The 72,089-nt window shown below is 44.1% G+C and overlaps 2 protein-coding genes across 2 annotated transcripts; both read left to right on the plus strand.

Moving 5' to 3' along the window:
• The first annotated feature begins 5,040 nt into the window (after positions 1 to 5,040).
• On the plus strand, positions 5,041 to 55,733 carry LOC147635091 (putative plant SNARE 12). Its single transcript, XM_086804386.1, has 10 exons — positions 5,041 to 5,266; positions 6,875 to 6,967; positions 49,853 to 49,946; positions 50,055 to 50,092; positions 50,235 to 50,326; positions 51,027 to 51,106; positions 51,237 to 51,293; positions 54,737 to 54,829; positions 54,925 to 54,999; positions 55,108 to 55,733. Exons 1-10 carry the CDS (start codon positions 5,091 to 5,093, stop codon positions 55,216 to 55,218), a joined length of 909 nt encoding a protein of 302 aa, XP_086660512.1. The 5' UTR covers positions 5,041 to 5,090; the 3' UTR covers positions 55,219 to 55,733.
• Positions 42,369 to 43,280, plus strand: LOC147635092 (uncharacterized). Its single transcript, XM_086804387.1, has 3 exons — positions 42,369 to 42,705; positions 42,818 to 42,979; positions 43,085 to 43,280. Exons 1-3 carry the CDS (start codon positions 42,379 to 42,381, stop codon positions 43,142 to 43,144), a joined length of 549 nt encoding a protein of 182 aa, XP_086660513.1. The 5' UTR covers positions 42,369 to 42,378; the 3' UTR covers positions 43,145 to 43,280.
• Positions 55,734 to 72,089: the final 16,356 nt, after the last annotated feature.

The raw sequence follows: 72,089 nt of genomic DNA on the forward strand, positions 1-72,089 counted from the left end.
TAATCTTGACTATATCATACCAGCACACACAACTAATTAAACACATTAATCCCGGTAGATGATATGAATAAAAAGCACATCCAAAATAAAATATCTTGAAATAAAATACTGGGCATCCCCATAGACGGGTTGTAATTGACTAACATTCCCTCTTGCTCAGGTTGCAATTGACCTCAATTGGATGGTATGAGTGGTAAGAATGAAAAAACCTTTCTAGCATCCATTTAGCATCGATAAGCTTTAATAAGATGATTCTTGAAAGTTAAAATATACTTAACATAAGTGTTGCCTATGCATGTAGTAATGGTCTCATGGACAATGATAGACTTAGGTACAACCATAGGTTACTTCCTTGTCCTTACCTTTCATTTTTAGAAGCATATGAGGCGAGACTTTATTTTCAATAGGTTTAGGCATACCTGGATCACTAGGAATAGTTTCATATTCAAAATTACCCCCTTGCTATAGAGAGAAGTCATCAGCCTTATGGTTGAATCGTGTTAAAAAAATAACCCTTGATGAAATCTACGAAAAGCAAAGCTTGATAAAACTTTTGAAATTATCCTTTTGCTTGTAGCACTTGTAGCACTTGATGCTGAATTTACCCTTGATTTAATCTTTGTAGAATCTTTGAGGAAGAAATATAAAAGAAGTGATAAATATAAGGGTCTTTGAGGCCAAACTTGTTATGATTCTATTTGATAGTTGAAGTTTTATATATGATTAGTGGATTTAGGTGGTTGTGTTTGTGCTTGTACTATACGTGTGAGAGTTAATTTGTTGAGCTAGTATAAACAATTCCGTATTCACATGAGTCCAATTAATTGCTGCCACATATTTTATTGAGTGATTCCAATTTAATTGTGACCTAACATTGTGGATTGTATAAGTATATAAGTACGAGGATGATGTAGATGGGCACTAGACATGAACTCCTGCCTAGGTGCCAACATTATTTTTTGCTTAGTGCACGTGTGTCAACATTATTTTTTGCTTAGTGCACGTGTGCACCATCTTGGAATTATTATGGTTAGGCCCATTGTATATAGTTATTGGGCAAGGGATTTATGATTTTCGATACCTTAAACTTTGGATAAAGATTAATTTTTTAAAAAAAAACCTAATCTTAGAAAAGCACTCTTTTGATGGCTCCAAGGGTTATTTTTGTTAATATGATTTAAATACCACATGTGGGAAAAGGAGCCACACATGTCGCCCCGGGGGGGGGGGGGATAGGGGAGGAGATTACACCCAATTTTGTGTCTTTTGATTATTATCTTATGTTATTGTCTATACTTGGTGCAAGGTTTGATTTTTTGTTTTGGATTCTACTATTTTATTTGTTTATTTGGACAAGACAAATCTCCATGCATAAGATCCTTTGACACTTTCACTTCCCAAAAGGTTTGCCACATCAGTTCCCAGAACACTGCCATGTCACACTTCCAAACCGTTTCCCAAAACATTGCCATATCACATAACCAAATGACTTCCCAAAACATTACCTTGTTAAACCTCCCAAACCACTTCCTAATTTTCATTTCCTACTTCCCAAAACATTGCCTTGTCAAACCTCCCAAACCACTTCCTAATTTTCATTTCCTACTTCCCACTTCATGTCTCATTACACAACCATCTTAACTTTGCTCCATTTGTTCACTTAAGCTACCAATAAATACACAAGTAAGCCTATGAAGCTTTGATCCTAGATTCACCCAAGGGTGGTGATCACTTGAGGTAAAAGACTTTGATTGATTAGGCTAGTTGAAGTAGTACGAGAAGAAGAGGAGATAAGAGAGTGCAAGAGTAAGAGAAGGTGTAGGTAGTCCTGTTGACCTTAACCGTGTAGCCACCCACATGGCTAGTGATCACAAACTTCAAGAAATATACTTTTGGGCTCATAATAGTTGTATTGACCCTCTTTGCACATGTTCCTAGAGGTCCACCTCGACCAAACATGGTTATCTTATACTTCTTGCATAATCACACTCCACTCTATCAATCCATGAGTTAATTGCCTTATTGTCTATTTTAACCTAGATTCTATTAACATACAATAGTCCTTTTAGTAATTCTAGCACACAAATGTAAAACTTAGCCATTTTTTATATCACATTAGCAATAACTTATTCTTCTCCATCTTTGTTATATATTCAATTTGAGTTTAAGTTTTGTGTTGTGAAAGATCCTACTTCTTGTAAGTGTTGCTAGTACAAAATAATGTACATTATATCCTCTTACAACGTCTATCTCTAAACATTGTGATTCCAAAAGTGTGATTGAAGCATCAAGTATTCTCAACCATTATACATGGGGTGGGGTGAACCCATGCCACTGAATTGGTGTGTGGACATGTTAGGACTTCACTCTGCAAAGAGATTGTGGTTAGTCCTATGAGTTATTCACAACCATGGTGTGGTGTGACCATTCTACATCCCAACCAATAAAGTGTCATAAAAGACCATTGGTTGGGGTGTACCTTCAAGGCTCATTCAAAATCATCCAAGCACTTATGTGTCCCATAATCCAAGGATAGGGTGTTCTAAAGTAAGTCCATCAACTATGTAACGGCCCTATACAAACTTATACAGAGATACCAATCCACACAAATATGTAGCATATTTGGCTATATACAAAACCATCCCAAGGCATATACAAACCATTTGGCCTCTATAGGCCACAGTCTTGTGTACATATGCGAGTGCTATGCGTCCAAGCTACCACACCTCATAATAGAAGCCTTTCCATGTTAGTGCCAATGCATCATTACAAATACGAGGGTGGAGCATTGATTTATAACATTGTATGGACTCAAATGTATTATTAATTGCTCATATAGTGTTGAGCTCATGTACATTGTAAGTTGTTACTACTACTTTTTGTATTGGGAATTTTCTCATTAAGTTGTTACTACTACTTTCTTGTATTGGGAGTTTTCTCATGTAAGTTGTTACTACTACTTTCTTGTATTGGGAATTTTCTCGTGGACTTAAATGTATTGTTGATTGCTCATATAGTGTTGAGCTCATGTACATAGCTGATGTGTTGAGAACATATCATAAGATAAGTAGAGAGTACAAGGGTGGATAAGTCTAGTGTGGGTTTCTTATTTTAAATATTATATATTTTATCAATGGTTTATGTTACCAAGCCTACGGTAAGTAGAACACATAAATTCCACAAAAAAAGTAGTTTGTGATGGCCACAAAGATTGGGTTGAAAGAAAAAAGAGAGAGAGATAGAAAGGCCACCATGTTATCCATCCTTTTTATAACAAGTAAAAAACATTTGTTGAAAGACCATGTTTGAAATTTGATCATTTGTATTGATATGCGTGGGGCCACTTTCATCAAGATTGTTAATAGTTGATAGTATCTTTCAATTTAATGTAAGCTATTACTCTTTTCCATGATCCAGATGCAATAAATTAATGTGGGCTACATGTGATAATACCTTTTTTGATAGTTTTTCTCTTGCTTATCTCTTATGATGAAAGGGGGAGTTTGTTATGATTACCAAAATAGGTGTACCCATGGTTATACCTAGTGATGCGAGAGGATATTTTTAAGGCTTTTCTTTTTAAAGGGTAGCACACTTCCTACATGATAGAACAAGTAATACGTGGCAATCTTACTTACACCTGTAATAATGCACTCACTAACATATAGCGAGGGGGTCGAACCCATAACCAAGAGTGACACGTTGAATGAGTAGAAAAAGCTTAAGTCCCCATGAATTAAAAAAACTCTCTAGAAATAAAAGCATTGAATAACAAGAAAACTTCCATATGATAGAGATGATATTAAAATTACATTTTTTTTTGGGGACCTAAAGAGTAACAATTTAACAAAAACACCTTTATACTTGGGCATTCGCTCACGTTCCTGAAATGCAAGTAGAACACCAAGGCACAATAAGGGTTTTTTATTTTCAATCGGTTACGGTATTCTACATTTCAAAACGAAGGTGATTAAGTTAGAAGATGATTAAGGAGAAAAATGGACGAATGCGGGAAGAAGTGGGTTTTTATACCCTAAAGCTATAAGGTTGTTCGCTACCTACCCCTCCCTTAAAACCTTTACACATGGTAGAGATTCCTCCCCTTGAATGTGCCCAAGTGCCCATGTGCCTCCACCTCTTTGTGCAAAGTTGCCTATGAAAGGCCATGCCCACCTTTGCCTCCACAGTGCCCACACCTCATCACACAACAAAGATGTAGGTATAATCTCTTTCTTAGTGGGCTTGATCATAGATAGAAAGAGATATATTCACACAAATCTATTCGTGCACATGCAAATAGAAGCTCTCTCTTTGTGGGCTTGATCATAGATAGAAAGAGATATATTCACACAAATCTATTCGTGCACATGCAAATAGAATCTCTCTCTTTGTGGGCTTGATCATAGATAGAAATAGATATATTCACACAAATCTATTGTGCACATGCCTTCCTTTGCTCTCTTCTTTTTTGTGTGTCTGTCCCTGTCTTACAAACCTTCCTTGCAATATGTATTGCCTGTCCCCTCCTCCTCCTCCTCTGCTCCATTCTTCTTTGTGTGTCTATCTTTGTCTATAGACCTTTCCTCCGCCTCCCCATAGATAAGTGTTGTCTTGCTTGTGAGAGATGATGATGATATATTATTGTCCATGAGAGGCCAAAAAATGGGCTATGGGACACCGATAACTGACAAAAACAAACACTAAGAAGTTGTGTGGAAGTCTCCTAATATGAAGAAGGGATCGCGATCATGAAGGATGAATCTTTTTATGAGGAAGGGATATGGCTATCTTGGCCAAGTAAGAGTTGTTGATGCTTGAAGAGCACTGTAATGGAGAGAGAGAGAGAGAGAGAGAGAGAGAGAGAGAGAGAGAGAGGCTGAGGCTTGGTACTTTTGCACAGGAGAAAGAATACACATAATAGGACATAGAGAGGTGTCCTCACTGAATGAGCCCACCGCAAAGGCTCACAAACATTTTGACATGAGAGGTCTCCCACAGTTGTTAATTAAATAATGCCCCGAAAAACAACTTCGCTGTTCACATCATCGTCGGTCACTTCGTATCGGGTGTGAGGGGTGCTTAGAATTTTGATGAACGAGAGCGCGGGGCGCTTCGTGCGCTTTTACCAGGTGCCCTCTCCATCGCACCAGATCTCATCAGAGCTCTTGGCTATGGTGCCCTCCTCGTCCTCTTCTCCGCCGCTCGATCTACCCCCTCGCCTCGCGGACATCGACGGCCAGCTACAGGACCATTTCCGAGCCCTCCAGTAAGCCTCTCTCTCTCTCTCTCTCTCTCTCTCTCTCTCTCTCTCTCTCTCTCTCAGTTCAGGGGCAGGGTTAGGTTTCCTGCTCTGCACATTGTGTCCTTTCTCTTCCATTCCATCATATTTGCGTGAATCAGAATTAGCACCTAGATGCGCCCCTTTGCTGGACATGGAAAGGGGTTTCGAAACCTCTTTAGGAAGCGGCTGTTTTTTCTTTGAAATTACACGGCAACACTATTTTAAGGTGAAACACAGAATACTGGACAAATTTGTCGTCAAATTGTGCCGTGCACGAGCTCACAGCAAGCCAGAGAGACAAATCCGAAGACATTGCTTGGCACACCATGCAGCAAAGAGGGTAACACAGACGTGTCAAAGGGACATATATTCCCTCCTGCATACATGCCCTCATGCGGAAGGCGTGGCAGGCCATATATGCTCTCATACCGAGAGGGTGGCAAACCATACATGCCCTCATACATGCTTTCAAGAGACTATTCCAATTGCCTTCTTAATGCATCTATGCTACACCAGGCTCATTGAAGTGAATAGAGTCCATTTAAAGACATCGCATGTTGCCTATGAACTCATGGTGGCAGCGAGAGAGACAACGCTTGACATATTATTTAGCACATGAGCTAATGGAATGCAAGCAGACCATTCAGGGTATCATGTTACACATGCACCTTCCTATATCTTACCATATATGGGCTTATGGAAAGCAGGTGAGAGAATGCCTAATAGGCGTTTTGGTGTATCATGCTGTTTATGGAAATGTGGAAAGCAAATGAGACAATGCTGCCCATAAGAACACACATATGAAGTTTATCAACGTTCTAAAGCATCGTAGGACTTATTATCAACTCTATCTTTTTTGCCGAGGTTGTTTTATTGAACCTTGTATTTGGAAGGCTATATTTATGGCGCTATTGCTTAGCAATATCATATGCATGTAGCTTACTGTTTCTTTTGAAGCAAAATAGTCTAACAGACAACCACTACATGATTGTGGAGAGAAAAAGTGAATACGTTTCTTGAATGCCATATCACAGAGGATTGATACAGATGGTCCTTATTATGCAAATTAGTTTTGTAAGAAGCCAGACTTGGCAGCTCAATAGAATTTATGATACAGGAGCCAAGGACGCGTCTTAGCATCTAAACAGACTGGCTCATCAATAGTTGTGTTGTTTTGTCGTGCCAATCAGAAAATAATTTGTCCTGCTGATTAAGAGGTCCACTTGATCAGTTTTAAAACTGCTACTAATTTTGGGGTGGCTTTCAAGTCTAGGGGTGTTTGCATGCCCATACACACAGCTGTGATCAATGAGCAGCATGGCTTTATGAGACATCGGTGCTGTGACTTTTTTTTTCTTCCACCAATGAGGATACATCGCCACTTATGTACTTTACTTTTGTTGTAAATCCCAGAAAATATTTAAAAAATAAAAATAAAAAATAAAAAATAAAAAATCCCTCTTTTATTGCAACTTTGAGTGTTGATGATTTCTAAAACAGTATGAGTGATTTTTAGCTACAATGAAGTCTTCTCACAGATACTACCTTACTTCGTTATTTTAAATGATAATAACAGAGCTCAAATTTGTGCAGAAATGGGTTTCAAAAACTTGACAAGGTCAAGGATCCTAATAGGCAGAGCAAGCAACTCGAAGAGCTTACTGGAAAGATGCGAGAATGCAAGAGGTTCAGATATTCTCGTTGTTGTTGCAAAAATACCTCAAAAATAATACTTAAATTTGCCATTAGAGAAGGAACTTATTTCCTTGTTTTCAACAGAAAATTAAGGTGGATATAAAACAATACAGTCAAACCTGCACCAGAAACCCTACCAGATTTCTGTTGAATTCCATGCTACAAGCTCCCTTGCTGGCTGTCTGCTCCTGAAGTCGAAGCTTAAGAGCCAAATAGTGGAGAAGAGTGCAAATCGCAGGCTGCAATGTACAAATGGGGAAAGATCAAAGTGTGAGGAAGAGGAAGGTATTGAATTTTCAGAGGGTAGCAGCCTCCCAGCTTAGACCAAAAAAGCTGCCAATAGCAGCCTCCCAGATTTCCATTGAATTCCATGCTACAAGCTGCCTGCAATCCCCGGCTGGCTGTCTGCTCCTGAAGTCGAAGCTTAAGAGCCAAACAGTGGAGAAGAGTGCAAATTGCAGGCTGCAATGTACGAATGGGGAAAGATCAAAGTGTGAGGAAGAGGAAGGTATTGAATTTGCAGAGGGTTACCCGGCTGCCAATAGCAGCCTCCCAGCTTAGACTGAAAAAGCTAATATCAGCGCGAGGGTTGTCATGTTTGGGGCCACACAGTGGGGCATACCTCATGGACTTGCCCCAAGAGATTCCTAGCCTCAACCGAGGTAGTGGTTGCGGAGCTAAACCCAAACCAGTAGAGTCTCCCCAACGCGACCCCATGGTTAGCACCATTATGGTGGGGAGGATTTGGTCAGACTTGCAAGAGGGAAACATGCACATGCATGGCATGTGGACATACTTATTCCCAGTTTTGGCTATGATGAGGAGCCTTTTCAGGCACTGACCATCATTTTATGGGATTTTTGGTATTTGTTTGTTGGAGAGACCTGGCCGACAGTAGTCAGGTGGTTGTAGGGGCAATTACATGAGCCTATAAATAGCAAGGCCTAGTACAGTCTTTAGTTATCTGATCCCAGGTTTGTGGGACAGGTCACAGGCTTAGGTGTTTCCTTTGGAGGCCATGTTGGCTAGGATTTGTGTACATATAGATACATATATATTGAAAACACTGTTACAGGAACATGTCTCTCTCTCTCTCTCTCTCTCTCTCTCTCTCTCTCTCTCAATACAGGCAGTTCTTCCACATGTGATATTGGTATCAGAGCTTGGCAGAAGTCCTAGAGGTGCTGAATTGGTGCAGATTTGGAAGAAGCACATCACAAAGGTGGTTTTTTGTGGTACAGGAAAATGTAGCCAAGTGGCTCTTCAACATCAAGTATCCCAGTGGAGCCATAAGGTGGGCAGCCATGGGGTATGGAGCCCCTAGGCTGGTATCATGGTGGTTGCAGGCTTTCAAGAAGGGATCAAGTTCTCAGCCCAAGAAATGTACAGGTCTTTAGCCCAAGGACGGGACAAGAAGAACAGGTGCACATTCCTCAATGGAGAACATAGCAATAGAGATTGGAGCAATCCAAGGTTGCAGTAGAAGGTTTTCAAGACAAAATCAAGTGTTCAAGGGTGATTCAAGTTTTGAAAGTAGGATTTCAAAGGATGGAGTCGAGATGCAGTTTAGGGACGATGACAATCATTTAGAAGAAAGGTAGATTTAGGTCATCAAGCTTAGCAGGAGGGGATGTTACATGCATGGCATGTGGACATGCTTAATCCCCAATTTTGGCTATGATTAGGAACCTTTTTAGGCATTGACTAGCATTTTATGGAATTTTTGGTATTTATTTGTCCAAGAGAGCTGGATGATAGCAGTTGGGTGGGTTAAGGGGCAATTCCATGAGCCTATAAATAGCAAGGCCTAGTATAGTTATTAGTCATCTGATCCCAGGTTTGTGGGATAGGTCATAGGCTTAGGTGTGTTTACTTTTGGAGGCCTTGTTGGCTAGGATCTATGTACATATTGATACATATATACACAAAACAGTGTTACATCAAAATCATAGCATTTGGCTACTCTTGGTACAGTGTTGGAGGAGATGGACTCTATTTCTTTTGAGGGTATTATCTTCTTGGAGCTAAAGGCTTCTAGGGATTTCTGTGGCACTGTGTTTACATTTGGGTTTGGCACCGATCTTTGGAGCAGCATGACACAGCCTACATGATTGTTTTCTTCTAGAGGAGCAGTGTACTTGGCAGCTTGTTCTGTTGCTTTTGTAGCTGAGTTGCTGTGGAGATTGCTTGTGGAGCTTTCTTGGTACTTGTTATTGTTGCATTCTTTTGTCTTTGACAGAGGACGACTTCTACTAAGATCAATCCCTTGCATGTCACATTGGTATCAGAGTGTTATAGGGTAACCAGCCATAGTTCATGTTCATTCCAAAGGTCATTTAGTAAGTCAACATGTTAGTTAGTTAAATCCAGTCCTCAAGATCTTGCAGGCCATCCTTAGGGTTTTTCCCTTAGGCATCCATCAGTAACCCATTCATTTGCATTCTTGCATAGCATATGGGGTTGCACATGGCTTGCATTAGCATAGTAGTCATCCTAGCAGTTAGTCTAGCATCTTGTATCTGCAAGGCATACATGATTTACCCATTAGTTTTCTGGGAAAGAATGACATCCATCATCAAAGGAGTAAATGGAGTTTTGGGGTTCAATTGGCATCAACAGGGGGTTCTCTTCCACATAAGAAGATGGAAGTTTGCTCCAACATCGCCTCAGGAGGTTCAGAGTTCCATGAACGACGAAGATGGTGTGTGAAAGGATGTTTCGAGTTTTCCAAGCAGATCTATGAGCATTTGCCATTCAGTTCCCGTAGTGGAGAAGTCTTTGGCTCAAAGGATTCAACTCTTATAGTCGACCTCAGTCCTGACAGAAGAAGACTGTAAGCCCAACGGAGCGTGCAGTAACAGATGCAACCACGTGTACGAGAGAGAGAGAGAGAGAGAGAGAGAGAGAGAGAGAGAGAGAGAGAGAGAAGGGGAGAGCAAGATGGGAATAGGGGATTTACACGATACACCACACTGAGCAGGGAACAGGCCTCGCCCCCTCTTTAGAAATTTATTTCAGGAACAATCAACGGGCTTTCCCAAGCCAGGACCAATACAACAAATGAATACAATATCAAACAAAGGTGTCGATGTCGAGATTGGGTCGAGGTCGTTTATCGAGACGCAAAATAGTTGATGCCGAGCTCACCATGAGGATGACCCACAAAAGGCTTACACCGGGCTAGTACTGATATCCAAAGAATCCAACTGATGTTCTGAAGTATCCACGAAAAGCTCTTTTTTCCCAATCCAATTCTTTCACTAATAGAGGTGGCGGTTCTTCAAACGGAAGCTACCAACAAGTGACAAAAAGTCCACCAAAAAGGCGGCAAAAACTCCGGTTTTGGAGCGGTGGAGATGCCGGCGGGAGGCGGCTATGGGGCGGCAACGTTGGCGAAAGCAGTGGCGGCGGTAGTTGGCGGCAGGCGGCTCTGGGCGGCGGCGCTTCTTCACAGGGGGTGGAGGGGTAGTGGTTGTGTTGGAAGGTTGGCGATTTCGAGCTTGTGATCTATGGCTAGAAGGTACCTTGGATTATCCCATAAGTGGAAGCATGGGAAGTTGAAGAGCCATATATAGGCTAGAGGGGCACCTTGTCATAGTCATCTCCTTCGGCCGGTGTTTTGGGAGGCAGCTCACCGGGAGATGGGAGCCCGATGGAGGGATGCTGCAGTGCCCGTTGGGGGTGTTTGTGGTGCTCGATGGTGATGCATATCCTACGTGCGTTAGTCTTCCGCTGCGCATTCTGACATTTCGAGCTTGTGATCTATGGCTAGAAGGTACCTTGGATTATCCCATAAGTGGAAGCATGGGAATTTGAAGAGCCATATATAGGCTAGAGTGGCACCTTGTCATAGTCATCTCCGCCGGTCGGTGTTTTGGGAGGCAGCTCACCGGGAGATGGGAGCCCGATGGAGGGATGCTGCAGTGCCCGTTGGGGGTGTTTGTGGTGCTCGATGGTGATGCGTCTCCTACGCGCGTTAGTCTTCCGCTGCGCATTCTGACAGGTTGGTGCTGCAAAAGGTTGTAGAAGTAGCACACAAGAGGGTTGATGATGTTCTTGCTTTTCCCAAGGAGTTCTCCACGTGTTTCTTCTATGAGTCTCCAAGATTTCTTCAATGCTCCACCAAGAGGGTACTTGGTTCTTTAAATACTTGAGGGGTGGCCTGCTTTTACCATGCTTTGCTTTTGTTTTTACCACTTGGCTTTTGCTTTTATTTTACTAGTAGTCAAAGTTCTTGATTTTAACTTCAGGGCCTTGCTTTTTGGCCCTTGAGCTGCTTTTTGAAAAAGCAGCTCATAGCTTTTTGACTCAGTTCAACGAGCTCTTTCCAACGGTGTCCTCAGCTTTTTGATCAATAAAGTTTGACTTTTGCTTTTTCTTGCTTTTTGACCCAGACAAGTGCTTTTTCCCATTCCAACTTTAGGAACCTTGTTTCCATGTGTTCATCATCCTGTCCATGTGTCCGGGCATGTGTTTTGTTATGAGAAAAGAGCATGGAGGACCAAATAGTTACATTCCCTCCCTCTTATATCACAGTTGTTCTCAACTGTGGCAAAGATATGGTACCAGCCCCATCTGGTGCTCTTGTGCATTTGATCTTTCCTGATATATATGGTGCCTTTTGCTCTTCTGGCAACATCTTTGTGCCTTTCTTTGACCGATGTCCTTGTTTTGGATGGTACCTATTCTTCATAACGTGTAGCCTCGATTAGAAAATAATTGTATACTGACCTTCTGCAAAAACTAGACACAAGCTAGTTAGCAAACAAGTATGCATCATTTGCGTCTACTAGGTATTCGAGGTACTGGCCAGGTAGTCTAGAGCCCAGTGGACTATCACATGCCATAAATCCAAGCATTGTCCACGCATCAAAAAACAGCAAACAAAGTCAAAGAAATTCAGACATACATCAGTATGCAATGCACAAATATTGATCCTCCTGTTCATGGATTGTCCTGTCTGGTTTCATCGAAACCGTGCTGAGTAATCTGGTCACTAGGACCGCTCAGACTTCCCTCAAGGCCAGCTGGTGTCGAGGACCGCCGAGAGTCATAACTAGTCATCTGGGCCATCTGGTCGCATTGACTGCCTGACTATGATATCCAATACAGTCATCTGGGCCATCTGGTCGCAATGACCGCACGATTGCGAAATCTGAGTCATCTAGGCCATCTGGTCGCAATGACCGTGCGATTGCGAAATCCGATAGTCATCTGGGCCATCTGGTCGCAATGACTGCCCGACTGCGAAATTCAATACATATGGCATTGTTGCTGTCCAATTGGGTCTTCTGGCATCGTTGCCACCCAAACTAGAGCATGTCCAACTAAAATCATTACATAAGCAAGATAATGATCAATTCCATTTTACTATAAACATATATACAATGAAGAGGGCTAGGGTTACAATCCCTCCCTCTTAAATCTGTCTTGATCTCAAGACGCATCAAACCTGTACTTCAAATACATTTGGACCAACTGCTTCCTCATATGCTCAAAGAATATTTGGATAGTCCTTGAAGTACTCTTGTGGCATCCATAGGCGAATAGTTCTTCAACTTCAAGAGGAATTTCCTGACGATTGTCCTTCCTCTTTTTCTCACGGAATGGAAAACAATCTGTTCCGGTTGTAAGATTTCTTCTTGTTCTTCCACCTCGGGTGGATTCTCCAATATAGGCTCCTCTGGGGGTAGCCCTGTATATGGCTTCAATAAACTGACATGGAAGGCATTATGTATCCTTCAATGATCTGGAAGGTCCAAACGATAACATACATCGTTGATCTTCTTGGTAACTTGAAAAGGTCCATAATATCTGGGGGCAAGGTTAGGTTCCTTGAGCTCCTTTGCTTTTGACTTTCTAAGTCTTGCTTTCTCAAATCGCAATAACACCCAATCCCCTTCTTTGAAAGTGACCTTCCTTCTATGCTTGTCTGTAGATTTCTTTTGCTTGGCTTGAGATGTCTCAATAGCCTTTCGAACCTGTGTAAAAGCCGTATCTAAATCTCGAACGAACTCGTCCGCATGGAAGATCTCTTCCTTGGTTTTCAAAATAGGCAACAGTAATGGTTTGCCATAAATAATCTCAAAAGGAGCTTTGCCTGTCGAACAGTGAACAGTGTTGTTATAGGCAAACTCAACCAATGGTAAGTACTTCGTCATTGATCCTTCGCTTCTGACACATAACACTTTAGCATATCCAATATAGTGAGGTTGGCAATCTCACTTTGCTCATCTGTTTGAGGATGATAAGCCGAAGAAAAATTTAGTTTTGTCCCCATGTTGTCAAAAAGTGCTCTCCAAAAGAAACTGCTAGTCCGAGGATCTCTATCCCCTACAATGGATTTGGGTAATCCATGATGCTTGAAGATTTGTTGAATAAACAATCTTACCATATGATCTGCACGAATGGTCTTCTTCACTGGAATGAAATGAGCTTGCTTACTGAACTTGTCAATAATAGTCCATATTCCATCATTCCCAAATCCTGACTTTGGTAATCCAAAGATGAAGTCCATAGCAATACTTTCCCATGGCATGTTGGGAATTAGCAAAGGTTGTAATAATCCTGCGGGTTTTTGTCGATCAAACTTGACCTTCTGACAAACCAAACATTCTCGAACATATTGTTCAATATCCCTTCTCATACTGGGCCAAAAGAAATAACTTTCCATAGCCCGAGTTGTTGTCATGATACCTCTATGTCCCATATAAGGTGGGGCATGGCATTCTTCCATCACTTTGGGTCTTAAATCCTTGGTCACACATAAACAGGTTTGCATCATAAGAAACCCTTCTTTGATAACATAAGAAGTGACCAAATCTCCATTCTTCAACCTATCCCAAATGTCTTTGAAATCTTCATCTGTAGCATAAAGATCTTTCATCATAGTAAAGTCCAAATGATATCCCATGGAAACTGCATGGGTCATGGGTCTTTGAGATAGAGCATCTGCTACTTTGTTGTCTTTCCCATGAGTATGCATAATCTAAAAGTGAAATTGGGCCAAATAACTAGCCCATCTTATATGCTTTTCTGAAATCTTAGGTTGAGACATAAAATACCTAAGACTTTGATGATCTGTCTTGATAACAAACTCAACACCCATAAGATAATGCTTCCAAATCTTCAAAGCATGTATGATAGAGATCAATTCTTTCTCATAAGTAGGTGCAGTCTTCTCGGCTCCTTGAAGTCTTCGACTCTCATAGGCCACGGCATTGCCTTCTTGGTTCAAGACTGCTCCAATGCAGTCTCCTGAAGCATCACATTCTAACACGAATGGTTTCAATAGATGTGGAATAATTAATACTGGTCCTCTGCTAGCATAGAATTTTAGTGCTTTAAAAGGATTCTTTTTCAGCTTTGGTCCACTAAAATCCCACGGTTTTCTTTGTCAAATCATGAAGTGGACTTGCTACCACAGCAAACCACTTGACAAATTTCCTGTAATAAGAGCATAAGCCAAGGAAACTTCGAATTGCATGCACACTCTTCAACTTTGGCCATTCCACAATAGCCTTGACCTTTTCTGGATCCATCCTGACTCCTTCCTTGGATACTATATGGCCCAAGTAGTGAATCTCTGACAAAAAGAACTCACTCTTCTTGCCATTCACATATAACCTGTTCTTCCGCAATTCTTGGAATACCATATCCAAGTGCTTTCGATGTTCTTCTTCTTGAATGTACAATAATGTCATCAAAGGAAGTGGCTGCAAACTTTCTATTTGCTCGAAATATTCTTTCCATCATTCGGTTGAAGGTAGCCGGAGCATTGGTTAGACCAAAAGACATCACCAAATACTCATAGAGTCCGAAGGTAGTCTTAAATGCCATCTTGTGAATGTCCTCTAGAACAATCTTGACTTAGTGATATCCACTCTTCAAATCAATCCTGCTGAAAATAGTGGCTCCATCCAATCTATCTAGAATATCATCAATCCTAGGGATAGTAAACCTGTTCTTTACACGCACATACGCCAAGAACCATCCTTTTTTCGGACTAATAAAACTAGGGAGCAAAAAGGTGATGAGCTAGGTCGAATCAAACCCTTTTCCAAAAGCTCTGTCACTTGCTTCATAATCTCTTCTTGTTGAGTCTGACTTACTCGATAAGGAGGTTTATTAGGAGTTGAACTTCCGGGCATGATGTCAATCGTATGATCTTCCGATCTCTTTGGAGGTAGCTCTCCTGGAAGAGTATGTGCGAAACAATCCTCATACTTCCTTAAGAAGTCTTTCTTTTCATGATCAAGAGTTGAAAGTGATTCATCACCCTTAGATTTCTTTGGATCTCTTACAAATATCAAGTACGAGGAAATAGATTGCTTTATTGCTTTAGGAACTTGTACATGACTAATGAGTGGAATGGAGTTTCCCTCAACTCCTACCTCAAAAGTTACATTTTTGCCTTTAAAAAGGAAACCTAATCTTATTTCCAACCCAATCAATGGCCGGATCTATCTTCTTATGCCAAGGCGTACCGAGAATTACATCACAATGTCCAATTTTACCAACTACAAAGTTCTCATGATCCACATAATCGCCAATTTGTAAGCGGAGCTTTCCCAGAATAGGAGTCACTTCGGCTGACATTCCTTCAAAAGCGGCACCTGTTGTAATAGGGGTTCTGTACCTATCCGGAAGAAGGTTCATGGCTTCAACCACTCGTGGATGGATATAGTGGTGGGTAGCACCGCTATTATCGAAGTGGATAAGTACAGGTTGGTTTGCCACTCTGCCCCAAGCTTTGAAGAGTTGCCTCTTCTCTGGTGGAGTATCATCTTGATGTTGAAGTTCTTTAGGTAAAGCATTGCTTTGGGGCGGTTTGGCTTCTTGACTTGGCTTATCAGGGCATTTTGCAGCCATATGTCCTTTCTTTCCACATTGGAAACATTTACCTTCTTTGACATATTCCTCAAGTTGCTTGCGGGATAGCTTCTTCTGGTACAATGGAGTTTTTTCGTCATTTTTATTCTTCTTTTCATGTGGCTCATTTCTTGCTTGAGATTCCCCTTTGAATTTCTTCTTTTGGAACGAGTCTCGAGTCTCACTCTTTGATTTGCCCACCATCCCAGGCATATATAAAGCTTTGGCTTGTAAGGCTTTGTCTTGGGCTTCTTCCAAAGTTTTTGGTCCCATCATATAGACTGCTTGATAAAGCTTTGGTTGCAATCCATTTACAAACTTTCGCATTTCCATCGATGGTGGAATAGGAGTATATGAGGTAAACTTCAATGAGACGGCTGAAAAATTATTAAGATATGTTGCCACACTTTCTCCCGCTTTTTGCTTTACCTCACCCATTCCTTCTATACATCAGCCTCAAAGGTAGCACGAAGAAACTTTTTGTTAAACATGGTTTTGAAATCAGCCCATGAGGTAGGCTTTGTCCCTTCGTGGACTATACCTTTAGCCACCAATTCAAGGCGGCACCTTTCAAATGCGTACGAACTGTGCGTAGTTTGGACTTTTCGGAGAACTCCTCTCCTCCAAAGGTGGCGTCAAACTGTTTGATGAAGGATAGAGCTTTTTGAGTGCCCCGCTTTCCATAGAAGGTATCAAACTTTACGCTTTTCTCTCCTGGTTTGAAGTCTGCTTTGCCGGTTGAAGGCTCCTTTGATAGAATGTGCACTGGAAGAAGGGAAAGTGGAAACACGAGAGAGAGAGAGAGAGAGAGAGAGAGAGAGAGAGAGAGAGAGAGAGAGAGAGAGAGAGAAGAAGAAGAAAGAAAGATATATTAACGTCTACGAGAGGCCAAAGTCGGCCTATGAGACAAAAAATAATACAACTGTGTTCTTCCGGTCATCGGAAGAAAAGAAAGAAAAGAAAAAGTGTGCATGTGTCTGGATACATCATGGATCGGTGGAGCCCATATACAAACAATATAAGGGGGGGTGGGGATGTGGATGGAGTGCTAAGGCAAGATGCATCTCTATATGCTGAAGGGGTAGTACAAGCATGCTTTGCAGATCTATGGCTAACTCCATCCAGTGCCATAAGAGGGATATAAGATATCATACATCGCCGATGCTGAGGCTGTGAATGGCGTGAACATGTACCGTGAGTCTGAATGAAAGCGAGCTAGCCTCTCTTGTGTCTCCATCTGGTGTCTCATTCGGATAGCTGCTATCTCTCGGTGACGGAGTCGGGGTGCTCTATGTCTAGTCTGTCTAGGTCTCCTCCTGGCTCTCAATTCCTCTGCTCTCTTTGCGGTCACCCCACGTGGTACATCAGCTGGCACTGACATAGCTCTCTGGAAGAAATCTGTGAGCTGGGACTGTCTCCCACTGTCACCAGCCTGGACATTTCCAAGTCTGAAAGGGGTCTGGTGGACTCCAGGATGTTTAAATATTTGGAAAGTACAAGCTTTGGGAATGGGGGATTATCCTAGAATACAAAGGACCACACTCCTAAAATTTAGGAGAGTTGCTATTTTTGGCCTGACTCCGATGGAAATTCTGTTCGCGTCATTACATCTGGAATTGAGCAGATACTAAGAGTTGGCAAAGTGCCTATGACAGAATGTCTACTAGTTGTTATATTTTTAGAGCTAAAGATTATGGGAGAATCCATCTCTTAGATTGGGACATGTGGCAAGAAAGTGGATCAAAGTGAGACAAGTGGCCTGACACTTGTTAGAAAATGGATCAAAATGAGACAAGTGGCCTCACACTTGTCACTTCAGCTATTGTGTGGCTCTCCACTTGTCATTGTAGCCTTCTCTTGCCATTTTAGCTCATGGGAGGCCCAAATCTATAAATTGGAGAGCTCTCTCTTCATTAATAGAGGCTCTCTTGCTGCACACTAGCCTCTACCACCATTGAAGGTTTCTCTAATGATGACTACTCTCTTTCTCTCTCTCTTGAAGGCTGCCCATGAAGAATACCGGCTGTTGGGGACTGTTTTGGAGGCTTCCATCGCGAAGAAATACTGAAGGCAAGGGTATTCAATCATTTATTATGATTTCTAGCCATTGTATGTGTTGTACTAGCATTTGTACTTGCTGTACCTGCTGTACCAGCCACCGTACCGGCTGTACCAGCCATTGTACCTGTTGTACCAGCCCTTGTACTGGCTGTACCAGCTTTTGTACTTGCTGTACCACCCATTGTACCAGCTGTACCAGCTTCTGTACTTGTTGTACCTGCTGTACCAGCCATCGTACTTGCTGTTCCAGCCACTGTACCGGCTGTACCAGCCATTGTACCTGCTGTACCGGCTGAATGGAGAGTTGTACTTGCTGTACCCTCTCTATTGCATGAAGACCCGTGGTTTTTGGGGAAGAATCAGTACCCACACGGAGGTATATGGATTATATTGTTGGCTCGGCATTTCTACAGCCTATGTTCCGGCTTGGTTGCCTCGTGTTGGGCTGTGTTATGGCATTTGTATATGGATAATCCGGCATCTCCCGTGGGGAGAGTAAGGCCCTCAAAGCTTGTACATGATATTGTTCTCCTTGGGTAATAAAATACTCCAAGGGGGGGGGGGTCGGCCCATTCCGGCCTCTATGCGGTGTCACACGTGCAAGCTCCATTTTCAGCATTTGTGGATGTTTTGTCCAGCTTTATGTTTTATGCAAAGTGATGATGGATATGTGTTAAGGCTGTGGCCATGCTTAAATGTTTTAATATGCATTGATGGTATCAACAAGTGTGTCAAAGGCCCTAGTCCCCCGGGCACCCGCCGCCGCGAGTTACATTGGTATCAGAGCATAGGCTTTCTTGGAAGCGGAGGCTTCCTTCTATCAATAAGGAAGAGAAAAGATCTGGAGTGGGGACCACACTTACCATCATTGCTATTAAGCATGGCCAGCCACTTTAGAGCCTACGAAGCAAGAGCATGAACAATAGACAGCTTGATCTAAGGATTTATGAATTCACAAAATTTATCTTGGAAGTATGTGTTGGGGTAAAGGCGTTATGCCCACCCTTATAGTGTGTACAAGCCCATAAGTTATAGTACATAGTACACTTAGTACTTTTAATGTACTAAGTGCACTATGTGTACTAGTGCAATATACATGTGTGATAGGGGAGTCACACACTCATGCCTCATGAGTTGACTTATCCCCACAACTCTCTCTCTCTCTTGTTCTTCTCTGTGTATGTCTCCCACATGATCTAACCCTAATTCTTCCTTCTCCCACATCAACTGGTATCAGAGCCAATCTGCAGCTCTCTGCATGTGCAGTATTCTTCCAACACGATGGTGGGCGTGGAGCTGGTGAAGCGGGAGACTAGGCAGTCGTAGGCCTTTGTCCATACTCAGGCGTAGCCAGGCGCCTACAGCAGCCAGGCAAACACGGCGTGAGCGAGTAAGATACGCAGGCGCCAGGCGTAAAGCCACAAAGCGTGTAGCACTACACGGCGTTAGACAAGTAAGCGAAGGCGGCGCTGGCTACTATAGTGCTACACGGTCGTCGGCTGGTCCACAAAGCGCTGCTGGCGGAGACGGCGAAGTGATCGTTGGCGAACAAATGCCAGCCGTAAAGTAGGCGAAGCGTGTTAATCATCAGCGCAGCAACGCATGTGGGCAGATTCGCTACAGCGCCAATTTGTTCGTCTGCTCTCTGTTCGTCCCTGACATCTGCGCCTTGCAGTAGCCGTCGATGCATCACCATCAGCACGTGGCCCATACTCTGCACAACTAGCCACGGGCGCCTCCTCCGTTTCAATACGACTGTAGAAGCCTGACGAGCATTAGCATCAGAAGCGCCCCCCCCTCTCTGCATCACGATTCCTGCAACAACTAAAAATCAACTTGCAGATCAGAGAAATTCAAAAATTACGAGGTATTTGCCTTCAATTTTGAGAATTTCTTATCAATTCAACAATTGAGCAGGTACAGGTGCCCAATTGCTCAATTTTTGAGCAAAATTGGCAAAATTGGGTGACATTGGTCACAATCAGGATCAATTTGCAGGAAATTGGTCACAATCAGGATCAATTTGCAGGAAATTGGATGTCGAAATTTGGGGTTTTTGATGTAATTGTGCAATTAAGCACTCATACATGCTGTATGATGTGAGAAATCGCACATTTGGGCAAAATTGCAGCAAATTGCAGTGCAAATCAAGGGGCTTTTGTGCCGATTTGGTTGATTTGCATGCAGGCAATCGCATTTGATGCTGTGGACATTGTGTTGATGCCTTACAAGCACTCAATGTGCCTGTAAATCAAGGGGCTTTCATGTATTTGATGTATATGTGGCCAGGGGGAAGCATCGTGAACACTCTGGATGCCTTCATGTGCTTCAATGTACCATGTATGATCAGAAATTGATCTTAAATCAAGGGGCTTTTCAAGTTTGTATGCTTGTTGAGCTTGGCAAAGCAGCAGGCAAGACATTTATGCCTTGAATCCTCAAAAATCAGCTTGCAGTCAAGGGGCTTTTGCCCAATTTCTGTTCGGGACTGTTGTATGCAGTGTTCAGGACTGTAAAAGTCTGATTTTCACTCATTTGGACAGCCAGGAGAGCATTTATTGCTATTGTACCTGCTGGTACAGATTTGGCACAGCTTTTGTGCAAGTTTTGGCATGGCTGTACACTGTTTTGAGTGACCAAAAGGTTCAATTTCAACTGCTGTACTTGCCGGTACAGGTTTGGTACATCATTGGTGAGCACTTGGTACTGCTGTACAGTACTTTGGAAGGGCAAGAGAGCACATTTAAGGTGCTGTCCAAAATCTGCAGCAACCAGATTTTGGTGATTTCATCACATAAAGTGGGAGAAAAGTTGCATTCTTGCTTCCGCAATGGGAGATAAACTTTGGGAGAAAAACTGAGAGCACTTTGTGTGCTTTTGGTGCAGTGTTTGCACATTTTTGCAGGGAGTCAGGCATTTACAGGTTGCATTTTGCTATGGCAACCACAGGTGAGAGCTCTTCATTGCTTCACATCAAGAAGCTTGAAGGCTCGCATAATTATGATATTTGGCAAACCCAGTGCTACAATGTGTTGCTCCAGAAAAAGCAGCACAAGCCTATCAAAGAAAGGGGTGTGATGCCCGCTTCTCTTACTGCTGAAGAGTGGGAAGATATGGATGAGCTGGCAAGATCTACTATCATGTTGTCTGTGTCAGACTCATTACTTTTCAGCATTCGTGAAGAGAAGACAGCTTGGGGAATGTGGCAGAGATTGCAGGACTTGTATGCCCAACAAAGTGCCTCAAGCAAAGTGTATTGGTTGAAGAAACTCATAGGTCTTCAGATGAAGGAAGGGGCGTCTATGACAGCCCATCTAAATGAGTTTAATGGTATTGTCAGCCAGGTCATTAATCAAAAATTGGCAATGGACGATGAGTTCAAAGCCACTTTTTTGTTATGCACTTTGCTAGAGAGTTGGGACACATTCAGGACAGCCACTAGCAATTCGCATGCTATGCTGTCATATGCAGATGTTGAGGGTGCTCTTCTTCAAGAAGAGATGAACAGGAAAAACAACTCTGTTGGAAAGTCCAATGCAATGAATGCACGTGGGAGATCCCAGCAAAGGGGGAAAAGCCAAGAAAGGGGAAGGAGCAAGTCTCGCTCCAAAAAGGATTTGGAATGCCATTATTGTGGCAAGAAGGGACACATTAAAAAGCAATGCTACAAATGGAAAAATGATCAAAAGGAAAAGGGAAAAGGCAAAGACAAAGAGAAAGATGAAGCCAAAGATGTAAAGCCAAAGGGCAAAAGTGGAGTCAAGATTGAAGAAATCAATGTGTCACATGCAGGTGGCAGTGAGGATGAGGTCCTATTTACTTCTTCACTTGATGCCCATTCACTTCTTACAGGTGGTCATGGTATGCACTCATGGATCATTGATTCAGGTGCCTCCTTTCATGTCACAGGTTGCAGAGACTTGTTTGTCAGGTATACTGCTGGCAATGAAGGAGTGGTTTATTTGGGTGATAACCATGCATGCAAAATTCTTGGCAGAGGTGATGTGAGGCTTGTATTTTCAGATGGCTCACAGCTTATGCTCCATGATGTCAGGCATGTGCCTGAGATCAAGAAGAATCTGCTTTCTACTGGACAGCTTGATGATGCTGATTATGTTACCACATTTGGTCGTGGAAAGTGGAAAATTAGTAAGGGCTCACTGGTTGTTGCCAGAGGCTCTAAGGTGGACACTCTTTATTTTATGCATGCAGGTGTTTGTCACCATGCTAATGTAAATGCAACCGAGCTGCCGGAAATCTCTATGTGGCATAGCCGGTTGGGACACATGAGTGTCAAAGGAATGGAGCAATTGTCTCGTTTGGGTTACTTGCCTTCTCTGAAGTTTTCAAGTTTTCAATTTTGTGAGCATTGTATATATGGTAGGCAACTACAGTGCCCCCACAAGAAAGCTCTTGGACAGAAAGATGCTCAGTTAGAGCTTGTGCATACAGATGTATGTGAGATGCCTCAGCTTTCTTTGGGAGGGGCAAAATACTTTGTGTCTTTTATAGATGATGCCACACGCAAGGTGTGGGTTTATCCTCTTCGTTTGAAGAGTGATAAATTCTCAGTGTTTCAGAAGTTTGTTGCTCTTGTTGAGAATCAAACTGGCAAAACACTGAAGGCTTTGCGTTCCGACAATTGGAGTTCACCAATGTGAAGTGAGGTGTGAACATCCTCTCATTCTGTCACGTAGACTGTAACGCCTGTGTGACTGACGGCAGACCGGATGGACATGTCCAAACAGTTTCAGGACTTTTGTGATGCTAAAGGCATCAAGAGGGAGCTCTCTACTCCTTATGATCCTCCACAAAACGGGACAGCAGAGAGGATGAACAGGACCATACAGGAGAAGGTCCGTTCTATGTTGTCACATGCTGCATTACCTCATGGTTTTTGGGCTGAAGCTGTTATGACAGCCGTTCACCTTATAAACAGGTCACCTAACACGAGGCTTGGTGGGAAAGTGCGAGAAGAAGTATGGACAGGGAAGCCTCCGTCATACAAGCACTTGAGAGTGTTTGGTTGCGTGCGTACGTGCACATACGCAGGGAAATGCGCACCAAACTTGATCCTAAGTCTCACAAATGCATATTCCTAGGATATGGTGACAGAGGTGAAATGGGGTATAGACTTTGGGATCCCATGAATAGAAAGATCATACGCAGCAATGATGTCATTTTTGATGAAACATGCATGTATAAGGAGCCTGCAAGGCAACAGGAGCCTGGCAGAGTCATCTTTGATGATGATGGACATCATGGACAACAACCAAGGGCTGTAAATCAGCCATTACAGCAGGAAAACCAGCCCTTAAATGGTGCTGAAAATGGTCCAAATGGACAGCCAGACATGGCAGAAGATATCCCTATGGATATACCACAGTTAGAGGAGATACCGGGCATGATATTTCAGCCTTATGGCATGGAACAGGAGCCACCAATGGGTGACATGCAGGCTGGACAGCAACCTGCAAATGATGGTCATTGGGTACGGAGGTCCACAAGACCCTCCAGAGCCCCTGACAGGTTTGTTCCAGGGGTTAACTACTTGATGCTTACTGACTGTGGGGAGCCCTCATGTTATAAAGAGGCTTTACAGAGGGCAGACAAAGCTCTATGGGAGCGTGCCATGAAGTCAGAGATGGATTCTCTGCACAAAAATGGAACTTGGAAGTTGGTGCATTTGCCTGCAGGCAAGAAGGTTTTGCCATGCAAGTGGGTATACAGGCTCAAAGTTGCATCTGATGCAAAGCCAAGATACAAAGCCAGGTTAGTGGCTAAGGGCTTTAAGCAGGAATATGGTGTGGACTTTGATGAGATCTTCTCTCCAGTGGTCAAAATGACCACACTTAGAGCTGTGTTAGCTTTGGTTGCACATGATGATCTGGACTTGATTCAGATGGATGTGAAGACTGCTTTTCTTCACGGTGATCTCCATGAGGAGATATATATGCAGCAGCCAGAGGGTTATGCAGTGAGTGGAAAAGAGAAGCTTGTATGCAAGCTGAAAAAGAGTCTTTATGGGCTCAAACAGGCACCAAGGGAATGGTATCATAAATTTGATACATTCATGAAATCACAGAAATTCAGGAGAAGTGACATAGATCACTGCTTGTACACCAAGAAAGCTTTGGATGGCAGTCTATTGATTCTCATTTTGTATGTTGATGATATGTTGATTGCCGGGAAATCTCGTAAGGAGATGAATACCTTGAAGCAGAGGCTGCATCAAACCTTTGATATGAAGGATTTGGGTGATGCAAATCACATTTTGGGTATGCGGATACTTCGGGACAGAAATCAGCATGTGTTGTATTTGTCTCAGAAGGAATACATTGGCAAAGTCTTGCAGAGGTTCAATATGGACGGGGGGAAGAAGACTAGTACTCCTTTGCCTCCATATGTGAAACTCATTGCTATGGACAGCCCACAGTCAGATAGAGACAGGGCTGATATGGCCAAGATTCCGTATGCTTCAGCTTGTGGCAGTCTCATGTATGCCATGGTTGCTACTAGGCCGGACATTGCATTTGCAGTGGGAGTGGTTTCTAGATACATGGCCAACCCTGGCAAGAAGCATTGGGAAGCAGTGAAAGGTGTCATGAGATACCTAAAGGGCACACAGGATATGTGCATTTGCTTTGGCAAACAGGATGCATTAGTGCATGGTTACACGGATTCGGATTATGCCGGTCATCCAGATAACCGGAAGTCTACTACCGGTTATGTATTTACATTCACAGGAGGTGCTGTGTCATGGATATCCAGGATGCAAAAGTGCACAGCCTTATCTACTACAGAGGCCGAGTATATTGCAGCCACAGAGGCTTGCAAGGAGGCAGTATGGCTATCTCGGTTAGTGGTTGATTTGGGCTATACAGGGGATATTCCATTGTTGCATTGTGACAGTCAGAGTGCCATCCAGTTGGCAAAGAATCCTGTCTTTCATGCAAAGACGAAGCATGTGGATGTGAAGGATCACTTCATCAGAGAGGTGATAGAGAACAAGCAAATTCAGCTTGTTAAGATTCATACGGATGACAACCCGGCTGATCTGTTGACAAAGAGTTTGCCTCCGGAGCGGTTTGCTCATTGCAGACACTTGATGGGCATTGGATGAGGCCAGTTTCAGCCTTGATTTATGCCCACCCTTATAGTGTGTACAAGCCCATAAGTTATAGTACATAGTACACTTAGTACTTTTAATGTACTAAGTGCACTATGTGTACTAGTGCAATATACATGTGTGATAGGGAAGTCACACACTCATGCCTCATGAGTTGACTTATCCCCACAACTCTCTCTCTCTCTCTCTCTCTCTTGTTCTTCTCTGTGTATGTCTCCCACATGACCTAACCCTAATTCTTCCTTCTCCCACATCAGTATGGAATTGGCTTTATGTGCACACGTTTAGCACTCTTTCCATATGGATATTGTGGATTATATTATCAAGCTTACAGGCAAGCTATATGGAGATATATCTCGGGATATCTTAAGGATATGGTGGCGAGATATTTCTTTTGGCTTCATGACCAACCTGGCAAAGAAAAGCTAAGTATACTTTGAGTTTGCAAAGTTGGTGCTTTTGCTATTTACTATGAAGTGTTTTTGATGTTCACTAACCCTTGTATAGCTATGCAAGGAGAAAGGTGTTGTTGTTTGCCTTGAGATGGTTTCAGGGAAACATTGTTTATGGCTCCCTTTAATGGGATGAATTCTTTTCATGGCTCCCTTTATTGGGATGGAATATATCTATGGAGATTTCTTTCTTGTCGAGATTTATATAGATATTGGGCTATGGACGAATCTGTCCGAGTTTATAGAGAAGAAATCTTTGGTTATCTCATGGATATGATGCTTTTATAGATTAAGTTCACCTCTACTCCAAGGTGTGTGGTTAGCACGGAGTATGTGGTAAGAGTTATGGTATACAAGGATTATGGTATACAGGTGTATGGATTCCTGGACTTCTTTTCTAGGAATTTGGATCCATCCTCAGGTTTATGGCTCCCTTTTACTGGGATGGATTATTCTTTTTGGCTTCCTTTATTTGGGATGCATTGGACTTATGAAACTCATGATTCACATACCCTGTGTAGTGTTCTCTTGTCCTACGTGCTCTCTTGAAGATTGTTTCTACCATGTGAGGGTGGAACAATAGAGAGCAGATGGAAGGGAACCATGGGCACTTCAAAGGGTAGTGACAAGCACAACATACCCTGTGTAGTGTTCTCTTGTCCTACGTGCTCTCTTGAAGATTGTTTCTACCATGTGTGGGTGGAACAATAGAGAGCAGATGGAAGGGAACATGGGCACTTGAGAGGGTAGTGTGAGTTGGTGGCCGAAATGCCTATAAACTATGTGTAGCAGAAATGCGTATGGAACACCAGGTTATCTATGCCTGCGAGTGATTGTTTTCAGGACTCCTTGTTTAGCCGCCCTGTGTAGTATTTCTCTTGACCTAAGTGCTCTTCAAGATGTTGCTACCTTGCTTGGTAGAACATAGAGCCAATGGTAGAGAATATGGGCACTGAAGTCGGGCCGGGCGTCAAGGCAGCTCCTTGGTGATCTACATCGACATACCATTGTTTTCTAAATGTTGAATTTCATATGCATTGGCATGGATTATGCTATCTGGACTTATGGGACTGTTTTGTCTCACCCATTTATTTTGGGACATGATTTTGATATTGGTATTATGGAGACTTATTTAGTCTCGCCCATTTCTTTGGGACATGGATTCTTCAGTTATATTGGATTTTTTGAGACTGTCTCGTCTCGCCCAATCGATGGGACATGATTATATCTTGAATATATGGCTTGAAGCTTAAAGTTGCGGACAACTTTTAAGAAGTTGGGGAGGATGTCACCAGCCTGGACATTTCCCAGTCTGAAAGGGGTCTGGTGGACTCCAGGATGTTTAAATATTTGGAAAGTACAAGCTTTGGGAATGGGGGATTATCCTAGAATACAAAGGACCACACTCCTAAAATTTAGGAGAGTTGCTATTTTTGGCCTGACTCCGATGGAAATTCTGTTCGCGTCATTACATCTGGAATTGAGCAGATACCAAGAGTTGGCAAAGTGCCTATGACAGAATGTCTACTAGTTGTTATATTTTTAGAGCTAAAGATTATGGGAGAATCCATCTCTTAGATTGGGACATGTGGCAAGAAAGTGGATCAAAGTGAGACAAGTGGCCTGACACTTGTTAGAAAATGGATCAAAATGAGACAAGTGGCCTCACACTTGTCACTTCAGCTATTGTGTGGCTCTCCACTTGTCATTGTAGCCTTCTCTTGCCATTTTAGCTCATGGGAGGCCCAAATCTATAAATTGGAGAGCTCTCTCTTCATTAATAGAGGCTCTCTTGCTGCACACTAGCCTCTACCACCATTGAAGGTTTCTCTAATGATGACTACTCTCTTTCTCTCTCTCTTGAAGGCTGCCTATGAAGAATACCGGCTGTTGGGGATTGTTTTGGAGGCTTCCATCGCGAAGAAATACTGAAGGCAAGGGTATTCAATCATTTATTATGATTTCTAGCCATTGTATGTGTTGTACTAGCATTTGTACTTGCTGTACTTGCTGTACCAGCCACCGTACTGGCTGTACCAGCCACTGTACCTATTGTACCAGCCCTTGTACTGGCTGTATCAGCTTTTGTACTTGCTGTACCACCCATTGTACCAGTTGTACCAGCTTCTGTACTTGTTGTACTTGCTGTACCAGCCATCGTACCTGCTGTTCCAGCCACTGTACCGGCTGTACCAGCCATTGTACCTGCTGTACCGGCTGAATGGAGAGTTGTACTTGCTGTACCCTCTCTATTGCATGAAGACCCGTGGTTTTTGGGGAAGAATCAGTACCCACACGGGGGTATATGGATTATATTGTTGGCTCGGCATTTCTACAGCCTATGTTCCGGCTTGGTTGCCTCGTGTTGGGCTGTGTTATGGCATTTGTATATGGATAATCCGGCATCTCCCGTGGGGAGAGTAAGGCCCTCAAAGCTTGTACATGATATTGTTCTCCTTGGGTAATAAAATACTCCAAGGGGGGGGTCGGCCCATTCCGGCCTCTATGCGGTGTCACACGTGCAAGCTCCATTTTCAGCATTTGTGGATGTTTTGTCCAGCTTTATGTTTTATGCAAAGTGATGATGGATATGTGTTAAGGCTGTGGCCATGTTTAAATGTTTTAATATGCATTGATGGTATCAACAAGTGTGTCAAAGGCCCTAGTCCCCCGGGCACCCGCCGCCGCGAGTTACACCCACCCCTAGTGGGAGCGGGTGTCTGGAGGAGTCTCTCTCAAGAACTATGAAGCTCTAGTAGTAGTCTGCCAAGCTGTCGCTGGTCTGAGGCCTCCATCAACTGATGTAGTGAAGAGTGCTCCTCAAACAATCCTGCATATCTATCTCTGACCCCCTGGTGGGCTCTACATCTACATACAAAGTGATCCTCAGTCTCCACCTCCTCGCGGCACAATCTGCATATCCGCTCAGCTCTGGGAACCCGTGCCGCTCTTCCAGCCTCTATCTCTAGCTGATGTGATGAGACTCGTAGCTGTCCAATAGCAACGCGAGAGCTGTGTGGCATGTATACATCCATGTACCGCGGTCGATGTATAAACCCATCCCCTGAGATGCTCATAAAGTGGTCTCTGTAATACCGCATCTTCGGTGGTAGTGGGCTCTCTGGTGCTGTCCATGTCTCCTGTATGTAGTGCTGCCATATGTCCTGTCTCATCACTCTGTTCCTCTCATTGAGAGAGAGGTAACCCTGTGGAGCAGATTGATCATACTGAAAAGGTGGCAACCGCTCAATGTCTATCCCATGATGTGAGAACCACTGAGAGAGAGAGAAAGAGAGAGGAAACACAGGTGAGAACCTGCTCTCAATATCATCACCAAAAGGAACACATGTCCCGAGCAAGAGGGGAGAACCTCGTAAGTGAGGGACTGCAACTAGACAAGCTAGGAAAGCAATGAAATATGAGGGAGGCATGCTGGCTATATATACCTCTACATGAAGGCAGCCGACTGGTGATAAATATCTCCACGACTGGGAAAAATACCGAGGACCATAAATGGGGAATAAATATGGGTAAAATACATGTTAGGGGTGACCAGCCCTTCAGACTAACACGGTCAGCCCTAGAGGCTAAAATAGGACACCAAATAGCAAGCCAGCAAGTAGGGGATGATATCTAACACCCCCTCTCAGCATCGGATGCTGAGCAAACTCCAAGAAGCCAGAGACGCCGTCCTCGATCAAAGATGAAAGACTGTAGAAACAGGTACCAAGAAAGCTCCACAAGCAATTTCCTCAGTAACTCAGCTACAAAAGCAACAGAACAAGCTGCCAGGTACACCGCTCCTCTGGAAGAAAACAACCATATAGGCTGCGACGTGCTGCTCCAAATAATGGTTCCAAACCCAAGTGTAAGAACACTCTTTGAAGTCGAATGTTGTGTATCCAACCTGGAGAAGGTATGAAAAACCTCATAACCAACCAAGATCAAATCTTGTAGATAATCAATTGTGGGAGAAGCAAACTGCTCCTCACTGGAACCCTCAAAAGAAATAGAGTCAATCTGCTCCAACTCTGTACCAAGAGTAGCTAAATGCTGTATAAAAGCAACCTCTGAAAAGGTCGGCATCGCAAGATGGAAAGACTCTGTAGAAAAGATGGGGTCCATCTGCTCAAACTCCATAACATGAGTTGCCCAATGCTGTACATAAGTACACGCCACTGAGGTGGGCATCGTAAGATGAAAGGACTCCACATCCCCCTCTGAAAAAAAGATATCGTCGGACTGGTATAAGTCGAACCTGATTGTGATCCAAATCCAAAAAACTTTGGAATTACCACTGTGCTTGAGGCACGGTTAGCAACCACAGATCCAAAGCATCCCACCGGGTCCAAAAAACCATCCTCCAAAACAACAAGCCAGCAGAACTGGCAGCATCCTCAGAAGCATCACAAAGAGATGAAGAGATAGACTCCTCACAGTGAGGAAGGGAAGCAGGAATATAAACTGCAGTGGTAACAAAGTCCTCAAAAGCATCACAGATAGCAGAAGACTATTCTAGAAGTAGAACCAGATCCCAAGAATTAGCAAAACAGATAAAAGATCCATGTGAAAGGATCACACCGCAAAAGGGCAAAACACCCTCCTTGTTCTGCAAATACTGCAAAGAACACAAGCTTGGACAAAATAAACTCTGCTCAGGATCTCTGAAAAGATCACTGCTCTCCTCCAAATAACTGTAAACTCCTGTCAAAGAAGAAAGCCTCCACCGATACAACATAGCTCCCGAAACTGATCCTCAAGTGAAGTAGCTAGAGAAAGGCCCCCTATGAGTGTAGAAAACTCCTGTGGGAAGCAAAACGCAGCCAAAACACTGCTATCCAGCAAAAATAGCACTCCACCGCCAACAAAAGGCAAGGAACATGTAGAAACCGTGTAGGCCAGGAACAAAACACAGGTATAGATGCTCCAAAATCAGCAAAACGCTGACTGAAATTCAAAATCCTCCCCAAGTACCAAACTGCCTCCAAAGCCACAATCCAATCAAGAAACCCCCCCTGCAAGTGATCTGTGTCCACTGGAGAAGAAAATGCAGCCAAACAAGGGCTACAAACCTGAAAATTCAGGCCAACCAGTGTCCACACCTCCTATGAGGAAAAATGCTGAAGAGAAGGTACCTTTGGGTCCAACAGATGAAGCCCAAGTGAAGGTAGAACTACCAGCAAAATCGGTTCAGAAAAATGCAGCAACCATGGCTGCAAATCTGAAAACGCAGAGGTATAAGGGGCTGAATATGGAAACGCTGAAGCCTCAGATCAAGAACTACTGTAGAGAACAATCAGGGGGTGGGAGGGATGGCACAAGATAACCAAAAAGGATAGGCAAAAGGGAGCTCAGAGAGCCCCAAGATCAAGGCTGGGAAAGCAAGCCCAAACAGGCCAAAAAACGCAGCCTGTTTGGGACAGCTATGTTGCTGTCCAGTGCTGAAAAACACGCCTGAGAACCCCTGGAAGGTGCCGCCAAGAAGGACAGGTATGCTGTCCAGAAAAAACACCCTTGTCAGGCTGCCAAGAAGCTGGAAACTGACGCCCTAAAGAGAGGAAACTGCAGCCCACTGAATGGGTATCAATCAGCCCTTGAAGAAATGCAAGCTTCAACGCATGAACACAAAAACACAGATCTGTCCATGGGCGGAAAAACGCAGATATGAAGAGGTAGAGGAGGGAGCATCCAACGCTGAAAATCACTGGTGCTATGATACCATGATAGAATGTGCAGCGGAAGAAGGGAAAGTGGAAACACGAGAGAGAGAGAGAGAGAGAGAGAGAGAGAGAGAAAGATTTTATTAACGTCTTCCAAAAGACCGAACTCGGCCTATGAGACAAATCGGAGTACATGTATGGGGTATCCTCTGTCATCCCAACAAAATGAAAAAGTACTGAATAAAAAAAAGCTGAATCTGGGTGTGCAGGGGATGGAGCTCTATTACTAGGAGAATGCAAAGCTATATGCATGGAGTATACAATCATGATATGCAACCTAGCTAGCTCCATCCTGTACCATACTGGGGGTATAAAATGGTATACATCAGTGAAGGGGGTGTCCACAGCTCCCTGAAGAACATGCCTGGGTGTGCTCTGAAGCGAGCCAGTCGCTCCGCACCCTCTCTGTGAAACTGAGCTCTGATCTCTGTCATCTCTCTCTGGTATAGGCGTGGTGTCCGAAAGCCAGGTGTCCTCTGTCTCCTGCGGGCTCTAAGTGTCTCTGCTCTCTGGAGAGTAATTCCCTGCCGTGTAGGGGCTGGGAGGGGTATGGATCTCTGAAAAAATGTAGTAATCTGTTTCTGTCGCCCCCCCTCTGGAGCTGTCTGAGCCTGTAATAATGTCTCTCTGTGGCGCTGTATGTCTAGAATGTATCTCCCCAGTATGCGCTGGTCTGCTGCCTCAAAGATCTGGCGTAGGGAATGTGGCTCTCTGAATAAAATGGGATATCTCTCTCTGATGGCTGTATATGCTCTGCATCTGCATACATAATGCTCCTCACTCTCCACCTCCTCTCTGCACAATGTCTAGATGCCTGAAAAGCTCTGTATGATAATCTGTCCTGTGGCATCTCTCTGAATCTGTCTAGCAGGCATATAGTCTGAAATATGGCCTCTACCATCATAGGAGGCGCAGCAAACTCTGCTCGGATAATGTCATGAGGTACTGACGGTTTGCTGCGTATCATGCGTGCCATCATGAGGGCCTGTGGTCTCTCTATCTGTGTCCACCAATGGGTAGCAAGGCCTGGCGCCCATACTGCTGCTCCATACATCAATGCCGGTGTGACTAATGTGTCAAATAGCCACCCCTTCGTCCGGGGCTCCTGAAAATGCGCCTGGTGGCACTGTCTCTCTAGCATAGCCAATGCTGCATATCCCCGTGTCAATCTAGCTCTGGCTGCTGAACCCATGGTAAAGCGTGTGGCTGCTGCAGAGAAGGTAACCCCTAGGTACACGTATGATGTCACCACCTCCACCTGGCATCCTGCGAGAGTGAATGTCAGCTGACTCCTGCCCTGTCTCGATGTATGAAAGACCATAACCTTGGTTTTCCCAAGGTTCACAGTAAGACCCCTCTGTGTGCAGAAATCATGGAGTGCATGTAGATGCTGCTGTAGACCACCTGGGGACTCAGACACTAATACAATATCATCAGCATAGAGCATAATATGTACTGAGGTACCTGCTAAATCAACTCCATCTCCGCCTCCCCGTGTAATGAAGTCAGCCACCTCATCAATGTATAACCCAAATAGCGTGGGGGAAAGTGGGCATCCTTGCTTCACACCAATGGTGCTAGCAATAGTCTCGGACATACCTCCTGGACATCTGACTCGCCCAAAAACCTGCTCATATAATGCATAGATGCCCCATGTCATATCTGCTGGTATGCCAAGAGACTGCAGGCGCTGAAAGAGCCTCTCTCGTGGTACTGTGTCAAATGCCTTGCGGAAATCCACAAAGCAGCAATAGAGCTTTCTCTTCCTCACTCTGGCCTGATCAATCATACATCTCAAAGTGAATACATGGTCAGTGGTAGAGAAAGCTCTCCTGAAGCCTGCCTGCCCTGATGAGCGTAAACCTGCTCGCTCAGCATATAAGCTAAGCTCCTGCTCCAGCACTGCACCATAGAGTTTGGCTAGCACGTGGCCAACCATAACCGTCCTGTAGTTGCTCGGATCGAGCATATCCCCTGTTTTGTGAATCGGCACAATGGTGTGCATCGTCCACTCCGCAGGCAAACCCTCTGCTAGTGCCCTGTTAAACAGGTGTGCAAGAAAAGGAGCTAAAGAATCTACTGCATATATGAGATGCTCACCCTGCAGGCCCATATGGTCGGCGGCCCGTCCATGCTGTAGGCGGTGGATAGCTTCCTGTACCATCGAGTGGGTAAAGAAGCTAGCTGTGGTAGGTCGAGGCTCCTGTGGCTGAGGTATAGGTGGCTGCTGTGGGGCATGGTATAGACCCTCTGCATATGTGTGCCATGTCTGTGGGTCTGCAATAGGTGTCGGGGTCCGGGGCTCTCTGAAGTGCCGCCATGAGACAGGGCTATCTCTACTCATGAAGAAATGAAAGATCTCTAGCTCTTGCATCTCTGCGAAGGCCCGCCTTTTGCGGCGAGTAAGTCTCCTCATCTCTCTCCTCGACTCCTGCTCTGTGATGGCTCCCAAGGCTCTCTGTATGCGGAGTCGTGAGTATAGGGCTCTGCACTCGTCATCATACCATCTGTTCTGGGGCATAGTCCCAGGTCTCGCAGGCTCTCCTGAGTGTACACGATGTGGGAAGCTCTGTAATGCAGCCGTGTGTAGGAGTGATGCGAGCTGGGCTGTAATGGTATCCATAGATGCCAGGGGATCCATGAGTAGGAGCCCATCCTCTACTCTGCCAGTGTATATGTCTGCCATGTCATGTGTGAAGTAGATGGTAGTGTGTGGCGTCGGTATGTGGGGGGCTGGTGATACTGGTGATCCGGCTAGTGAAAATGCCAAGTATGTATGATCTGCCCCAATAGGACGAGGTGGAATGGAGAATGAGGTGACAAGCTGTGATGCCTCCAAAGACCCCATAATGTAGTCTACCACCGTGCCTCCGGTCCGTGTATGACCCCCATGTGGGAAGCATGTCAGTCCTCCTGATCCCGGCCACTGTAGCATCCCGTTATAAATAACGAGACGATGCCTGGTTCCCAACTCTAGTAAGTGGTCCCCATAATGTCCTCTGTCTGGTCCAGTGTCCTCTGATGCCCGACTAGCCCCTATCTCCTCTGGATCCACAGGGTGGAGGATCTCCATGTCATCATAGTCATACACCTCACACTGTCTGCTCTCTGTGTGGGCATTGAAGTCGCCCGTAAGAAATACTTCCCCTAGTGTAGAATAATGCATAATCTCCTCTGACAGACAAGTGTATGGCGAGGCTCCTATCTCCTCCTCCTGTGGCATGTCCTCTGTAATGACATAGGAGGATCCTGATGGAGAAAAGTAACATAGAGCTATGTATATAACCCTGTCCTGTGAGAGCTGTAAGCTGATCCACATGTATCTGGCCTCTGGATCCTGTGCTACCACTCTCAGTCTCCCCTGTAGCTCTCGTCTGAATAGGACTGCTACTCCCCCCGACCCTCTCGAGGTACCCTGGCGTGTGGTCCTCCTGTATGCTGACTCCCACTGGAATCCCTCTACTCGAGGTAGCCCTCTCTCTGGGCTCTGATGTGTCTCTGTCAGAAGTATGATGTCTCTCCCCTCCATAACATGCTCCAGTCGTCCAGGCTGCACCCATAGTGAACCATTACAGTTCCATACTGCTATGTGTATCTCTGTCAGTGGCCTGGTCTGTGTCCCATAGGCCCCAAACCGCTAATCCATGGGCCGGCCATCAATGATGACCCGACCATCTCGATAGAAGGCCTTCTTGCCTTCTCTCCTCGCGTGTAAGACTCGTGGCATGCAAGTTCTCCTATGCTCAAGCTGCATCCTCGTGAGATCATCATCCAAGAAAATAGGAGCTCCCTCTAAACCCCGTAGTATAACCCTCTTCCTCATGAAGGTGACCCTCTCCGTCTCTCCTGCAAACTGTAGGATGAGGGCTCGCTTGCGTGTTGAGTCTTTCCCGGCTCTCCATGCTTTGGTGAAGGGGAGAGGGTGCTCTTCCTTGTAGCCGAGCTTCATGCATAGAAGCTGTCCATCTTTCTCGGGAGTGGAGTCGGGTGTCTCGGCTATACCTGTGACTCGAATGTTGAGGCGGCGGGCATGCCTCATCTTCTCCTCCTCAATGGTGGTGTGAATGATTTGGTTTTCTTCCCTTTGAGTTTCCTCTCTCACTTCTTTACGGATGTTCTTCTTCACCACCTCGACCCATCCTGATTGCTTGGCTTCGAGCTTTCCTTCCATGTCCTTTGTGATCTCCTTGGAGATCTCTTCTTTGATGGCCGTGAGAGTGTTGTCATTGATCTCCCCTTCTTCCTTCTCAGCATTCTTGATGGCTACCATTTCCATTTTCAATGCACTCACCTCCTCCTTGAGTGCCGTGTTCTCTTGTTCGAGGTTCGTGACCCGTGCTTCGAGAGCTATGATGTGCTTGTGTAGTTTGTTTTCCACCTCATTGAGGTTGGAATCGGATGTCTTCTTGTTCTCCTTGATTAATGCCTTCATTGCCATCTCGAGGGCCTCGAGTTTCTCTTGGAGACTCGGGGCCATTCCTCCAAATCACTCTGCAGTCCTTCCCACAGGCAGGGAGGAGAGAGAGAGAGAGAGTTATGTTTCTGCCTTGGGGGCCTGAACAAGGGTGGGTGGGTGGGTGAGTGGGTGGGTGGGTGGGTGGGGAAACGGGGCCGACCAGTGCTGAAGTGAACAGAGAGAGGCGAAATGGCCAGGAGGCGTGAAAGGGGCCCGACCAGTGCTGAAGCGAACAGAGAGAGGCGAAACGGCGAAATGGGCAGGAGGCGGGAGCGACCAGTGCTGAAGTGAACAGAGAGAGGCGAAATGGCCAGGAGGCGTGAAAGGGGCGCGACCAGTGCTGAAGCGAACAGAGAGAGGAAACACAGGTGAGAGCCTGCTCTCAATATCATCACCAAAAGGAATACATGTCCTGAGCAAGAGGGGAGAACCTCGTAAGTGAGGGACTGTAGCTAGACAAGCTAGGCAAGCAATGAAATATGAGGGAGGCATGCCGGCTATATACACCTCTACATGAAGGCAGCTGACTGGTGATAAATATCTCCACGACTGGGAAAAATACCGAGGACCATAAATGGGGAATAAATATGGGTAAAATACATGTGAAGGGTGACCAGCCCCTCAGACTAACATGGTCAGCCCTAGAGGCTAAAATAGGACACCAAATAGGAAGCTAGCAAGTAGGGGATGATATCTAGCATCCTTTGCCTTCTTCTTTTTTGCTTGATCGGAAGAAGCTATATCTGATAAAATGGGTCTGGGGGAAGCTTCTCTCTGTTCTCCATAAGTTATAGATCGGGTGCCTCTGGGTTCTTCTCTAAGGAAACCCCTTTACCTCGTAGATAGGCCTTGGTGGCTTCCACACCTTCAGCTTCGGTAGTCTAATCTTTGATAAAATCTTCGAACATCTCAGCTTTTCTGTAGTCTTGTTCCTTTTTGGCTCTCCAAGCTAGGAACTCTTCATCTTGAAGATACCTTTTGAACTTTTGAAATTCTTGATATTCGGCTAATGTCATGACTGCGGTCTCATGAGAGATAGACTGGCGGCCTTGGATCTCTTCTGGATGTCCTGGGTAGTCTTCAAAGTTATTCCCTTCTTGAGGCCCTTGGTCTCCCTCAACTCTCGACGTGGCTATGTTACTGCAGAAAAGATTTCTTCAAGTGAAATCCTGCTTTGATACCATTGTAAGCCCAAGGGAGCGTGCAGTAACAGATGCAACCACGTGTACGAGAGAGAGAGAGAGAGAGAGAGAGAGAGAGAGAGAGAGAGAGAGATGGGAATAGGGGATTTACACGGTACACCACACTGAGCGGGGAACAGGCCCCGCCCCCTCTTTAGGAATTTATTTCAGGAACAATCTACGGGCTTTCCCAAGCCAGGACCAATACAACAAATGAATACAATATCAAACAAAGGTGTCGATGTCGAGATCGGGTTGAGGTCGTTGTCGAGGCACAAAATAGTTGATGTCGAGCTCACCACGAGGATGACCCACAAAAGGCTTACATCGGGCTAGTACCGATATCCAAAGAATCCAACTGATGTTCTCAAGTATCCACAAAAAGCTCTTTCTTCCCATTGAAACCGGCCTTTAGAAATCTTACGGGTGGTGAAACAAACACTCGCACATAATGTCATGACCCTGTGTTTTTCTCTGGACAAGATGCAGGTGTGCACGGGGACATGGTGGACAGTGTGAATGGCATCAGGTGGGAGTGAAGATGGGAGCCCATGTGTGGACAACCCCATGTGTGAAAGGGGGCAAAGAGATTTTAGCTTAAAAGGTTTAAAAACCTTTAAAATCATTTATAAAGCCTTTCATTAAAGAAAACGTGGCCCATATGCTATTTTGGGGCCACGTGTGAGCTTTTTGGTAAAAGGGGGGCTGGCAGACAAAAGAGGCGCCAATCTCTGGAGGAAGCGTGTGCTTTTCTGGGGAGAGGTGGATTGCATGCTGGCTGTGCACAGAAGGGCCTGTGCAGAACTGTACGATTGCTGCAGGTTAGCTGTGCAGGTACAATCCACGTGGCAGGTCAGGCTGCTGTCTGCAGGTACAGTCCACGTGGCAGGACAGGCTGCTGCAGGTGCAGATTCAGGCGATGCAGGTACAGGCGGCGCAGGTGAGGTTGCTGCAGATTGGAGGCGGCGCATGTGCAGGTACAGTCCACGTGGCAGATCTGTACGGCTGCTGCAGGTTGGCTGGTGGCTGGTACAGGTGGTAGTTGCAGGCCTGTACGGACAGCAGGAAGGTACTGCTGGCGGGCTGCGCTACAGGCAATATAGGCGCATCTGAGTGTCTATTTATGCATGCTGTTTGGAGACTGAAGGCTGGCTGCCGTGCTGCGCTACAAGACAGAGTCACAGGCCTCCTTTCTCTCTCTTCCTCTGCTGAAGAGTAGACAGGGGCTGGTTTCTCTTGACACAAAGGTGGACAGAGACTGGGTTTCCATGAACATAGACATCATGTCGATGGCGTTCAACCGATGGAACTTTCAGCTTCTCTTTGCTTTGGATTCGGGACTGTTTTGGGACAGTTTATGGGCTGTTTTTGCTTGGCTGCAAATTCAGAAATGTGCTTGGGTTTTTGGCTGCAAGTACAAGGTCATTTGGTAATGTTTCTTGGCATGGGAGTGATGCAAGCTCGCATGGCTGCGTGCTCATGGAGCAGATTGTTTTCTTCCTGCTAGAAAGGAACAGTGGGACCTACAGTTACGGGCATCCGTATGTTGCCAGATGTTTCATGAGGGAACAGGTAACTAGATGTAGGGAAACAGGACAGAAGTTTCATAGGGAAACAGGCCTAAGGGTTTCATGTGGAAACAGGCCGTAGGTTTCTCGAGGAAACATGTTTTTGGGTTTCTCCAGGAGATAGGTCACATGCAGGCAAAGGGTACAGGAATGAACACATGTTTGGTACAGCCTTGCTACTGATTGGACAGGGGACAGGGAATCCATGACAGAGATGGATAGTACCCTTGGAAGGTAGAGAGGGTTTGTACAGGTGTGTCCACTGTATGGTATGCTGTGCTGTAATACTCTTTTGAGGGACAGTTTGGGAGTTTGTGTTGTGATGCAGAAGCACTGGATGTGTCAGGGTGTGATGCTGTTCATAGTGTGAGAGGCTATGGATGGTTGTGGCAGCCTTGATCATGGGAGAAAGCTTCTGTATGCAGACTCAATGTGAGAGAGTCTTTCGATGTGAGCAGTGGCTGGACTTGTTTGTGGATGCCGAGTGGACAAGAAGCCAGATGCAGGTTCTTTGCAGGCTTCAGGAGTTCTACTGTGACGGCTGAGTACTCAGCCTTATATTGTAATCAAAGCTCTTATAATCAATTAAAGAAATACCGCAAGGGACGCCACTGCGATTTGGGGCCAATCGGTGTCCGTGTACTATTTTTAGGAGCACTCTAGCTCCCCCTGTTTGTTTTCCTTTTCTAGGTCCTCAATGGTGTTGAAGTGTTTTATGTGCAAATGTTTGTTTCACCGCCCGTCAAGGCCGGTTTACAAGGTTCCGTTTGCCGGGACACATCGTCGACTTTCTCAAGGAGGCGAGTCCGTGGTTGCTTTGGTCGGGACATTCGCTAACTTTCCTAAGGGGGCGAGCTCGTGGTTGTCTCATGAGAGTCACATTAAAAGCTTCAACATGAGGAAAGTGAAAAGGAAGTGCAGGACACAGTACAGGATTTTGTGTCTTTGCCTATATGAGGTGAAGAGCAAGAGCTGAAGATGAAGTTCAGGAGAAAAGACACCAAGGACAAGAAGTAGTCGGCCAGGAACAAGAAGCAGTTGAAGTGTTATGGTGCAGGAGATGCGTTGAAGGCTATGGCTTTCGACAGTTTGTCACCGGTGGTATCTTCATAGAGGCTTCATGGGTTCGGAAGACAGTTTCTTTCTATGTTCAGCAGTGGTGATCTACTATGCCTCATCGCGAGGACTTGTGCTTATCACTTGGGTGGAGTGCAAGCAGGTTTTGGGTGCCTGAGGATGTATCAGATGAGGCTCAGATGGAAGTGGAGGAGCTTGACGAGGTTCTTATTCCTGAGCATATACTGGCACATAAGGAAAGAAAGGTACAGGGTAAGGTTTCCCGTCGCTATCCTGTGAAGTTCAAGAGCTGTTCACTGATGGATACGAAGTGGATGGAGGAGGTTCACTGATGGATGCGAAGTGGATGGAGGAGGGTGACTTAGCAGATTCACCTCAAGAGTTGCAGCTTTATCTTGATGCCTATGAGTTGGAGTCGACTCTTGTTACGGCTCATTCAGGTTCAGCAGAGCATAGGTCTGGAGCATTGCCTGATGCTCAAGAGGGGGGTAGCACCTCCGCTCCCTTGTTGTTACAGACAGGCTTATTTGTTATCTAGGAGTCGCTTGGTGACATCTTTGTATTCACCCGAAGGTACTGAGGCTGACAGTACATCTGCTTATGGGACTTCTATGATATTGTGTACTAGTCACATGAGATGGTAAAGTTGGCAGTCGCGCGCACCTTGAACTATAACTGCAACTATGGATAACTCTATGGAGGGCATAAGTCTTGCGAGCAGTCCTAGAGTTGGTTTGGTTCATGGAAATATGGATCAAACTTTGTTTGTGCATGTATGCATACTCTTTTTGAGGTAGAGGTATTTTTGTATTCTGGTGCCATTGGATCCTGGTACCATTGAGAATACATTGGGAAATACTCTGCATTGTGTCATGTGCTGCATGTATGTTGGTATGATACATCAAGTGCTTTATTATGTTCATGGGTGTGACTCCTGCGGGATGGCCATGAAACATATGTGGGAAAGTACTTAGTGGATGTAGTGTTTGGATGCATTGAGTGCTTTCATATGCTCATGTTGTATCATCAGTCGTGGGTCCTGCGGGATGCCCATGGGCGTAAGGCTTGCGAGTAGCCCTTAGACTGTTACTTTGGAGTAGGTAGAGCATCTTGAAGAGCATATTGTTTGCGAATGCATATGTGTGTCATGCATATGTGTGTCATATGTAGAATGATGCATGGTTTTGTTTTTGGTTAACACAGTTAACGTGTTTCCATTTGGTTTTAGACTTTTGCTGTAGGTTCTGAAGGAACAAGCAAGAGGACACTGTGGCTCATTGTGCAGGATGATTGTTTTTATCACCCAGATGCATTGGAGGGCCATTGTTTTTGCCGTATGGGGTGTCTTTGCTCATGAGATGCTTTACTGTGCCATTGAGTGCAATCGAGGACGCTTGCCATTTTTCAAGAGGGGGGTATGTCATGACCCTGTGTTTTTCTCTGGACAAGATGCAGGTGTGCACGGGGACATGGTGGACAGTGTGAATGGCATCAGGTGGGAGTGAAGATGGGAGCCCATGTGTGGACAACCCCATGTGTGAAAGGGGGCAAAGAGATTTTAGCTTAAAAGGTTTAAAAACCTTTAAAATCATTTATAAAGCCTTTCATTAAAGAAAACGTGGCCCATATGCTATTTTGGGGCCACGTGTGAGCTTTTTGGTAAAAGGGGGGCTGGCAGACAAAAGAGGCGCCAATCTCTGGAGGAAGCGTGTGCTTTTCTGGGGAGAGGTGGACTGCATGCTGGCTGCGCACAGAAGGGCCTGTGCAGAACTGTACGATTGCTGCAGGTTGGCTGCGCAGGTACAGTACACGTGGCAGGTCAGGCTGCTGTCTGCAGGTACAGTCCACGTGGCAGGACAGGCTGCTGCAGGTGCAGATTCAGGCGATGCAGGTACAGGCGGCGCAGGTGAGGTTGCTGCAGATTGGAGGCGGCGCAGGTGAGGTTGCTGCAGATTGGAGGCGGCGCATGTGCAGGTACAATCCACGTGGCAGATCTGTACGGCGTCTGTAGGTTGGCTGGTGGCTGGTACAGGTGGTAGTTGCAGGCCTGTACGGACAGCAGGAAGGTATTGCTGGCGGGCTGCGCTACAGGCAATATAGGCGCATCTGAGTGTCTATTTATGCATGCTGTTTGGAGACTGAAGGCTGGCTGCTGTGCTGCGCTACAAGACAGAGTCACAGGCCTCCTTTCTCTCTCTTCCTCTGCTGAATAGTAGACAGGGGCTGGTTTCTCTTGACACAAAGGTGGACAGAGACTGGGTTTCCATGAACATAGACATCATGTCGATGGCGTTCAACTGATGGAACTTTCAGCTTCTCTTTGCTTTGGATTCGGGACTGTTTTGGGACAGTTTATGGGCTGTTTTTGCTTGGCTGCAAATTCAGAAATGTGCTTGGGTTTTTGGCTGCAAGTACAAGGTCATTTGGTAATGTTTCTTGGCATGGGAGTGATGCAAGCTCGCATGGCTGCGTGCTCATGGAGCAGATTGTTTTCTTCCTGCTAGAAAGGAACAGTGGGACCTACAGTTATGGGCATCCGTATGTTGCCAGATGTTTCATGAGGGAACAGGTAACTAGATGTAGGGAAACAGGACAGAAGTTTCATAGGGAAACAGGCCTAAGGGTTTCATGTGGAAACATGCCGTAGGTTTCTCGAGGAAACATGTTTTTGGGTTTCTCCAGGAGATAGGTCACATGCAGGCAAAGGGTACAGGAATGAACACATGTTTGGTACAGCCTTGCTACTGATTGGACAGGGGACAGGGAATCCATGACAGAGATGGATAGTACCCTTGGAAGGTAGAGAGGGTTTGTACAGGTGTGTCCACTGTATGGTATGCTGTGCTGTGATACTCTTTTGAGGGACAGTTTGGGAGTTTGTGTTGTGATGCAGAAGCACTGGATGTGTCAGGGTGTGATGCTGTTCATAGTGAGAGAGGCTATGGATGGTTGTGGCAGCCTTGATCATGGGAGAAAGCTTCTGTATGCAGACTCAATGAAGCAGTCAGAGTATGTGGGAAGGATGTTCTCAGAGGAGGAGCAACTTCAGATTGATAGAGAGTTCACCACTTACATGAGTGGTATTGGTGCTTCATTTGCGAGACCTGTGTCATTGAGGAAGGAAGCCATGAAATTCCCTTTGACATGGTGGCACTCTTATGGAAGGGTTGGTCTTCCAAACCTTTTACGAGTTGCTCTTCGTGTTCTATCTCAGGTAACTTGTAATTAATTATTAATCTCTAAAGTATACTCTTCGGAAATGAAGATTGATGTTTTAGCATTGAAAGATTTACAAATTTGCTCGCATTGCACTCATTTTTGCACAGGATTGCTCAGCTGGAGCATGTGAGCGGAACTGGAGCTCATACTCCCTTATACACACTAAGATTCGGAATCGCCTTAGTACTTCTCAATTAGAGAAGTTGGTGTACTGCAGAGCTAACATGAGGCTCGTGCGAAGCTACCATGCTTTGGGGTCACCGAAGCAGGTATAAATTGAAATTTGGACTCAAGAAGAACTTAGAAGTAGAAAATTTTTTCTAGTTCAATGGACGTCCATTGTCCAATATGCAATTTGTGGCATGTTTAAACAGGTTGATCCAACACTACTCAAAATGGTAGATGAACCCGGAGCTTGTGGATCGGCAGATTAGAGATGAGCAAGAGGAGATTTTGAGAGCTTTACATAGAGAGCTTGAGAGCGTGGATCGTTGTGTGACCCGCTCACGTGCACGATCTCTCAGCATTCCTCTACGCCCGGCAGCTCCAGATCCAGGCTCTACGAGACGAGAGAGCATTCGCAGGGGAAAGCTTCCAGTTCGTCGCACCCAGCAGAGGCGTGCAAATGAGGCTGTCGAACTCATTCACACTTAGATTCCCGAGGCACATGACGAGGATGCACTGGAGCTTGTTGCTGCTGAGCCAGAGTTCGATGAAGAGGGCAATGGTATCAATGATGGAGGCATGCTCTCTTCAGAAGACTCATCATCTTCATCTAATGATGAGATTTGAAACTCTTGCGTCTAGACTCTAGAGTCTAGACAACTGTAGTGTTTCATTGTTTTGCTTTTTGCACTTGTGGACCAGGACATGTGCTGGCAGCTGTAGACATGATATTTGTACTCTCTTTTATCATCTATGACTTTCATGGTTCTTGCTTATATCACTATGACTGTTAACATGAGGTATTGTGTAATGGGCTTGGTAACTGATAATTGATTTAAACTTTAAGTAATGAGGTTCAATCTCTTTATTTTTAGTATTTTGGTTGCTATGTCTACAAAATATTCAGGGTTCTAGGACTGTTTACAAATGGTACGTACTGTTTACGTACCTTAAAATTTGTTCCGTACAGAAGTACATTCCGTACGAACTGATAGCGTACCGTACACCACGTACCTTACCACCTTGTAACACCCCCTCTCAGCTCCTGGATGTGGAACCAACCCGAGTGAGCTGGAGTGCCGCCGGCGAGGTAGAGACTTCGTGAAGAGGTCCGCCGCATTGTCCTCCGTCGAACAAGAAAGAAGCAAGATGTCACCAGCCAAAATCTCTTCACGAACAAAGTGATATTGTATCTCTATGTGCTTGGTCCGGGCATGGAAGACCGTGTTCCGAGCAATAGCAATACAGCTCTGGTTATCGCACTTGATGACCGTGGGCTCCTTCTGTGGATACCCAATCTTGCCAAGCAACCTTCGCAGCCACACAACCTCGCAAGCAGCACCACAAGCAGCTTGGTACTCTGCCTCTGTCGACGACAAGGCAATAGTTGGCTGCCTCTTGCTGCCCCATGAAACAGCTCCTAAGCCGAGGGAAAAACTGTAGTCAGATGTAGATCTCCTCGTGTGTGGATCTCCTCCCTAATTTGAGTCACTCCAACCTTGGAGTTGAGCCTGTCCCTTCGTTTCACCTCTAGTGGTGTAGAAGAGTCCAAGATCCTTCGTACCCTGCAGATATTGCAAGATCCGCAATCTTGCGTCCCAATGAGACTTCAACGGCGTCTACATAAATGAGCTCAATAGTCCCACAGGAAAGCTCAAGTCCAATCCGGTGTTTAGCAACCAGATCAATGAACCAACTAGCTTCCGGTATAGAGAGGCATCAACCGGCTCACAAGGATCATTCACTGTAAGCTTCGTGTTCGGGTCCATCGGCAGCGTGATAGGCTAGCAGTTCTCCATCCCAAAGGCCTCAAGCAACTCATGGACTTACCGCTATTGAGAGAGAAAGAACCTCCTCAAGGTTTGCCAGATCTCCAATCCCAAGAAGAAGTGGAGTAAGCCTAAATCGGTCATCTCAAACTCCTTTGACAAGGCAACCTTCGTCACTGCAATGTGCTCCATATGACCGCCGGTGAGAATGAGGTCATCCACATAAAGGATGATTAATGTGACCATACCGCGTTCCCGAAAGAGATATAGGTTGGGATCTGCAACCGATCTCTAAAATCCAATCCGTAGAAAGAAGGAATCAATCTTCTGATTCCAAGCCTTGGGAGCCTGCTTAAGACCATACAAGGCCTTCCGCAATCTGTACACCGTCCCCTTTGATCCTAGAACCTCAAAGCTTGGAGGTTGCTCAACATACCCCTCCTCTTGTAGGTCACCATTAAGAAATGCAGATTTAACATCCATCTGAAATACGAGCCACCGTTGAGAAGAAGCAAGGGCAAGAACGGTCCGAATCGTGGTCATCCTCGCTGTCGGTGCAAAGGTATCCTCATAGTCGATGCTAGGCCGCTGAGCATAACCCTTAGCCACAAGTCTGGCTTTGCGTTTGTCCATCGACCCATCTGACGTGTACTTGGTCTTAAAGACCCACTTGACACCAATGACAGACCGTTTCGATGGCCTCAGAACCAACTTCGAAGTGTTATTCTTCTCAATGGCATCCAGTTCCACCTCCATGGCTTTCCTCCAAGTATCCTGTGCAAGGGCTTCCTTGACAGAAGTGGGCTCTTTGTCCCACATGATACGAGCCATCAAAGCATAGTTTACTTGTAAAAGCTCCGCTGAATGACTTTTATCATAAACTCTATGCAATCTTCGAGGTCCGTCCTCTGTGGTCCATTCAGAGGAAAGCTCCATAACACTTGACTCCCAAAGGGTGTCTACCAACCACTTGGGTACTCGAACAGAACGCGGAGCCTCGTGCTGCTGCGGGGGCTCATCTCCAGCTGCGGTATCACTTGGATGCCACGTAGACATATCTGTACTGAAGGTGCAGGACCTGGGGTGGAAAAGAGGTCTCATGTGAGCCCAATACGGGACGAGATAGCCAGGGTTCCACTCCAGTCATCCGAGGTCAGGTGTGCATTGTCTTGCACATGCGTCCAAGGTCAGGTGTGCGTCTGTGACCAAATGTCAGACGACTGTGTAGAAGTAGGATTTGTAGGTAGGGATGGGGCCAGCCCATACGGCTGCCCCAAGAACAGTTATATGGGCACGGGGAAGGCTATGGGCCATCCCAAGGGGCCAGGCAAGCCCCAGGACTTGCCCACCAGCCCAAGGAAGGACTGGGCAGGCTGTTGGCCAGCCTAAGGGGCCTGGCCAGGCAGCCGACAAGGCCTTTAAGCCAGCCCAGCCAGGCGGCCATGCCAAAGGGCTGCCCAGCAGCCAGTCGGCCAGTGCCCAGGCGCTGTCCAGCAGCCTGCGCAGGCCTGGACAGCAGCCCTCGAGTGGCCAGACAGCCCTAGTGTGAACACGTATAAAAAAACCAGCATTTAATGCTGAATAAACAGGTTGTGGAGAAGAAAATAGCCAGCCGACTGGATACAGTAGGGTGTATAAATACCCAAGACTTAATTCGGTTCATTTATCTCATATTTCACCAAGTGCTGAAGCCAATCAAAGGGCCAGGACAGCCAAGGAGAAGCTAACGCAAAGGGGTGAAGGATTGAAGGTCAAGGACATAGGATTCTCCTCAGCCAAGAAGGTTTAGGTTCAGTCTTTTATTTCAGTTTTTGCATCATTCTAATAAAAGCAAATACACCATCTGTGGTGGGGACCCTACAGAGGGTATTCGGGACCCAATACTGTGTCCTCTCCCCCGAAGTTTCCGCATGTTACAGTGGTAACAGAGCCTACTTCAAGTGTAAAGATTCAGCAAGAAACTTGAAATTTTTTTCTGCTCGTGTGGTTGGTTTTTTTGGATTATGAAGCAAAGGTTGAAAGAGGTGGGCAAGGATGCTCAAAGTTGTCTATGCACGATGTGTTCCACGTGAGTTGGTTAAAACCATATGCAGGTCTGATCCCTTCAACAGTTAAAGACGAGGCGGAACCAGATATCATTGACAAAGCTGAAGTTATGGTTTCCAAACAGAGAGATTTGCACGGCTTCAAGCATGGCTCAGGCCGAAGGCAAAGACAGTTCCTCACAAAGTTTTAGGACCGAGGGACCCACGAAGCGGTATGGCTTGACAAAGAGTTTTTTGACGACTATCCGGTGTTATTGAAGGATTATTTGGAGGCTATACAGCTTCCGTCAAGTTAAGCAGAAGGGGATGTCACGTGCATCCCGCACTTGGATGCCACGTAGACATATCTGTACCGAAGGTGCAGGACCTGGGGTGGAAAACCGGTCCCATGTGAGCCCAGTCCGGGATGAGTCAGCCAGGGTTCCACTCCAGTCGTCGGAGGTCAGGTGTGTATTGTCCTGCACATGAAACAGTGCCAATCCGCGTTGTGAGTCTCCCTCTGGAATGATCAGTTGCTATGTATGTTTGGTCTGTGACCAAATGTCAGACGATTGTGTAGAAGTAGGATTCGTAGGTAGGAATGGGGCCAGCCCATAGGGCTGCCCCAAGAACAATTATATGGGCACGGGGAAGGCTATGGGCCACCCCAAGGGGCCAGGCAGGCCCCCGGACTTGCCCACCAGCCCAAGGAAGGGCTGGGCAGGCTGTCGGCCAGCCTAAGGGGCCTGGCCAGGCAGCTGACAAGGCCTTTGGGCCAGCCCAGCCAGGCGGCCAGGCCAAAGAGTTGCCTAGCAGCCAGTCGGCCAGTGCACAGGGGCTGCCCAGCAGCCTGCGCAGGCCTGGACAGTAGCCCTCCAGTGGCCAGCAGACAGCCTTAGTGTGAACATGTATAAATAAACCAGCATTTAATGCTGAATAAACATGTCGTGGAGAAGAAAATAGCCAGCCGACTGGATATAGTAGGGGGTATAAATACCCAAGACTTAAATTGGTTCATTTATCTCATATTTCACCAAGTGCTGATACCAATCAAAGGGCCAGGACAGCCAAGGAGAAGCTAACGCAAAGGGGTGAAGGATTGAAGGTCAAGGGCAGAGGGTTCTCCACAGCCAAGAAGGTTCAGGTTTAGTCTTTTATTTCAGTATTTGCATCATTCTAATAAAAGCAAATACACCATCCGCGGTGGGGGCCCCACAGAGGGTATTCGGGACCCAATACTATGTCCTCTTCTCCCTCTCTCTCTCTCTCTCTCAAGAACAGATCGGCAGAGCTGAATAAAGTTAAAGAAGCAAGAAAGAATGGCAAATGGGCAATATACAGAGGAGGACAAGCAATCATTAAAGAATTCCGTACCCCACCCCCCTCAAGAGCAAATCCATCCATGGATGAAATATAGCTATTTTTATTTTGAACCTCAATTTCGAACTAGATGCAATAGAACCCATTGTAATTTAAACTCTTAAGAGTCTTAAGAGTTCATTTTGAGTTATTTTTTTCCAATTTTATGCCTCTTTGGCATCGATACCCAGAGTGGAATGTAAATGGATGTACCTGATCTGTCCCATAGGTCGGATTCGGCCTCCCGTGGACGTTAATATAACTCTCTCTCTCTCTCTCTCTCTCTCTCTCTCTCTCTCTCTCTCTCTCTATTTTTTCTGCACTTCTACATTCAGTTTTGTGCGTTAATTTCGTTGCGACAAGTGTGCTGATTTTCTGAGCATTGAAGTTACCGATTTCCCCCGAAGCTTCTGCATGTTACAGTGGTATCAGAGCCTACTTCAAGTGTAAAGATTCAGCAAGAAACCATAAATGTTTTTCCGCTCGTGTGGTTGGTGTGAAGATACAGGACTGATCGGAGCTTTTGGGCTATTGTTCTCAACCAGTTGAGCTTCTCTGGTGGACTAGAGGCTTAGGTGAAGATTCTCAGAGTTCGAGAGTATTCTGGTGGAGCCAAAAGGTTGTCTTTCTTGGTTAGTCGAGGTGCAAAAGCACCCGTCTTGTAACGTGTCTTATCGAATAGATTCATTCCTAAAGGGGGCCGGCTGTTCCGGCTCAGTGTGATGCAATGTTTATTATTGTTTCTTTCACTTTTGTTGTTCTAGTTCAATCTATGTGTGTTGGGTGGACATAAGAGTGTTCATGTTTAGAGCTTGGATTCTCTCTCTTTGTTCGGGTTTGGTTTCAATTTATCTGATATTTTTGGGTATTTTCTCTCCTTTTATTAGGTGTTTTTCCTAGTCATGGACTTTGTCCTTGGTTGTGGGCTTTTATGCTAAATACATCATAGTTATGGGAAATGGAAACGGAAACGAAATGAAAAGACAACTTTTAGGGGGTGGGGGGAAACACCACATACGCAAGGGGATGCAAAATAAGGAGAGAGAGAGGGGGGGGGGAGAGAGAGAGAGAGAGAGAGAGAAGAAGAAGAGGGAGAGCAGAAATACATGAAGATGCAAGAAAAAAGGAGAGTATGTGACTTGAAACTAGGAAAAGGAGATCGGCGAGAAGATAGAACAAAAGAGCAACTCATATCACCTTGAAATTTGGGTTTTGCAAGGGAAACAATAGGTGTCGTTGGGGAAATGGCCGAAACAGCGCAGGGGAAACATGAAACAGCTGAAACATGCCGTTTGGGAAATGGAAATGGCGAAATGGTTGAAACGCGTTTCGGATCTTTGGACCCCTTCAAATGGCTGAAATGGCCCAAAAACCCGGAAATTTGGGAGTTTCCCACAACTATGAAATACATATGTTTCATGACCATGTAGCTATACATGTGCATGTTTACATCTTATTATCATAGGTATAGGTAACCATGTCAAGGGTTAAAGCACAAGTATTTGGGGTACTCACAGACCCATGGCAGCAACACATAAACATGAGTACTTGTAAACCTTTGGCTGCAGTCATATACAATACCCAAACCTTTGCCTAAAGCTCTGTGACGGCCCATAAAGACATGAGTGAATGTACTCATGCACTTCTTGATACTGGTTTTCATCTTCACATTCATGGTTACATAGTTCCATGACCGACAATCAGCCTACATACAACCGATAGACTTGGCATGGATTCATCTCTTGTACATCTCATAGGAGTGTCTAGATTGCTTGATGCTAAATGGGTGCTTCCGTCTCTTTTAAAAGACATATCTCATACATAGGCTCATAAAAGATTTTGACCGAGAGATCAAAGAAGAAGAGTCGAACTATACTCCAGCTGTCAACAAGCAACTCAATGAAAGGAAGCAATCTTTGGTAAGTGTGGCATAGTTAGTTCTTTTCCTGTATTGGCTGCATTTTGATTCCGTCTTACTTTTTTGTTTGCATTGTAGTTGCCTAATTAGTTTTCTCTTATTTTGGCAGATAAAAGAACTCAACTCTTATGTGGCGTTACGAAAGACGTAAGTAGAAGCCTAGCTTACTCCGTTTTAACAAAATTTGACGTAGATTTTTGTTGTTAAGCACATACATGCAGCTAGTTGGAAGTGTGGTTACTGTTACTATTGAAAAGGTGGCGCATGAGGCTTTTTTGTTATGCACCAGGTATACGAGTGCCATTGGCAACAAGAAAGCAGACCTTTTGGATGGAGGAGGGGGAGAACCTCTGGTTGATGAAAACGTGAGGATGGCCTCAAGTAAGGTTTTCTACCTCTTGCTCTTCACGTTTTGTAGGTACATGGCTAGACATGTTTTTTTAAAGAAGAGATTTGAGATATGGTGTGACGTGCATAATGTAGATGAAATATGCATACTCATTTGACATCAATGATAAGGAGCATGCTATATGATCATAGATTCTTATAGATCCTTCAAACTCTCCCAACAAGGAGCCGGCACGCTTCAAGATTCCTTTCTGCTTAAGTTATCCAAGGCTTCCATCAACACAGATTGGAGTGAGATGAACAAAGTGCGGGTCACAGATTTATACTGCGAAGCTATGCATGAAGAAGTCCCTATTCGCAAGGTTTGAGAGGGTGTAGCTTCTTGTGGCCTTTCAGTTGACGTTAACTAGAGGTGTCCACTTTTCATCTAACTTTTGCAAGTGTGGGCTCAACTATCAGCTCCAGTAGGCCAATTTAGAGAAATCAAAGACTAAGAGATACTTAGAACTTACTTATGCTGACCGAAAACGATTATGGGTATATGGATTTGGAGGAAGCAGGGGATATTGTAGAAATGGGGGCCAGGTTTGAGCATAGGCCTACTCATTTTTTTCTCTGTATGGATCACTGTACTCTGCGACATCGTAATACAAGTTTTTGTCTGCTTATTAAAGCTCATATTAGCATGCTAATCATCACTCTTACTAAGTATGATTTGATTGTATGCTTGCAGCAATGACAAACCAAGAGCTCATTGACACTGGGAAAAAAACCATTGACGAAACTGACCAGGCAATTGAAAGATCAAAGAAGGTATACCTTTTGTTGACATAAAGAGTGGAAGAATTTTTTTTTCTTCATGGTTGGAACTTGTCTATTTTTGACACTTAACTCATAAAGCTTGTCAGATGTGTAACACCATTTTCCCGATCTGTCTTCACAGGTTGTCGAAGATACAATCAATATAGGTGCACAGACAGCCCAGACACTGAAGTCACAGGTACAGTATTGGTTACATAAGCTTTCTTTTGATGAATTTCGACATTGAGAATCTATAGCTTGGGCTTGGTCCTGTGAAAATACTTTCGAATCCAGGCAGGCTCTGTGCATAAGCTGCTCCACAGCTGCTGATGTGCATGGCTTGTGTGCTACCAAACTTACCTTGCCTCACACTTGGTGCCTGGCCATGGTGTTGCACTTCCTAGAGCTGTTCACTTGCCGTTAGATCATTGACCTGATATCTGTTTGATATCGAAACTGTACTTTTCCTGCCTGTGAGTCTTGGTGAAGAGATCTGCACATTTTGTGTTGTACTGTGAATTGTGGCATACACACAAAATGGTGGTCACTGTGAGAAGAATCTCAGGGTAGTAGGGCCTCTCAAGGGTGAGCTGATCATAATAGTAGTTGCATGAATTCTGCCTTTTGGAGGGGCATTTAAGGTAGTGGGACAGCAGGGTTGGGTGATTAGGTGTGGACGCAGGGCTGGACAATCATGATCAGTATGTGAACAGCCACAGAAATGTGGACATGAATGATTTTTTTAAATGTCAACTTGGTCCAGAAGCAGCCAGCATTTGTGTGGAAGCAAGTGTAACATAGGAGTAATGAGTCTGGTCTTAGTAACACTAGATATGTTGAAGATTGTGGGTCTCTGGGGATCTGGGATGTGTCGGGAGGGGCTTGATGTAGTATGCATAGTAACAAAAAAACCTGTTTCTAGCTTTCGAAACCTCGAAACTTCGAAATGGTTTTTAAAAACCTCGAAACCTCTCCGAGTACGGCAGTTTTGCCCAAATTTCAAGTTTAGTTTTTTTTTTACCCTCCCCAATTTTTTAAGGATTTTTTTTTACTTTTTTTTTTCTTCCATATCCTCCTCATCACCTTCCTTCCCTCTTCTTCTCCTGCCTCCCTCCTTCCCCTTTTCATCTTCTGCTACTTCTTTCACCTCTACTCCTCCTTCATTCTCTTCTTCTCTCCTCTTCATCTTCTCCTTTTCTCTTCTTCTCCTCTCTTCTTTCCCCTTTTTCTTCATACACTATCCTTCAATGTCCTAAATCTTTCCCAATTTCTACCTTCTCTTCTTCAATTGCTTAAGAATCCTTGATTAATCCATTTGTGGCATCTAATCAAGCAAAATTGCCATAATGCCTCATCAATATAAGGATGGTTCCCCCAGATGTGTGAGAAGACACCATTCTTTCATCATTACACTATGTTTTTAGATGGCTACTATAAGTTTTTTAGGTATTTATACATTAAGAGAGTATTGATTTTTCGAAACCTTGCGGTTTCTTAGCCGAGGGACGAAACCTTTCCAAACAAAACCCCAAAAACCTCAAGGAAAAAAAACCTCGAAACGTTTCTTGTGACTATGGTAGTATGTCGTATAAGCCTTGTCGTATGTGTGCCCAGTAGCAGGGTCAATGATGGGGTGGGTGGCTCTTTATTATTTAGCTCCTCGTTGCTATTCGCACTTGAGAATAGTGGATAAAGGTCATCCCCGTGCTTAGCTAGAGAGCCCTTTTTTACGACGGGTAAGGCACTAGGACATGCTTTATGCTTGGCGCTCAGTGAGTAGTCACTTCGCCTCATTGTAGGTGGGTGGCTTTGCACTTGTCATTGTGCCAACTATTTCAAGGCATAGTTTTGCATGGGGGGTTTGGATGTGGAGTGGATCGTGCAAGGATTGGAGGCTTGGGCTGATTTGTGTAAGATGGTGGTGAGTTCAGCCGTGAGTATGGACAGCGGGGCAGATGTGTCTAAGGTGGAGAGTTCATGGTAGAGGTGATTACTATAGAGAGTGTCCAGGTGATGGTGGGAGTGTGTGAGTGGATATGGGCAGGTCGGGTGGTGGTGCAGGGAAGGGCCAGAGAAAGAAAGAGAGGGATGTGTGATCAACGCCAATGGGGAAGGGGGATGGTAAAGTCGTGGATGTGATTGGTAAGGGCTGGGAATGTGTGATTACGCCAAATGGGGAAGGGGAATGGTAAAGTCGTGGATGTGGTTGGTAAGGGCTGGGGAGCCCCTCAGATATGTAATGGTGTTGGAGCCTCCACCATGTGGGAAGCAGTTGAGACCTAGAGAAGTGGTCCATCTAGCCATTCTATTATAAATGATGAGTCTGTGGGCGGCCCCCATTTCTAGAAAGAATCTGCCGAAGAAGGTAATATGGCTTGTATCCTGTGATGTCCCGTATCGAGCTCATGTAGGATGATGGGATCTCGCTCGAAGTCACAGACCTGCACCTGGCTGTCCCCTGAACTTGCAATGAAGTCCCCCAGTAGGAGAATCTCCTAATTGGTAAAACTTCATGTTGTCTGCATATGACAAGGATCTCTGGGCATAGCTGAATCTCTTTGGCGAGAAGACATAGATCACTACGTGCAATAGTGACCATCCTGGTAATCGTAGTCATATCCACACAAATTTGACCTGCTCATCTTGCCTGACCACTGTGAGAAAGGTACAGAGGTGTGGTCTGAATAGTACTGGGATGACTCTTGATCCTCAGATCCCACCACATGAGTGGTATTGCCCCTGATGTAGATTTTGCATTTGCTGAGTGTTGTTCTCTTCCTTAGGTCCAAGATCCTCCCGTAGTTACCGCTTTTTCACCGCCCATAGGTGATGCCGCTAAGGAAGCACCTTGTGGGGTTTTGAACCCAGGACCTCCTGGTCCTAGGCTAACATCTTCACCACTTGGGCTATCACCTCATTGCCATGTGTTGTTCTCATCTTCATGAAGGTTGGGCGTGATTGTATCCTTAAATTGAAGGAGTAGGGGCCTCTCCCTGCCAAGTGTGCCAACAAGCATCGCTGAAATAGTGTGGTGGAAGAGGTTCTTTTATGTGAAAGACAGCCTCCCCCCCCCCCCCCCCCCCCCCCCCCCCCCACACACACACACACACACACACACACCAACACCCCTAAGGCCCCTCCACACACCTTTTTTTTGGGGGGGTAAAAACAGTCTATATTAATATACAGAGTGAAGCGCTAAAAGAGGGATCTTCACTATGATATACATATAGAAACAATGAAAAAACAATTCAAACTAAGCTTGATCAATCTGTTGTAGCTGATAGCTGTCATGCTAAGATTGTCGTAAAGATTGACGGAAGTAGAAATACTTATCAATTTTGACGAATGAAAAACCATCTGATTGCGGGGGCAACCCATATATAGTCCATAGTGCCCAAAATGGTAGCTAGGCAATAAAGAGAGCATATTTATCCATTCGTCGTGCATATTTTCCAAACATCCAAAAGTTCTTGGACCGACCCCGACCCCGATCCCCCCCCCCCCCCCCCCCCCCCCCCCAACCACCACCACCAACCCGCGTGGCCTGCGCGCACACACAGAAGAAAAGAAGGATAAAAGAAGATAAAAAGTACTATTTTTTTAAATGACTTATCCATACTTTTTCCTGAGAGCTTGCAGACAGAGCAAATGGGACGGATTGTTAATGAGCTGGACACAATTCAGTTTTCAATTAAGAAAGCTTCACAGCTTGTAAGGGAGATCGGTAGACAGGTAAGCCTGGTTTCACATTAGAATCAGGAGAGTATGTGTTCATCAAGAGAAGAAACCAAGGAATCAAGCTAATGCACCCTGCTGATAATATGCAGATCGCTACAGATCGGTGTATCATGCTATTCCTTTTCTTGATTGTTTGTGGAGTCGTTGCCATCATTATTGTTAAGGTATGGTGTCTTCCTTCAGTAGCTCTCTAATCAAGCACATGTTTGGCTTCTTCTACTTTTTTGGATATCTTTGTTGTTAGCTGCAAGCTATCTTCTTCTGTTGTCTAGATTGTTCATCCGAACAACAAGAACATTCAAGACATTCCAGGACTTGCACCTCCTGCCAGTGGTAACAGTCGCAGGCTCTTGGTTGCCTTGGATATAGAGAGGCCATATTGAGAGAGCTCTTTTGTGGGGCTAAGCTGCCAAAAGTGAGCGAGAAATTTCTCCGTGATGGTCTGAAGTGGTGGCCGTGGCTCTCAGGATTGAAAGTAGTCTGGATCTGTATTTTTTTTCCTCCTAAGTTACTCCATAAAGTCCGCCAGCCACAGCCTTGGGGGATCCCCTTGCCAGGAAACAGAGGGTGCAGTTCTCAGTTGAACGAGTCCTTATCTCAGCTGAGCGAGTCCTTACTTGCACCAATGCATGTTAGTCAGAGCTGGAACAGGGGCCTGTGCATAACCTTCTTGCAACCTGTGTTAAATTTCATCGTGATATATGCTTTTGTGGAGTAAATGGATAGCCATTAGCTGTAGCTCTGATTTTTTTTTTTTTTGGTTGGATTGGATTTATGAGAAATCTTGGAATGCCTTCTTTCTTTGACAAACACAGCCACTGCAATCGGCAAATTCTTTGGGTGGAGAATTCTTTACCTTTGTAATTCTACAGTCTTTAACCCAGTATTTGTGTGACATATAATTAGTTTTACCAGTGTTGCCATTACAGTGATTGCTGCTTGCTAGGCCTCCTTTGGACTGCTTGAAGAAGCCACACGCCCTTGGCTCGTATTTGTTACATTGTCCGCTTAAAATGACTTGAATGGAAGTGAACAATAGACCTTAAGTAGTAGCTTTTGATTTTTTGCCATCATCCGTGGCCATGAGCTTGAATTCACTGGCCTTGAGCTTGAAATCGTGGAGATTTAGGCGCCAAGTATCAATGAGTGTGGTCATGGAGAAAAACCTTAGCTTGTTGGCATTACTAATCTGAGTTTTTGTCCCAGGCATTAACTCCGCTTTGAAACATCCTCATGAGAGGAGATTTGTCATCCTAGAGTCCAAATGTAATGTAGTATGCGATACACTAGAAACCTTACATGCTATAGAAAAGTGCTGCCATCATGGACATTGATTAGCCTAGCTGCCAAGGGTTTTACTGTCAATCGGTGTAACGCGGTCTGGATGAATTCTATGGTGAGAAGAAGATAATCCTCAAGGTTCACACAATTCGTGTAACAAGAGTGGCCTTTTAACTATCAAACAAAAACATTTACATTACAATGGTTGAGGGCCACGCTCAAATCATGGCTGCTATATGATGATAAGAGTGCTGTAGGAGATATGAATGCCAAAGGATGCATTGTACGCTAAGTGCATATTTTGATAAGTGTAGTAGAAGATACATGTTGATATACCAGATATAAAAGTTTGGCTAATGTTGAGATCAGCCGTGTTTCTAATGGCTTTTTCCCCTTAGTTTGTTATTAAAAACAAGTTTTAGAATAATATTCAATCCAATCTCCTTTTTTTTAAAACAACTTTTGACAATTGCTCCAATGCTTCTTATCGGCCTTTTTGACAATTGCATGGAGAGAGAGAGAGAGAGAGAGAGAGAGAGAGAGAGAGAGAGAGAGACGCACCCGTAGTCAACAAGAAAGTGAAAGAGAGGGTTGGGTAAGAGTGTGGACTAGTGCTTAAATTGAAAGAGGGTTTGATAAGAGTGGACTAGTGCTGACTTTTCCTCTTTTAAGTTGGACGTTAATATGCCACTTTGCTATCAATTTAAGGCTTCAATTTTTTTAAAACTCTTGGGTGCGTGGATATTAAGTACAATTTGACATGAACTAACAATAACATAGATGAAGGAAATACAAATACACAATTTCTTAAAGTACATAATTCTTTCAATCAGCACATAAATGCATCACCCCCCACAAAATGTTCACCTCATGAAAAAAGTTTACAAATCAAATATTCTTCTTGCTTTTATAAGCTCCCAATTTCCATAGACGACCTCCCAATCAATACTTGCCAATTCTGGTCCAAGCAATGAGACTCTTACAAATGCTTTCAAGCACTGGTGATGATCATCTTTGATGATTTTCTCTTTAGAGAAGTCTTTTTCACAAGGAATGGATGAAACGGAAAGAACTAGAACAACTTGCCATAATTTCATCAAGTTTGAAAATGTTTCATGCTAATGTGAAGTACGAGAAAATACCCGCCATGCACATTTAAAGCTCATGACCTCCAAATTTTTCTAATAGTCTATTCAACCAAAGAGAGGTTTTATCCTCTCTTGGTTGTAGAGCATGCGGATAGTATTGAGGACTAAAAAGTTTGGTTGCATTGAAGAAGTGTATGTTTTGAAACTTGTCATTAATGCAATCCATAATCTTTTGCTCAAAATCTTTAGCCAAAGTCACACATGAATCAATATCTCCGCCCTTAGTGAGCAATGTAATGCCTTTCTTATCTTTGCTAGGAATGATAATGTACAAAAGTCTATGTGCATATTCCTCACTTTCATCATTTGTATGTTACAATGTCATTGCACGTTTCATCTATGAAGCCTTTCAAGTACAATGTGTCTTTAGCAAAAGCCTCTTGGAAAAATTTTATCCTTAGTGAAGACAGTCACTTCAATGCATGTGTTGGAAGATGTTATATCCAAAACATATTCTTGGAACTTTTTACTCAATATGTCCAAGTCATGTAATACATCAACCACAAGCATGTAGATGTAGAACAAAACCTTATATATTTACAAATTCTCATACTAATAAGAAGGTGCTCCCTCCTTCCAAAATCCCAAGATAGTAGGAATCCGTTTTGTCAATCTAACAATGACACTTCCTTTGGCTAAATCTCACATCATGCATTTGTAAGACCTCCAAAATTTGAATAGTCATTTCACGAAGAAGGTTTTGAAAATCTTTGTGTCTCAAACTAGATCCATCAATCCATTAGTAACTTTTGTTAGCAAGCTTATCAATGTATGATAAGCAAGGAACATATTTTGATGCATCAAGCACAGCCAAAGATTCTCTATGTGCTACACAATGGACACTAATGAGATGAGTAATTACTCGTGTTAACTTTGCAACCAATCCATCATGGCACAACCAAACATAGAACTGTTGCCATCTGTGGATATGCCCAGTAAATATTGCAAATCAAGCCCTTTTACATTTGGCACCTCAATGATTGCATTGAATTTAGTTTGAGCACACCCCTCATCAACCATAATTAACTTTACAAACTCCATGTTGCACATGCCTCTTTACGAATGAAATATAGATAATTAAATTTTTCTTTAATGCTCTATCAGTTGTCTCATTCACCATGAGAGCATAAAAAGAAATTGTCAAGAGTTGTTGAAGTTGTAAATCTTCCAAATATTCGGATATAGAAAACACCAATTCTTTGCCTACCATCATATTAGTGTAGGAAGAATAATCCTTTTTGCATGGCATTCCATCCACTCCACATAAACTTTCATATTTCATGATTGCTAAGTTTTCTTTAGCACAATGAAATACATCAATTTCATGCAAGTTATGACTCTACTTTTGCTTCTATCCTCCATAGCAACAACATGTGGAAATTTCAAAGTCATCTACCTCAACATCACTAGAATGTGGTGTACTAAATGCGTCATCTCTTCTCTACACTTGTTGTGAGGTTATGCGACACCTAGCGTTTGAAAAAGTGTTTGTTGACTCATTTTTTCCTACAAAATACACATTCAATGTAAATTAGAAAAATTAACTACTATGCTACTATGTGTTAGCACACATGATGTACACACACATCATACATGACATAGACACTTTCTTTATTCACATAGAAACATAGAGCATATAATTAAATTTGTATAATGAACTTGTATCTTACGATAAGCGTTTGATTTGATATTAAAGGGTGAAAGAGTGTAAGTTAGTACCTCACTGCTGCTAAGGCTTCAGCTCTAATTATGACAACTCACGAGTGTTTAATCTTACAAGATGATGGAAGACAAGCTTGCACACCCTAAGGCGAAGCCATTGAAGTACCTGATGTTAGATGTTAGCCTATTGGATGTGGAGATCAAGACCATTCTCAAATGTTCGCATGGTGGACAACCACCTCATGAGTTGTAGTGCATACGAAAGTTAGAGCATTGCTAGAGCCCCGACTTTCTCTTTTTGAGAGTGCCACGTTTCCACTACCAAATTGGATTTTCAATCTTTTCTATCGTGTATATTTGTCGCTTTGCGAACGTATTAAAGGGGTGAATACAGCTTGGAAGAAGGTGACTGAGAATCGTGAGTACGATGTGCATGGCTATGGTGATGGAGGTGACATGTGCTAAGGTGGCTGAAGCCTAAGTGCACTTATTTTGAGGTACATATTCATCCTCTTTTCTACACCTTTCTATCGGCTGAAAATTCCACTTTGCTACACACTTTGTGTTTGCGTTTTTGTGGACAATCAACTCCTCCATACTCCTTCTACCTAAGGCTACATTCAGCCCTCTTTTGGTGGCTTCTACGGAGTCTATTTGTTCATATATCGGCTGCGTTTTGTGGCTGCGTTTTTGCACTATCTTTGTGCATATTTTGGAGATTCTTCCTTGGTGGACATCCCATCTATTGGCTGCGTTTTTGGAGGTACGACACTTCTTCCCTTGTGTTTCCCCACCCTCCACTCCCTATGGGATCTCAGAAGTCCTCTACTCCAAAAGACAAAGGCAAACTTGAAGATACTATGGATCCTACATCGGTTAGACCGGCAACTACTACAATGGAAGTTGGTGCAATTCCTTCTTCGGTAGGTGCTTCTACTTTCTCTTTTCCGTTCGTATCCATTACCTTCTACTACGGATCCTTTCACTCAGTCTTTGTCCTTTATGCCTTCCTATCCACATACTTCTATGCCCTCTATGGTATATCCCCCTACATCATCTATGCCTTTTATGGCAACTTTATCTACTACTAAGATGTCTGCCAACTTATTTTCTATCTCTAAGGCTACTTCTAAAGGTCTTGGGGTTTACTTTGATGATGAAGTGATTGAAATCATTGATAGACAGTCACTTTCTTGTGTGGCACATGGTTATCAAAATGCTGGGCTTTATCATATAAGCTCTTTTACAGCACAATTGCCACCACATGAGTCTCATCTTCATCAATTATTTGCTTCTCCTAAAGCACTTGTTTCTAATGAAGATAGTGATCTATGGCATTTCCGCTTTGGCCATGTTCCTCTTGCTACTTTGCAACATCTTGTCTCACATGACATGGTTACAGGTCTACCAAAGCTTTAGAAACCTCGCCACCATCACATTTGTTCTTCTTGTGCTCAAGGAAAGCAACATCGGGCTTCTTTTCCAGAGGAGGCTACTCATAGGGCCACACGCATACGCAAATGGTGGAGAGGATAGGCAATGCCAAGCTTTGGAACCTATGCACCGCAAGTAGAGATAAGGATAAGGTTTAGGGATAAATTGAGATTAGTACTTAATGTCATGTAAATTGAGATTAGTACTTAATGTCATGTAATTAAGATAAAGAGCTAAGGAAATGTGTTGGGAGAGTGAGAGACTTGATGGAGGGGCTCATGAGGAGAGGGAAGGCTCTGGTACCATGTTGAGAAATGTGAGTACCATGTGCATGGCTATGGTGATGATGAAGGTGAGCTGTGCTAAGGTGGGTGAAGCTTAAGTCCACTCATAAGGATGAGAAGTTAAACTAATTAAGCTTTAGAATCAAGTTTAGTTAGGTTATAAGATTTAGACCTGTACTCATAGAAAGACTTGAGAGATTGGTTGATTTGATTGCTTCCCTTTTATATGAGATGAGTACAACTTAGCTTTGTTAGCTCATGTGGGATATTTCATACTCTCTCCTGTGTGGCTATTTGCTGGACTGAAACTCACTCCCTACCTTCTATGTGCTCCATGGCACCATATTTCCCAACAACTGCTAGAATTTGAGCATTGAGTAGGGAGCATTGAGTAGGGAACGCTTGAGGCTATGTAATGGTGGTTGAGCAGAGAGGTGTAGAGGACTGAGTAATGAGCATTGGGGTAGTAAACTATATGTAGAGGACTAAATAGTGAGCATTGCGCACTAGGGTAGTGAATTTTATGTAGTTTGTGACTCATACAGAATTGTAGTTTATAGTATTTAAGTGTGAGCTGATACTTGTGCACTAAGTCGAGACTCGAGATCCCTCAACCTAGCAAAGCAATGCACATATGTAGACTCTAGACTCTTTGGGGAAGAGTTAGCCAACACTAGTTAAGGTGGGAGATACTATCATTATTACCTAAACAATTAGGCACCCAACCTGTAAGCACAATGACCCACTTGCAAGGGCGGGGCTCTACCACAACTGAGCTATATCCCCTATGCCCGGGCCAAGTAAAGCATGTGTGAACTGATTAAATGCCCACAATGTAGATAATACTGAGTAGACTATAGTGGATAGTGACTTGCAAAGTTGCAGGATATGATTGAGGCGAGTTGAAGGAAGCTTTTGCAAACTGAGAGTTTGGAAACATGGATCCTGGAGGCTATAGTGTCGAGGCTAGACTCTGGAGGAGAGGCAGGCAATGGGTAGGGAAAATATTTAGCATTGGAATTCAGAAGGCGCCAAAATGGTTCAACTTTTAACTTTCAAGAGGGCACCAAAATCTATAGAAGTTTGGGGATTGAATTCACACCAGGGCCCATTGGTGGTGGCTAGATATTTATGTGTTATAAACTTGTAAATATATATTTTACTGAATATACTCATGTAACTTTGACCTAAAAATTAGGCTTCATTTTGAAGATTTAGGGGTTTAAGAAGGCTTCATGGTTGAAACCTTTGGCCAAATTCATGGGTCCATTCATTTGAAGCCCAAAATGGTCAATCATCGAAGCCCAAAATGGTCTTCAAATTTAAGTATTGTCGACAAGGACTCTTGGGGTTTTTATCCCTTGTGGATACATCCCAAGCTTTAGCTTCCATTTCTTTTGCCAATCGAGTTGTTGTAGGCCTACCTTCCTAGTACTCTCGTTACACGGGTAGTGCTAGAGAATTTGGCACTCGGATAGTGATGCTCTATTTCCTCTTTTCTTCCTTTGCTAAAGCTAGGGAGGCTCTCTCTCTCTCTCTCTCTCTCTCTCTCTCTCTCTCTCTCTCTCTCTCTCTCTATCTATCCCTGCGCGCAGAACCACCTTGAGATTTACATGTCTTTTCTGATGGATATGTGAGGATGGAAGAGCAACCATGACAAGGAAGACCTACCCCTAGTTGCCTTACATTTACTAAGAATGTTTCCTTCCTTTGTACCTAAAGGCTCTATGCCAATGGACACTATTTTGATAGAGGAGAAAATCTGGGAATTAACTCTAAAAGAAGCACCAGGGCATGCCAGAATTTGCAAACATGAGAACACAGCATGGGATTTTTTCATATTTGTTTTAGTACATACGAAATGCCACATGACTACATTTGATTGAAAGTGTTATAATATTTTATCAACTCATGCAAATACTTATTTACACAAACACATTTCTTTGGGGAATACTAGTAGATCAATGTATGGTGGCCCCATAGACTTGCCTTGCCATCTCCACTAGCTTTTTGTGGCATAGAATGTCAATAGGAACTTTGAAGGATAGCTGGATGAGAAAAAAAAAATCCAATGCAAAATGGATAGTAGACCTTCCATTTGGCCCATTTATTCTTAGAAAAGTCTTTTGTGAAGCAACCCAAGTTGCATAGTCTCTACAATTTTTTTATCAGATGCGGGGTAGCATGTTTGATCCTTAGCAGCTCATGATAGTAGGTGGTTAAATTAGGAGTGCTCTTGCGCCCACCCATGGTCCCCTATCCAGAGATGCACCTAAGGGTTATCGTTGATGAGGTTAGTTGTAGGTGCATGTGTCCATGCGTGTTGTGAGGTGCAAGATGTGGAAATTTTTCTGATGCCCCTAGTGCCTTGTGGGTGTACTCTAATTTGGAACATTTCTTCTAACTCAAATACTTGCTTTGACTCTCTTTTTTCTCTCCTTACTTGACATCCATTTTCTTTGGGAAGTCAAGGTCATGAGATACTAGCGTGTGGTAGTGAATTTTGCCCATAGCTGCCATGGAGCTAGGTGATCTCTCTTGGTTAATTGATTTGGCGATATGAGAGCACTTGGAATAGAGGCGATTTGGATCAGTGATTTAAGGTTTATGTTGATTTTAGGAGTGTCCGTGCGATGGGGCTTAGTGCTTGAGATTTTTGGTGCTATTCTTGCTACTAAATGTAGAGCCAGTGTCATGCATGGACATTAGGCTAAAGGTGTGGTCGAGAAACTCCTTTCGATGGAAAAAAACTTTAACACATTGCTTTCTTCGACTCTTTTTTTTTTTTTTGCTTCTTTGACTCTTACCATGCATCCCATATTTGTAATACCCCTTGACGAGGGTTTACAATTAGAAAGTAGTAGTAGTAGTAGTAACAGCAATAGCAGTTAACAGTAGTAGCAGCACTAGTAGGAATAGGGTTTTACAATTAGAAAGTAGTAGCAGCACAGTAAAGCAGCTACTAGCAGTAGTAGTAGCAGTAGTAGCAGTAGCAGTAGCAGTATAGCAGTAGCAGTAGCAGTATAGCAGTAGTAGTAGCAGTAGCAGTAGCAGTAGCAGTAGCAGCTAGTAGAAGAAACATCAATAGTAGTAGTAGATGGTGCTTGTATGGGCACGAGATTACCAGCCTGCATTGGTGCCAAAGATATCGTGGGTCTCGTAGAAGGACGTGATAAAAGGCTTGCGAGACGGGGAAGTCATAAATCATCGCATGATTTCAAAGGGTTTTTAGAACCTGGTATGTAGCATGTCATTGACCTTGTGGCCATGGAACTGTTTGACCATGCCAAAGAGATCTATTTGCTAGCAAAAATTGGGTCCTTCATTGAGGTCGGAGACTAGGCATTCTTTACTTTTTGTCCATTAATTCTTTGGCACCTCTTCAAGGATGAGGATAATGAGCTAGAAGAATTGGCAAAGTGGCTATTGTAGCTGGGTTTGAGAGACCTTGGTCTAGTAGAGATCATTAAAATTCTTCATTTGGAGCCGCATCTCCATGGTGATGAGTGGTGTGGGTTAGTAAATGAAGGGAAAGTTGTAGATGAGCCCTTTTCCTTCCATGTGCAAGAACTTGCAGTAGGACCACTTTCTCTTAATTGGCATGAACCGGTGGTGGTCGATGCAGACTTCTCTTAATCACCATGTACTCTCTCCACATTTGGTGGTTGTTAATAAGGAGATAGAGCTTGGGCCACTCAAGTTTATAGAGCTTGCGCCACTCAAGTTGTACTCCTAGTGACCTAGGACTTTGTAGTCCCATGGATCAACAAAGTGCCAGCTGCCTCTGGTGTGCCGGGTGGTCGAATCTTCCACGACTAGGCAAACATTGATCCGTGTGATGATTCCTCAAGCACATTATAAGAGTACATACTATAAAGGAAAGTACTCAACTAATTAATTATACTTGATTCATATAGTGCGATCCATGTGATGATTCATCAAGAAGATTATAAGAGTACATAATATAAAGGAAAGTACTCAACCAATCAATCATACATGATTCATAGTGTGAACCCAACATTATGAGCTGGCCCTATAACTATGCCATAACTCTAGTAAGCTAAAGTGGCTATCACATATAACCTATAACCACTGGCAGCATATCAACCATAACCTAACCAACCATGCCAGTGGCATAAGTGTAGAGGTGCAATCTTAGAGTGTCATCCATGTTCGTACTAGTTGAGCTTGATATCTGAACACTCCCTCTCGAGCTCGATTCCATATTACATTGCACTTTGAGTATCCAATGACTTTGTGAAGATATTGGCCACACAATTCTCTATGTTGACATAAATTGAATCCACGTCACCTGCTAGAACCTTCTCTCTCATAAAATGATAATGTACCTTAATGCATTCTATCGTAACAAACATGATATACTTGAGTACTCGTGGTGCTCATGTTATCATGATAAATGATAATTTTCCTATCCATGAGACCACACATATCTACAAGTAGCTTGTGCAACCAAACTACCTCACATATCGTCCCAGATTGTAGCTAAGCTACCTCATAGATTGCTATAGCATCTTCCTTGTACTTAGCCTCTATACTAGACAAAGCAACCATCGTCTACTTTGTTGTTGCTCCTCCAACTAACAACTAGCAACATCACTCCCCCCCACAAGAGAACATAAAGCCGTTAGTAGATCTCCTATCAAATACACTACAGCCTAATCTAAGTACCCATGGACCCGTTACCTGTATCCCAGCCTCAAAGAAAAACATACTTGTACCTGTACCCATGTACTTGTATTTATATCATAGAGACTATGAGCATCTATGTACCCATGTACTTGTATTTATATCATAGAGACTATGAGCATCTATGTACCCATGTACATGTACTCATATCCCAACTTCATAAAAAATTCCATACATACATAGGATCTCGACTATTGTTACCAATATACTTGAGTATCCCTCCTAGCCGCATCTAAATGTGGCTTCCTTGGGGCCTGAATAAACTGACTCACCAATCCAACCGAATAGCTCAAATCTAGTAGTCATGTAAATCAAACTACCTACAATGCGCTTATACATAGTAAGGTCTTGACAACCTTAGCCCCATGAGACCTATTTATACACAAATGTGGGGAGGTGGACTAGTCTAATCACATGTGTAAAGTAGGTGCCATACCAAGTCAATATTATCCCATGTGTCACAATCAAGGAAAGTACACAAGAAGCTTCACAAGTAAACAAGGTAATTGCCATCATGTAGGTGGGTGGTGCAACGTCAACAAAAGCAAAAACTAATATTAGCTAAGTGTGATAATATGAGTCTACTTTAATATGTGCTACTACTGTAAGGTTCACAGTCTTTGATTTATTGAAATCCTAAACCTAAGGTTAAGATCCACTAGCTCATCACAATCTTTTCAATAATCCAAAGGTCTTTGACTGACATTTCTATCATGTGGAAATGCATTCTTAGATTGTTTTTTTCCCAATTGGTATGCTTTACATACTTTGTGCATTTTGTCCACTTCCAACTTCAACAAACCTGTAACAATGCTTTGGGATTGCATATTTTTTCAGTCATCCACCACTGAGAATATTAACATGACCAATACCAAATGGCAATGTCTACAATCACACATGTATCATGTGCAAACATTAAAACCTTCACTTCAAGCATGTTTATATCCAATGTAAACATTGTGCCAATTCTGTTGCCCTTTGCAAAACCACGCATCATTAGTTTTATTGAAATCTTTTGCATAACATCCATGAGGGTTGAACCTCACTTGTTGCATACCCTTCTAAACCATTCATCCCCAAACAGACACTAGGTTCGTTGTAATGTGAACATGAAGTACATGAGCCAGGTACTTCATTTTACCATCCTATGCCATAGGCAATGTTACCTTATCTCAACATGTGCAATATTATCACCTATTTTCATATTGCCTGATTTTTCCATTTTCTACATAGCTCTAAACCACTCTCCATGATTGGTCAAGTGATTAGAAGAACCCAAATCAACATTTAGGGTTCCTTACATCTACAATCATGGAACTAAAAATATGCTACATCATAAAGAGCTGCTCACTTCTATCTTTAATATACTTACTTGAAGATGCATGGTTCCCTTGCTACTATAGATTCCCACTTTTAATGTCATTGTGCTTCTTATAGCACTCCTTTGTTATATGACCTAGTTTACCATAATAATAGCACCTTATGATATTTCCACTTTGATTTTTTTTCCATCCATCTCGGTCTTTCTAGATCCTCTTACCTTTAGAGTGGCATCGTCCTCTTGTTTTGTAAATTAGGTTCTTGTTGTTGGTTGCCCATGATTTTTGTTTCCAAAACAACCTGCACCTTGGCCCCTAGATGATTACCTCTACCCATGTTAGTGTAGAAGGATATGCTCCTTTGATTTCCAAAAGATCATTTACCCCTGACATTCATCTCCCTAGTGATAAGAAGGGCTATAAGATCCTGAAATTTGGGAAAGTTTTCTCGAGTTCCGATTAATGTCCAAACTAATCATACTCTTTTCCAAGCCCATTCAATGTGATTGATACTACCAAGTCATGTCATCAATATAGTGTTGAGATATCGAGCTCTAGTGAGGCGGTGGACACTGATGACCCGCCTGGGGGATAGGCCCCGCACTTACACCACTGGCATGGTTGGTGAGATCTTGGGTGATATGCGGCCAGTGGGATGACAGGCTGTGTGACAGCCACTCTAGAGACTGGCATAGTTATAGCGCCAGCTCATTTAGTCGGGTTCACACTATAGAGAACCCGTGTATGTATTTGGTTGAGTACCTTTCATATTGTGTGTACTCTTATTCTTGTATATGGTGTGTTGAGTGTTGAGTAGAGAAGAAGAAGATTTTCAGCCTCTCACCTTGTGTGTTCTCTATTAGGGTTTTGTGAGTGTGTGTGTGTGCTTGCAAGAGCTCAAGCTCTCTTCCCCCCTGCATCTTTTCATGGTATTAGAGCCTGGTTCGTGCTAAGGGCTGAGCTGCAAGCAAGAGAACCACAGGAAGCGGTACGAGGGTAAGAGCTTCAACTACTCTTCCCTATTGTGTTGGTGACTACACCCTTGTCGGGAGCTCTACGGGAGGCACCGGCAAACGATCTCCGATTGAGGAGCTTTCTTCGCGGGAGTGGAGCTACAGGGCAACTATGTAGTCCTTCGGACTACAATTTCCGGGCCGAAAACGCGTTTCGGGCGCGTCAGGACCTCCGTTTTTCAGAAAGCAGGCGATTTCGAGCACTGCGGGTAAGTCATCGATTCTCTACAGAACTCTGTTTTAAGAACTGCAGGAAGACAGATTGACTGTGCAGACACTGTGGGTGCTGCAAGAGGTCTACAGTTGCCATTGGGTGTATGTATGTGCATTGAAGTCACTGGTTGTGACATTTGAGAGTACTACAGTACCGCTGTGCAGAAAATACAGCATTTGTGCAGAAAAAAAACCAGAGTGCAGTTTCTGGTAAAGTTGTGTGTTTGGCAAGATGTCAAATGATGGGATAACTCAGATTGTGGCTGAGAAGCTGGATAAGAATAACTTCCATGCTTGGAGGTTCAGGTTGACGAATTTCCTGATGGGAAAAGGTTATTGGGACTACATAGAAGGTGAGCATGAAGAGGCACCGGAGATACCGGATATAAATCCGACTGCTGCAGATGTGAAAGAGTTTAAAGACTGGAACCAAGGAGCCAGGAAGGTTATGTATTGGCTTTCCATTAGTATACAGGACACCATGATTGGGCACATTCAGGATGCCAAGTCCCCCAAGGAGGCGTGGGACACCTTGGTAAAGCTGTATGAAACAAATACCAAGGCTCGTAAGATACAGTTGAAGAATGAACTTCATACTGTGGAGAAAAAGAGCATGTCTGTGAATGACTATGCGTTGAAGATAAAGGGTATTGTGGAATCCCTTGCATCTATTGGTGTGTCAGTAGATGATGATGATAAGGTGGAGGTCTGTCTACGTGGTCTCGGGCCACAATACAAGGCGTTCAAGACATCTATTCAGACTCGGGAAAACATTCCCAACTTTACAGATTTGGTGTCTATGCTGATTATCGAAGAGAAGAACTTGGGTGAAGACCAACAGACTTCACAAAGCAAAAACAGTTCAGAGCAACAGGCCTTCTACACGAGTTCAGGAAGAGGACGAGGTAGAGGAGGCCGTGGACGCGGTCAAGGAGGTGGCCGAACAGGTAATCAGAATTATGGCCAGCAGCAGCAGCAACAACAACAGTCCCAGAATCAACAACAACAACAACAACACACAGGTGGAAGAGGCAAATTCAGAGGCAGGGGGAGTCAAAGAGGCCGTGGAAATTGGCAAAGGCAATATAATGATGCACGTGAATGCTATTATTGTGGTAAGCCTGGACATGTGCAGTCAGAATGTTATAAGAAGCAGGCTGACATGCAAAATGGGAAAGTGCAGCAAAACAACTATGCATCCTCAAGCAGAAATAATGAGGATAATGAAAGGTTGTTTGTTATGCAGCATGTTGTGAATGCCATGTCTGAAAATGTTGATGCAGCACAAAAGGATAATGTATGGTATGTGGATTCAGGCGCTTCGAACCACATGACGAGTCATGGGGAGTGGTTCAAGGAGATGAAGAACCCGGAAAGACCAGGTTTTGTGGAAACAGGGGATGACACTGCTCATCCAATTGCCCACGTTGGAGATGTGCCATTGTCTATGCAGGATGGCAAAGTGAAGTACCTTGCAGATGCACTTCATGTACCGAACATAACAAAGAATCTGGTTTCAGTTGGCCAGATGATTGAGCAGGGTTTGCAGGTTAGGTTTAACCCAGAAGGGTGTTATGTCGAAGACTTTAAAGACAAGTGCAGGTTGGTTGCAAAAGGCAACAGAGTGGGCAGAATGTTTACGTTGAATGTAGACATGCCTGAAATGAGTGCTGCAATGTTTGCAAATGGTTCAGGAGTTGTTGCTGACACACACATATGGCATAAAAGAATTGGACATGTAAATGTGCAGAGATTGAAGTCTATGCAGACAAAAGGAATTGTGACAGGGCTGCCAAAATTTAAAGTGGAAGGTATGCAAAAAATATGTGAAGCATGCCAATTTGGGAAGCAAACAAAGCATGTGTTTCCACGTAACAGATATGTGAGCAGAAATGCACTAGATCTTGTGCATTCAGATGTATGGGGTCCTACGAAGACCGTGTCTATGGGAGGCTGCAGATACTATGTCACTTTCATTGATGACCACACAAGGAAAGTGTGGGTATATTTCATGAAAGAGAAGAGTGAGGTGTTCACTCACTTTCAGAATTTCAGAGTTTTGGTTGAAAAGCAAACAGGGACATATGTAAAGTGCCTAAGGTCAGATGGAGGGGGAGAGTACTTCTCCAATGAGTTCTCTGAATTTTTGAAGAAGAATGGTATTCGGAGACAGTTTACATGCAGATACACTCCGCAGCAAAATGGAGTTGCTGAGCGGAAAAACAGGCACATTGCTGAGATTGCGTGAGCATTGATGGAAGAGAAGAATATGCCGCATTGCTATTGGGCTGAGGCTGTTTCTACAGCAGTATACATCATGAACAGGACTCCAATTGCAGCCATACATGATGTAACTCCAGAGGAGAGGTTTACTGGCAGAAAACCAGATTTGTCTCATCTGAAAGTCTTTGGATACATTGCATATGTGCATGTGCCAGATGAGCTGAGAACTAAGCTGGATCCGAAAGCTGAAAAATGTGTGTTTATTGGATATTCCCTTGAGCAAAAGGGATACAGGTGTTATAATCCTGCTACACGTGAGCTGAGGGTAAGCAGGGATGTTGTGTTTGATGAGATGAGCAGCTGGTATGTTGCTGAAAAAGAAGCTGTTGGGGCTGATGTGAGTGGAAGTGTGGTTGCACAGAATGCAGGTCAGCAATCACAGTCTTTGAGTGGACCAGGAGAGTCCTTATCTAGTGGGTCTGTTGATAGACCATGGAGTGGCAGGCTGCGTCATAATACCAGCCCTGCAAATGTGATTAGTACATCACGTAAAGGAAAAGAGAAAATGGTTGAGCCCCTTGGTATGCCTGACATTTCTGCAGGGCATTCTCATGTTGATGGAGAGTCTAGTGGCTCAGATATGAGCCTTGATGAGGAGCTTGGGATACCAGCTATGAGAACACCTGGTGTAAAGAAGGCTATGGAAGCCATGAATGAAAAGCTGCGAAGATCACAGAGAGTGAAGAACCCTGTGCAGAGATTTACATATGATGGTTATGTGGCACATCACTATGCATATATGGCAAAGGTTGTGCAGGTTGTTGAGCCCACATGCATTGATGAGGCTATTGGAAATGTGTGTTGGGAGAAAGCTATGGATGAGGAGATGGATGCACTATATGGAAATGAAACTTGGGATTTAGTGCAATTGCCAGAAGGCAAGAAAGCCATTGGATGCAAGTGGGTGTACAAAGTTAAACATAACAGTGATGGAAGCATAAACAGGTACAAGGCTAGATTGGTAGCCAAAGGATATGCGCAGACATATGGGATTGATTATGAGGAAACTTTCAGCCCAGTTGCCAAGATGGCAACGGTGAGAGTTGTGATAGCAGTGGCTGCGTCAAAGCAATGGTCTTTACATCAGATGGATGTAAAGAATGCATTCTTGCACGGGGATTTGCAAGAAGAGGTGTATATGTTGCAGCCACCTGGTTATGAGGATGTGGGTCACCCCGAGCATGTTTGCAGGTTGAAGAAAGCCTTGTATGGCTTAAAGCAAGCACCAAGAGCATGGTCTGACAAGATTTCTGAATATCTTGTCACTATTGGCTTTCATGTAGCCAATGCAGATTTCTCATTGTATGTGAGACATGGTGATAGAGGGGTTGTGCTTGTTGTCATCTATGTAGATGACTTGATCATTACGGGGGACCATGATGCAGAGATCTTTGATGTAAAGATCTTGCTTAGACAGAAGTTTGAGATGAAGGATCTGGGGGAGCTCAGATATTTCTTGGGCATTGAGGTGATTAGGTCACCACATGGTATTGGATTACTGCAGAGACAGTATGGCTTGGACATGTTGTCCAAGTATGGTATGACAAGCTGTAAGCCTATTTTTGTGCCATTGGATCAGAATGGCAAGTTGAGTGCAGATTCAGGAGAGATCTTGGAGGATCCTACTATGTACAGGAGCATAGTAGGAAGTTTGATCTACATGACGATCACCAGACCAGATTTGAGCTATGCTGTTGGGTTGGTGAGTCAGTTTATGCAGGTTCCACGGAAACCGCATTTGGATGCTGTGAGACGCATACTGAGGTATGTGAAGTCTACTTTACAGTGTGGACTATTCTATGAGACTAGGATAGAGATATGTGTACATGGGTACACAGATGCTGATTGGGCTGGTAGTATCTCAGACAAAAGATCTACCAGTGGATTCATGTTTTCTTTGGGGAGTGCTG

The sequence above is a fragment of the Cibotium barometz genome, chromosome 10, assembly GCF_041138505.1.
Source record: "Cibotium barometz isolate CiBa-2024 chromosome 10, ASM4113850v1, whole genome shotgun sequence".
Lineage (NCBI taxonomy): Eukaryota > Viridiplantae > Streptophyta > Polypodiopsida > Cyatheales > Cibotiaceae > Cibotium > Cibotium barometz.

Coding starts and splice junctions, on each gene's coding strand:
- LOC147635091 (XM_086804386.1), top strand. CDS start 5,091: ATGAACGAGAGCGCGGGGCGCTTCGTGCGCTTTTACCAGGTGCCCTCT. Junction 49,947..50,054: donor ATGAAAGGAAGCAATCTTTG/GTAAGTGTGGCA, acceptor TTATTTTGGCAG/ATAAAAGAACTCAACTCTTA. Junction 50,327..51,026: donor AAACGTGAGGATGGCCTCAA/GTAAGGTTTTCT, acceptor GTATGCTTGCAG/CAATGACAAACCAAGAGCTC.
- LOC147635092 (XM_086804387.1), top strand. CDS start 42,379: ATGCAGAAGCACTGGATGTGTCAGGGTGTGATGCTGTTCATAGTGAGA. Junction 42,706..42,817: donor CTCTTCGTGTTCTATCTCAG/GTAACTTGTAAT, acceptor ATTTTTGCACAG/GATTGCTCAGCTGGAGCATG. Junction 42,980..43,084: donor CTTTGGGGTCACCGAAGCAG/GTATAAATTGAA, acceptor ATGTTTAAACAG/GTTGATCCAACACTACTCAA.